This window comes from Capra hircus, chromosome 14 (genome assembly GCF_001704415.2).
Source record: "Capra hircus breed San Clemente chromosome 14, ASM170441v1, whole genome shotgun sequence".
In the NCBI taxonomy this organism is placed as follows: domain Eukaryota; kingdom Metazoa; phylum Chordata; class Mammalia; order Artiodactyla; family Bovidae; genus Capra; species Capra hircus.
This window is the reverse complement of record NC_030821.1, coordinates 57,432,134-57,504,222: the sequence shown is the minus strand read 5'-3', so window position 1 is coordinate 57,504,222 and position 72,089 is coordinate 57,432,134. Positions and strand designations below refer to the sequence as shown.

General features: G+C 41.3%; 1 protein-coding gene across 1 annotated transcript; it reads left to right on the top strand.

Moving 5' to 3' along the window:
- Window positions 23,220–52,811, top strand: UBXN2B (UBX domain protein 2B). Its single transcript, XM_018058484.1, has 8 exons — window positions 23,220–23,319; window positions 29,989–30,092; window positions 38,148–38,298; window positions 39,084–39,167; window positions 40,470–40,579; window positions 42,879–43,016; window positions 47,388–47,549; window positions 48,671–52,811. The coding sequence occupies exons 1-8, from the start codon at window positions 23,236–23,238 to the stop codon at window positions 48,831–48,833; spliced, it is 996 nt and encodes a 331-aa protein (XP_017913973.1). The 5' UTR covers window positions 23,220–23,235; the 3' UTR covers window positions 48,834–52,811.

Genomic DNA, 72,089 nt, shown 5'->3' with positions numbered 1-72,089 from the left:
AGTATTTCCATGATCTATAACACTATTACCAAGATTTTTTAAAATATAATACATGCAAAATATTAAAATACAATGAATATTAATAGAGTACTCATATGGGGATTCCCAGGTGGCTCAGTGGTAAAGAATCTGCCTGCCAATGCAGGAGATGCAAGAGACATGGGTTCGATCCCTGGGTAGGGAAGATCCCCTAGAGAAGGAAATGGCAGTCAAAATGGCTGTGATCCAAAAGTCTACAAGCAATAAATGCTGGAGAGGGTGCGGAGAAAAGGGAACCCTCCTACACTGTTGGTGGGAATGCAAACTAGTACAGCCACTATGGAGAACAGTGTGGAGATTCCTTTAAAAATTGCAAATAGAACTGCCCAGCAATGGGATACACTGGGAAACCAGAATTGAAAGAGACACGTGTACCCCAATGTTCATCGCAGCACTGTTTATAATAGCCAGGACATGGAAACAACCTAGATGTCCATCAGCAGACGAATGTATAAGAAAGCTGTGGTACATAGACACAATGGAGTATTACTCAGCCATTAAAATGAATACATTTGAATCAGTTCTAAAGAGATGGATGAAACTGGAGCTGATTATACAGAGTGAAGTAAGCCAGAAAGAAAAATACCAATGCAGTATACTAACACATATATATGGAATTTAGAATGATGGTAATGATGACCCTGTATGCGACACAGCAAAAGAGACACAGGTGTGTAGAGCAGACTTTTGGACTCTGAGGGAGAGGGAGAGCATGGGATGATTTGGGAGAATGGCATTGAAACATGTATACTATCACGTAAGAAATGAATCGCTAGTCTATGCTCGATGCAGGATACAGGATGCTTGGGGCTGGTGCACGGGGATGATCCAGAGAGATGATATGGGATGGGAGGTGGGAGGGGGGGTTCATGTTCGGGAACTCATGTATACCCGTGGTGGATTCATGTCAATGTATGGCAAAACCAATACAGTATTGTAAAGTAAAACAAAGTAAAAATAAAAATTTAAAAAAATAAAATATAATACATGTAAAATATTAAAATACAATGAATATTAATAGAGTACTCATATGGGGATTCCCAGGTGGCTCAGTGGTAAAGAATCTGCCTGCCAATGCAGGAGATGCAAGAGACATGGGTTTGATCCCTGGGTAGGGAAGATCCCCTAGAGAAGGAAATGGCAACTCACTCCAGTATTGTTGCCTGGGAAATTCCATGGACAGAGAAGCCTGGCAGGCTATTGTCCATGGGGTCAGACACACAGGAGAGGTAAAACAATGCCTTGAATTTGCTTTTAATATTATTTCAAAATTATTAGCTGTCAAATTCATGTACGTCATTCATAAAATATTTGAGTATCATGCCCCTAATCCCATTTTTGCCCTGTTGTATTTATTTGTTGTTTTGTTTGCTCATTTTTTTAATCGAATTGACTTTATTTTTTAGAGCAATTTTACATTTACAGAAAAACTGAGCAAAAAGCATGGAGTTCCCAAACACATAGCTGCCCTATTATTAGCACCTTGCATTAAGTGTGGTACCTCATTACATCTGATGAGCTAGCACTGGTACATTATTGTTATTATTAACAGAGGTCTACAGTTCACTCTGTGTGTTGTACATTCTCTGGGTTCCGACAAATGTAATTGACATGAATTCACCATCACAGTGTCATTCAGAATAGTTTCATTGCTCCAAAAATCCCCTGTTCTCCGCTGATTCATCCTGGCCTCCCCCTGAGCCCTTAGCAACCACTAATCCCTTTACTGTTGCCATTTACAGAAAGCTACACAGTTGGATTCACACAGTGTGTGGCTTTTTCACACTGTATACTTTCACTTAGCATATAGGATTCTGCCGTGTATTTCTGTGGCTTGAGAGCTCATTTCATTTTATTGCTGAATGATATTCCATGGCATGAATGTACCACAGTTTGATTCCAATCACTTACTGAAGGACATCTTGACGGCTTCCAAGTTAGGGTAGTTATGAGAAAACCTGCTATAAACATTTGTGTGCAGGTTTTTATATTTTTAATTTAAATTTTTTTAGTTGGAGTATAATTACTTTACAATGTTGTATTAGTTTCTGCTGTACAGCAGCATGAATCACCTGTGCTGTGCTGTGCTGTGCTCAGTTGCTCAGTTGTGTCTGATTCCTTACCACTCTATGGACTCTAGCCCGCCAGGCTCCTCTGTCCATGAGGATTCTCTAGGCAGGAATACTGGAGTGGGTTGCCATGCCTTCCTCCAAGGGATCTTCCTGACCCAGGAATTGAACCAGGGTCTTCAGCATGGCAGGCGGATTCTGCACCAGCTGAGCTACCAGGGAAGCCTGAATCACCTATATGTGTATATAAATCCCCTCCCTGTTGAGTGTGTGCAGGTTTTCTTGTGCATGGACATAAGTTTTCAATTCATTTGAGTGCAATTAAGTTTTCAACTCAAGGCACATGACTGATGATCACATGGTGAGAGCACATTAAGTTTTGTAAGAAATGGCCAGACTGTCTTCCAAAATGGCTATAACACTTTGCTTCCCCATGAGAAGTAAAGGAGAGTTCATGTTGCTACACACCCTCGCCCACATTGGGTGCGATCAGTGTTTTGGATTTTAGGCATCTAATTGATATGTAGCGGTAGCCTGTTTTAATTCCAACCCTCTTATAATATATGATGTGAGCATCTTCTCATACACTCATGTGCCATCTGTGTATTTTCTTTGGTGAGGTGTCTGTTCACACCTTTTGCCCATTTTTTAAACTGGGTTGCTTCTTATTGTTGAGCTTTAAGAACTCTATATATTTTTGCAAATTCTGACTTATCTTTTCATTCTTTAAACAGCATCTTTCACAAAGTAGAAGTTTTCATTTTAGTCAAGTTCAACTTATTATTTTTTTCTTTAGTGGGTCGTGTTTTTATCACACAGTTTTGCACAACGCAGTAATTTTTAGGAATTCACAGAGTGTGTGATAGCCACTGACCCCATTTATCCTTTTCAACCATTCATTTATTTGACCACATCACTCATTTTGAATAAAACCCCAAAATAATTGGTATAGAAGTACTGAGAAGAATAACTTATGGTGAAAAATTGGAAACTTAATGACAAACAGTTGAGTTTGAAAAGTAATACAAGAGAATATTACCAATATGAAATAGGAATATGGTGTTAAAGATGGTTAGCATGTCAACATTCTTTACATATGAAAGTGTTGTTGTTATTGCTGTTGTTCAGTCACTAAGTCGTATCCAACTCTTTGCAACCCCATGGATTGCAGCATGCTAGGCTCATCTGTCCTCCACTATCTCCCAGAGTTCATTCAAATTCATGTCTACTGAGTTGGTGATGCGATCTAACCATCTCATCCTCTGCCACTGCCTTCTCCTTTTGCCTTCAATTTTTCCCAGCCTCAGGGTTTTTCCAATGAGTCAGCTCTTCACATCAGGTGGCCAAAGTGTTGGAGCTCCAGATTCAGCAAGAGACCTTCCAATATATATTCAGGGTTGATTTCCTTTGGGATTTATTGACTGGTTTCATCTCCTTGCCATCCAAGGGACTCTCAAGGTCTTCTTCAGCACCACAATTTGAAAGTATCAATTCTTTAGCACTCAACCCTTCTTATGGTCCAACTCTCACATCTGTATACAACTACTGGAAAAACCATAGCTTTGACGACACAGATCTTTGTCGGCCAAATGATGTCTCTGCCTTTTAATATACTATCTAGGTTTGTCATAGCTTTTTCCCAAGGACCAAGTGTCTTTTAATTTCATGGCCTCATTCACCATCCACAGTGATTTTGGAGCTCAGGAGAATATAATCTGTTACTGCTTCACTTCTTCCCCTTCTATAGTGATGAGACCAGATGCCATGATTTTAGATTTTTTTAATGTTGAGTTTCAAGCCATATTTTTCACTCTTCATCAAAAGGCTCTTTAGTTCCTCTTTACTTCCTGCCATTAGAGTGGTATCATCTGCATATGTAAGGTTATTGGTATTTCTCCAGACAATCTTGATATCAGCTTGAATACATCCAGCCTGGCATTTCACATGATGTACTCTGCATAGAACTTAAATAAGCAGGGCGACAATATACAGCTTTGTTGTACTCCTTTCCCAATTGTGAACCAGTCTGTTGTTCCACACCCGGGTTCTATTTCTTTTTGACTCACATACAGGTGGTCTGGTACTCCTAACTCTTTTAAGAATTTTCCACAGTTTGTTGTGATCCACATAGTCAAAGGCTTTAGCATAGTCAAAGAAGCAGAAGTAGATGTTTTTCTGCAACTCCCTTGCTTTCTCCATGATCCAACAAATGTTGGCAATTAGACCAGTAGTTCCACAGCCTCTTCAAAACACAGCTTGTACATATGCAAGTTCTCATTTCACATACTGCTGAAGGCTGGCTTGAAGGATTTTGAACGTAACCTTGCCTGCATGTGAAATGAGTGCAACTGTATGGTAGTTTGAACATTCTTTGGCATTGCCCTTCTTTGGGACTGGCATGAAAACTGACCTTTACCAGTCTGGTGGCCACTGTTGAGTTTTCCAAGTTTGTGGGAATATTGAGTGCAGCACCTTAACAGCATCATCTTTTAGGATTTTAAATAGTTCAGCTGGAATCCCATCACATCCACTAATATGTCAACATTCTTTACATATGAAGGTAAGTTCATGGAAATTTCTTAAGTGAAGAAAGTAACATGTAAAATATCAATCATACATTAATTTCAACTAAAAACTGTAATCTAACAGAATTAAAAATTCAGTAACATGTATTAGTTAGAATAAGGAGCACTCATTGTTGTAAAACAAATCCAAAACTTCACCAAAAAAGTTCATTTTTCATTTGTGCAAAGTTGAACACAAATATTCCAGGGAAGTATCAGCTAAATGACCAGCCTCCTTCCAACTATGGCTCCAGCATCCCTTAGGTCACAGTGCCCTTGGCCAATTATTCCCTCTGCACTTGGCCAGTGGGAGGAAAAAGCAGGTGAGGATCACACAGGAGGTTTCCTCAGGCTGGCTTGAAAGGCTGAACTCACTTGCACCCACATGACCCTCAAAGCAGGTTAGGAGAAGTGGCCCAATTTTGTGTTCAGGATAGAGGATCACTTTCGTGCCTGCACGCACCTCTCTGCACTTAACAAAACTAGACTTTGGTTTCCTTAGACTCCTTTCTCCTTTCAATTTTGCCCAAATCTGTAATAGTATGTAAGTATCCCTTATTATCTTTATCTATTTAGTTCCAGATTATGAGAATTTAAATACACTTATCCAAGTCTATTAGGTTCCTTTGTTCAAATAGGAAGGGTTTTGATAGCTAAGATTTATTCATTCTTTAAAAAAATAAAACCTAAATTTACAGCCTCTCTAGCCTTTATTTCAGATAATAATCACCTAAATCAACTAAGAGCATTGTCTGACCTACTTAAAAATTTTACAGTAAGATTATGTCTTGCTAAAGAAACATCATGCAACAATTTATTCTCTGATTCCTTATTCTTAACCTGTCTCTCTTTCTTTTTTTTTTAAGACAAAGCAAAGTTTCAAAGATTGCTTTCCCAAGTAGCACAAAATGACTCTAGGTCTTCTAACCTACATATTAAGAATTAGTGTTGGTTATTCATCAGTGACATTCATTTTTTGTAGAAGGGGTCAATTTTTGTAGAAGTGTCTTGTATTAAGATAGATATTTTTATATGATATAAGGAGCTGTGCGTGCATATCTACTAAGCCACTTTAGTCGTATCCAACTCTGCGCAACCCTATGGATTGCAGTACGCCAGGCTTCCCTGTCCATTACCAACTCCCGAAGTTTGCTCAAACTCATGTCCATCGACCGTCTCATCCATCTTGTCCTCTGTCATCCCCTTTTCCTCCTGCCTTCAATCTTTCCCAGCATCAGGGTCTTTTGCAATGAGTCAGTTCTTCACATCAGGTGGCCAAAGTATTGATGTTTCAGCCTCAGCATCGGTCCTTCCAATGAATATTCAGGACTGATTTCCTTTAGGGTTGACTGGTTTGATCTGCTTGCAGTCCAATGGACTCTCAAGAGTCTTCTCCAACACCACAATTCAAAAGCATCCATCTTTGGTACTTAGCTTTCTTTATGGTCCAACTCTCACATTCATACATGACTACTGGAAAAATCATAGCTTTGACTAGATGGACCTTTGTCGGCAAAGTAAGTCTCTGCTTTTTAATATGCTATCTAGGTTGGTCATTGGAGGAGGAAACGGCAACCCACTCCAGTATTCTTGCTTGGACAATCCCATGGACAGAGGAGCCTGGCAGGCTGCATACAGTCCATGGGATCACAAGAGTCGGACACGACTTAGCGACTAAACCGCCACCACCAGGTTGGTCATAGCTTTTCTTTCAAGGAGTAAGCGTCTTTTAATTTCATGGCTGCAGTCACCATTTACAGTGATTTTGGAGCCCAAGAAAACACTGTTTCCATTGTTTCCCCATCTGTTTTATGAAGTCTTATTATCATGATCTTTAAAAAATGATTTTATGCACTTGCTTGATGATTTTTCTGAAAGATATTTACTACTAACTTGTTAAGTTGTATAAAATGTTCCATACAGGCTCTTAATAAATATTTACATTTAGTCTATGTTTACCGTAAATGGTATTTTCATGTTTACTATTTTTAATCTCTGAAATTATGAATGTCTTCCTTTATTTTTCCTAAGACTATTACAATTCTTTAATATATGTCATATGTTAAAAGATAAATGACTATCCATTTATGCAAAGCTTTTCTTGCTATTTTATTACATGACATTTTATTTTCTAACTCTGTCATTACTGCATATATGAAATTTATTTTTGGAAAATTACACAACTGAAAATGAAAATCTTGCAATTTCAGTGAACTTTCAATGTGCTTGGTTTCCTGTATATTATACAGTCACTAAAAGAAGACTTTCTAAAACGATATCCAAGGACCTTATTTGAGGCTCTCCTCCAAATAAATTCTTACACAGATTTTTACAGTTTTAGTAGGATAAACAAAGTTCAATCTGTATCCACTCTTGCTACTACTGCTAAGTCACTTCAGTCGTGTCCGACTCTGTGCGACCCCAAGGACAGCAGCCCACCAGGCTCCCCCGTCCCTGGGATTCTCCAGGCAATAACACTGGAGTGGGTTGCCATTTCCTTCTCCAATGCATGAAAGTGAAAAGTAAAAGTGAAGTCGCTCAGTCGTGTCTGACCCTCAGCGACCCCATGGACTGCAGCCTTCCAGGCTCCTCCATCCATGGGATTTTCCAGGCAAGAGTACTGGAGTGGGGTGCCATTGCCTTCTCTGTATCCACTCTTAGTATTCTAGTTAAACAAATTGATTAATTAAAACTGAAACTATAAAATTAACTGAATTAAAGAAACTACAACAGATTAGAAATCATGTCTGTCTGCAGTAATTAGATTTGGAATCTGATTTTATAGACATTAAAAGAACAAATTAACAATCAGTTGATATCATAAGTGAATATATCGGGCTTCCCAAGTGGCTCATTGGTAAAGAATCTACCCACAATGCAGGAGACTTGGGTTCAATCCCTGGGTCGGGAAGATCCCCTGGAGAAGGAAACAGCAACCCACTCCAGTATTCTTGCCTGGAAAATCCCATGGATAGAGAAGCCTGACAGAGCTACAGTCCATGGGGTTGCAAAAGAGTTGGACACGACTAAACAACTAAAGTGAATATATTAAACGCAACATAATAAATTTAAAAATGTACTCTTTGTATATAACATTAAAATTTTACTACAATGGCAAAGAATATTTCTAAATATGAAATATGGACTCCTACGGGGAGAACTGCAGTTAGTTTCTAGATTATTAACTATTTTGAATGTTATAACATCACCACCTACTGGAGAATTAAGATAGGAACAATTTCTCATCTTGGAAATCCTCATCAATAACGATATTGACTGAATTTAGATGTTTCTAAATTCACATTTTTTAAGGTGTTGAGGTCCTAACCCTGTACATTACACTCATGAGGAAACAGGTACACAGTTCAATGATTTGCCCCAATAATACTACTAATTATACAAAAGATGATATGAGGTCAAATTTACATATATATTTAACAATTCTCCAGGTCTCCTAGTTCTCAGTTCCATGATCTGAGTTCTGTTACTCGGCCGTGCAGTGACAGACACCATGCTCATTGTCAGGGTCCATTATAATAATGGCTAAAACACCCCTGAAGTGAAGGCAAAGTTGGTATTCCTATCAAACGTATTTATAATTCCCCCCTCGCCCCATTTTTTACTGACTCATAGAACAATTAAGAGCTAAAGCTCTGTGACATTCTTATGTTATCTCCAACAGGTGATTGTTGACTGAATTATTTATACGAGCAATCTAATTTCTCATTTCTCCCTTTTATTTTCTCACCTATAATTAAAGAAAGAAAGGAGATGGCACTTTTCATCTCTCGGATCAACAATTTAAAAGGCTGCTGGAAACTGGGTGGTAAAACCAGCTCCCTCTTAACTGTGAGAGAATAAATTGGTGCCAAAGTTTGCTGGTTATTTCATAGTACAGCCAACCCCCACCCCCCACCCCATCTGTGCCTTCTCTTTCCAGTTCAACTGCAATCCAAAATTACTAAATGGAAAATTCCAGAAATGAACAATTGATGAGTTTTAAACTGAAAACTGTTTTGAGCAACATGATGAAATCTCATGCTCAGTACCACCCAGGAGACCCAGTGATCAACACTGTCTACTCCTGACATCCAACCACCGGCATCACCACAGTTCAGTGATCCAGGACCAACCCAAGCAGATGACCCTCTTGATGTATCATTATCAGAAGGTCGGCAGTGGTCCAACACCGTGTCACAATGCCCACGTCATCCATGTCATCTCACCAGGTAGGCATTTTACGATCTCATATCACCTCAAGAAAAAGGACGAGTACGTTACAAGATATTTTGAGAGAAACCACATTCACATAATTTTTATTACAATATACTGTTAAAATTGCTCTACTGTTAAAATTGTTCTACTTACTGTTGTGCTAAGCGCTAATTCGCTTCAGTCGTGTCCAACTCTTTGTGACCCTAGGGACTGTAGCCCGCCAGGCTCCTCTGCCCACAGGGTTTTCCAGGCAAGAATCCTGGAGTGGGTTTCCATGCCCTTCTCCAGGGGATCTTCTCGACACAAGGATAGTACCCGAGTCTCTATGTCTCCCGCACTGGCAGGCGGGTTCTTTACCACTAGCGCCACTTGGGAAGCCCTACTTATTATCACTTATGTTAATCCCTTACTGTGCCTAATTTATAAACTAAACTTTATTATCAGTGTGTACGTATAGGAAAAATACACAGTGTATCCAGGGATCTGTACTACCTGTGGTTTCAGAAGGTCTTGCAACACATCTGCTGTGTATACCTGTACACAGGACTGTAAGGGGGACTCCTGTATCCATAAAAAATTTAAGTCACATAGACTTTGATGCCACAGCTCCACTCCTAGGAATTTATTCTACTGAGATTTCTACACAAATAATTACTGAAGCATTAATGCTGATAGAAAAAGTGAAAGAAATTTGGAGACGACCTAAATGTTATTAAGAAGAGACTGACACAATGCAGGGCATTGATGACAGCCATACCATATGGAACACTGCACAGTCGGTTTTCAAAATAACAGAGTTCTAAGCACACTTATGAGAAAAGATAACTAAACTTTCTGTTTAAAGAAAAGGGGCCAGTTTTTGCATTATATGTGTACTATCAATCCACTTGCATAAACATATTTTAAAAACATTAATGTATGGTTTACATAAATATAAATTTTATAAATATATGTGATAAATGAGTGTATATATGTATGCATGTGCTAAGTATATATATATGTGTATATATACATATATATACATTAATAAATACACGCATTTGCTTATGCACAGAAAGTTCTTAAGGTGATGTGTTACATCTCACATAGCAAAAACACTGTCCTATACTCTGAGAAAAACTACAGAGGATTTAGAAGCATTTCTGTGTGGAACTTGATTTTAAAAAATCATGATTTTTTATAGTACAAAATTATTATAAAATCCATATAGTATTTGGAACACTTTTAAATACTAAATTTAAGCTTCAAATATTATTTTTGAATATTTGATGTATTTCTAAGTATTTTCTAATAAAATTTTTTTAAATATGACTTTATACTTGAAAAGTCTACATGCGATCCCTGATCAAGACCTTTAAAAATGACTAAAGCTACTTCTTGATGACCACCATTGATGAAAAACTTATTTGCCCTGCTGCTGCTGCTGCTGCTAAGTCGCGTCAGTCGTGTCCAACTCTGTGCGACCCCATAGACAGAAGCCTACCAGGGTCCTCTGTCCCTGGGATTCTCCAGGCAAGAACACTGGAGTGGGTTGCTATTTCCTTCTCCAATGGATGAAAGTGAAAAGTGAAAATGAAGTCGCTCAGTCGTGTCTGACTCTCAGCGACCCCATGGACTGTAGCCCAACAGGCTCCTCCGTCCATGGGATTTCCCAGGCAACAAAAAAATGTTATTACTTTACAATTGTGCAAAATTTTTAACATAAATGAAAGTCTGTTTTCAATTTTAATGTCTTTTCTTTCATTGATAAGTGTGATAAAAAAATTTCTTTGGTGACATGAATGGATTTCCAATGATCAAACATTTCTATAACAAGTATTTCAGTGCCTAAATCTCAAATTTGCAAAAAGGTATATGCCTTGTTAAAGCAAGGATCCTCAAAGTGATCCGGATGCCCCTAAGTGGGCATTTCAGCCCCAAGCAGACAGAATTATTGTGCATGTGATATACGGGGTGAATAATGTCCCCCCAAAATTCACGTCCACCCAGAACCCCAGAATATGACTTTATTAGGAATAAGGGTCTTTGCATATGTAGTTAACATGAGGTTCAAATCATCCCGGATTCAGGTGGCCCCGAAATCCAGTGAGAGTATCCTCAGAAGAGACAGAAGAGGAGAGACTCTGGGACCCGGAGAAGAAGGTGATGCGAGTTCAGCGGCAGGGACTGAAGTGATAGCATCTGGCATCTGGGTTCATCACTTCTTGGGAAATAGATGGGGAAACTGTGTCAGACTTTATTTTGGGGGGCTCCAAAATCCCTGCAGATGGTGATTGCAGCCATGAAATTAAAAGATGCTTACTCTTTGGAAGAAAAGTTATGACCAACCTAGATAGTATATTCAAAAGCAGAGACATTACTTTGCCAACAAAGCTCCATCTAGTCAAGGCTATGGTTTTTCCTATGGTCATGTATGGATGTGAGAGTTGGACTGTGAAGAAGGCTGAGCGCCAAAGAATTGATGCTTTTGAACTGTGGTGTTGGAGAAGACTCTTGAGAGTCCCTTGGACTGCAAGGAGATCCAACCAGTCCATTCTGAAGGAGATCAGTCTTGGGTGTTCATTGGAAGGACTGATGCTGAGGCTAAAACGCCAATACTTTGGCCACCTGATGCAAAGAGCTGACTCATTGGAAAAAACTCTGATGCTGGGAGGGATTGGGGGCAGGAGGAGAAGGGGACGACAGAGGATGAGATGGCTGGACGGCATCACCGACTCAATGGACGTGAGTCTGAGTGAACTCCGGGAGTTGGTGATGGACAGGGAGGACTGGTGTGCTGTGATTCATGGGGTCACAAAGAGTCAGACACGACTGAACGGCTGAACTGAACTGACACCATCACCACAAATTCCAGCAGTAAAAAAGTAAATCATGTATTATTATAAAGAGCTTTGACTTTGCAGACACTCCTGGGGTCCTGAGGATACCCAGAAAGGCCATGAACCACACTTTGTGAACAGCTATGAATCAGAATAAATGCACAATATAAAAACAAACAAACAAAAAAAAGCCTCGATGGACCGAGGGCCCTGCAGAATGCTGAGGGTGAGGCAGGGAGTGCATTCCCCATTAGGGACAATGGAAGGAACCACCCTGGGGACACTGAAGTCAGACTTCCAGCCTCCAGAATGACGAGAATATATTTCTGTTATTGTAAGCCACTCCATTTGCAGAAACTTGTCATGACAACCCTGGGCATGGATGTACATGGATGCCCACTCAGCGCCCCCACTGGGGTGGGATGGCGCCTGGCCAGGCTGCTCCCAGCTCTCTGCACTCTGGGGGTGATGGGATGCAGAGCGGCAGCCTGGATGAGAGAGAGCTGGACTCCCCACGGGCTGGGGCTGTGGAGCAGGAAGCTCCCTTTCCTTGAGGTGAACCAAGACTGCAAACCACGATGAAAGGTCTATGGGACCTGGTTGTGACTCAGCACCACACAACCTTGAGCAGATCCACCGGCACCACAACAGGAGTTCAGAAGACATGCTGCCACAACACTGGAAATCAACTACACTCCAGTAACATGCATAAATAATAAATAAGTAAACAGGGAAAAGAGAAAACACCATGTGAGTGAACACCATCAGGATCACCGAGGAAAACAAGGCCAGCCCTTCATTCCAGCTACAGGTGGGTAAAACGTCTTAGACTCAAGAGGGAAGAAAACAATCAGGCCTTTTCAGAGAAATCAGTATCTTCAACAGAGAAAAGTGTGAATTTCAAGAAAATGTTAAACACAGTGCATTTGAAGAATGGACACATTTGAAAAATACCTTCAAGAGTATCAGTGCATGAGAATCTCGGTCACTTGAAACTGGGTCAGGCTGCGGTCTCCATTTGTGTGAGAATCTTCCCCAGTGAGGAGTAATTCATGAAGAAGTGGAGATGCTGGTACATCATGAGTTGCAGTCAGGTATTCTGAGAAAATAAGAAACTCTGCCTTTCCTACCTGATAGACTCTTTCAGCTTACATGATAAACTGCTACATTATAGCAGAAATGAAGATGGAGTTATAGGTGCTTAACTCATAATTTCTTCTCCAGAAGACCTTTGACAAAGACAATTTGATTTAAAGATACTTATATATTTTATGGAACTTCCCTGGCAGTCCAGTGGTTAAGACTTCACTTTCGAATGCAAGGGGTATAGGTTTGATCCCTGGTTGGGGAGCTAAGAACTGGCATGACTCATAGTCAAAAAAACAAAACATAAACAACAGAAGTAATATTATAACAAATTCAATGAAGACTTTTGAAATGGTCCACATCAAAAAAGATCTAAAAAATAAAGATACTTACAGGTTTTAAATGGAAGATATAAACCTGGGGCTTAGGGAACAGTATCAGTTTAGGGCACTCTTATATAACTAGGTTATAAAGTGAAATTTTGGTATTTGGGGTGAATTTGAAAGTGAAGTGAAACTGGTAGTCACTCAGTTTTGTTTGACTTTTTGTGAGGCCATGGACTGTAGCCCGCCAGGCTCCTCTGTCCATGGAATTCTCCAGACAAGAATACTGGAGTGGGTAGCCATTCCCTTCTCCAGGGGATCTTCCCAACCCAGGGATCAAACCCAGGTCTCCTGCATTGCAGGCAGACTCTTTACCAGCTTGTTTCCCTCAAAATTGATACAGAAATATTTTGTAGGGGGAAATTATGTGTTAAAAAATAATTTGGAAAATTCTGGAAGTCAGTTTTCATAGATTGCTTTGTTCTTGCGATAAAAAGTTGTATGTTAAAATGTTTAAAAATAGTCCAATCTGGTAAATATCTAAACCTAAACTGGTCCACACATGTCTGCCTTGCTCCTATTTCCATCTGGATGGTTTAGCAGGTAAATAAACTCCTCTGTCCAAAATTAGAGTAGTGGTAGTAGAAGTAGTAGTAATAGTAATCTACATGAAGACTAAAGATGGGGCCACAGCACCAGCCAGAGGCCTCCCCCACCCCTGCTCCCCACGCTGCTGTCTTGCATCACCTCCTTTAGAAACAACTGCTGCAAATTTCACATCAGCAGTTCTCCTTTTCTTTCACTAAATTCAATTTTACATTCTACATAAAAAGTAACCACAAAAATATGTTTAACCCTGTCTCTGTGTGTGTTGTATGTAACACTGCATTCCTGAGAATTTCACCTTTTGTTCAACAAAGATGGAGAGGAAGCTGGAGTCAGAAATCTCAACTTAGAGGGGAAATCTGTGGGCTGGTGCTCCCTCTGATGGACATTTTTCACATTACACATGCTTTTTTATTGTTTTGGGGTGTTTTTGTTGTTTGTTTTGTTTTTAAATGCAGGAGCACTTCATTCACAGGAAAGAAACATCTCGCAAAGCCAAGAACAATCAGGAAAGTCATCTCAAATGACCTCCTCTGAATGATCCAAAAACGCATGAGTCTTATTTAGCTTATTGTTGTCACCAGAATTCTTGTCAGGGAACTTGTTTAAAAAAGGTGGCCTGGGACTTGCCCTCCCAATTTAAGGGACATGGATTCAATATCTGGTTGAGGAAGTAAGATCCCACATGTTGCTTGGTTGGGCCAAAAAATAAATAGAGTTTAAAAGATGAGGTGGCTTGATAACAGCTCAGAGTGGGAGCTACAACTGCAAAGGACTGATCAGCAATAATTGATTTTTTATTTTTTAATGTTTGTCCTGATTGATTAAGGATGAGGAGTTTGCCTTCGGGAATTGGGAACAAAGAAGTTTCACCCACATCCTTGGGACAGGGTAGCATGGAAGAACAGAGGCCACAGAAAATACGTGCTAAATAAAGAGAGTTCATTTTGAACAACCTACGATGCTAAGTCCTTCCCTGAACCCTTCAAATCTTCAGCATAGAGGAAACTGTCAGTCTCTTGTGGAAAACAGTAAAGCAGCTGAATTCTGTGACTTGGGTGATCTGGGGGGATTGAGGACGGCAGAGGGCTTCGAAACACAGACGCAGAGTCTGAAGGGACAGCTGAATGCAGAAGCCCAGTGTTACCAGGAGAGGCACCATGGCCCTTCACTGGAGCGATGTGTCAACTCGTAAAGCCGGACACCTCTGAGTCAACACCACAGCACATGGTTGAAAAGAGACCAAAGCAGAGCTATAGGCCAGCACCTCCCAGCCAGGCGAGCATGGAAGTGATGACATGGATGCTGCTTGCTGAGGGGCCGGGCCAGGGTGCCAGACCTTGTGCTGCTTCCCACGACCTCAGAGGTATCAGCATCTCCGCGCCTGTGCAGCCTCCTGAGGGCACACAGGGAAGGTGTGCTGTAGGGGGACTGCCTACGGGCCAACGGAGCAACCAGGACCCGCCCATCAGCACGAGTGGCAACTACCCCCAAACAAGGCCGAGGTCTCAGGCCTGCACTTGGTCTTTCACCAAAGCTAAAATCGATCCCTCCAGTCCTGCTATCCAGTGTCATCAGGTCATACTGGAATCTGGTCCTTTATTGAACACTCCCTGGCTGGCCTCCACAGAGCTGCTAAATTCTGTGCATTTACTCAGCCGCCCCATTTTCAGGCACAGGTGAACAGAGCTTCACTGCTGCAGTTCCAGTGGCTTTTATTCTTCCTTTATTCTTCTCCTTGCTCTACCCGGTGATGCTTTCTCGTCTGAATACTTCACTAACAAACACAGTTACACACGATACAGCTGAGAACCAGGAAGGAAGCATGAAGGGGGAAATGCCTGTGGAGAGCGGAGTTCGTGTGTAAGAGCGATGCCATGGCCTCATAATTCTCTTCTATTATTTTGGTTGCACTGCACAACATGCAGGATCTTAGTTCCCTGACCAGGGGCCCACGCGCCCTGCAGTGAAAGCTCAGAGTCTTAACCACTGGACCTGCAGGGGGTCCTTGTGTCATGCGTGCATGTTTAGTGGCTCAGTCATGTCTTTGCAAGTCCATGGACTATAGCCCACCAGGCTCCTCAGTCCATGGAATTCTCCAGGCAAGAATACTGCAGTGGGTTGCCTTTCCTCCTCCAGGCGATCTTCTTGATCCAAGGATCCACCCCAAATCTCTTGGGTCTCCTGCATTGATGGGCAGATTCTTGACCACTGCGCCACCTGGGAAGCCTCGTATAATTCTGAAGCCACTATCTGAGAACAATTCTAACTTTTCTAACGGCAATGACAGAGGGAAAACCTCGGTAGCTGCAGATATTAAAAGAGCAGCTTTCTGGGTATCCTGTAGTGATTATTACAACAGTACATTTTCTTAGTTACAGCTCCTCGTTCACTGTACAGTATCTCTGTCACAATTTCAGAACAAGATGCAAGGGACTGTTTACTCCAGGACCAGTGATTTGGAACCAGTGCAGGAAAGACTTGAATGCTCCCTGCTCTTAACCTGTGAATCACACTTAAATAGTCATTACTGCTGTCCCATCTCCAGCTCCCCTCCTCAGACCACATGGTGGGACTGTAGTCGCTCAAGTCCTGGACAGTCAGACGGGACCACTGGATTCATTTTGGCCAAGGACATATGAGTGGGAACATCACATGCCAGATCTAGGCAACAGCTTTAAGATCTGAGCATGATCTGCTGAATTTTCTGCCCCCCGGTGTGACAGCACAGATTGTTCCAGAGGGTGGAAGTGGTGATGTCAGTCCAAGTCTCTAAGCGAGGCTACCATGAGACAGAGACCATCACCACTGACTCATCCTCACTCCATCATCTTTAAGCACCACAGAGATCTGTGGACTATTTGTTACCAGAATATCACCTTTCCTGACTGGCGTGTTCAGTTCAGTTCAGTCTCAGTAGTGTCCGACTCTTTGCGACCCCATGAATCGCAGCACGCCAGGCCTCCCTGTCCATCACCAACTCCCGGAGTTCACTCAAACTCACGTCCATCGAGTCGGTGATGCCATCCAGCCATCTCATCCTCGGTCGTCCCCTTCTCCTCCTGCCCCCAATCCCTTCCAGCATCAGAGTCTTTTCCAATGAGTCAACTCTTCGCATGAGGTGGCCAAAGTACTGGAGTTTCAGCTTTAGCATCATTCCTTCAAAAGAAATCTCAGGGTTGATCTCCTTCAGAATGGACTGGTTGGATCTCCTTGCACTCCAAGGGACTCACAAGAGTCTTCTCCAATACCACAGTTCAAAAGCATAAATTCTTCGGAGCTCAGCCTTCTTCACAGTCCAACTCTCACATCCATACATGACCACAGGAAAAACCATAGCCTTGACTGGATGGACCTTAGTCGGCAAAGTAATGTCTCTGCTTTTGAATATACTATCTAGGTTGGTCATAACTTTTCTGCCAAGGAGTAAGCGTCTTTTAATTTCATGGCTGCAGTCACCATCTGCAGTGATTTTGGAGCCCCCCAAAATAAACTCTGACACTGTTCCCACTGTTTCCCCATCCACTTGCCATGAAATGATGGGACCAGATGCCTTGATCTTTGTTTTCTGAATGTTGAGCCTTAAGCCAACTTTTTCACTCTCCACTTTCACTTTCATCAAGAGGCTTTTTAGCTCCTCTTCACTTTCTGCCATTAGGGTGATGTCATCTGCATACCTGAGGTTATTGATATTTCTCCCGGCAATCTTGATTCCAGCTTGTGTTTCTTCCAGTCCAGCGTTTCTCATGATGTACTCTGCAAAGAAGTTAAATAAGCAGGGTGACAATATACAGCCTTGACGTACTCCTTTTCCTATTTGGAACCAGTCTGTTGTTCCATGTCCAGTTCTAACGGTTGCTTCCTGACCTGCATACAGATTTCTCAAGAGGCAGGTCAGGTGGTCTGGTATTCTCATCTCTTTCAGAATTTTCCACAGTTTATTGTGATCCACACAGTCAAAGGCTTTGGCATAGTCAATAAAGCAGAAATAGATGTTTTTTCTGGAACTCTCTTGCTTTTTCCATGATCCAGTGGATGTTGGCAATTTGATCTCTGATAGATAGAGAGAATACAGCTGATCCTTGAACAACATGGGCTTGACCTGCACAGGACTGAACTTGGATGTGAATTTTTTTCAATAAATACATACTACAGTTGACTACATGACCTATGGATAGATGCTCAGATCCAGAATCACCGATACGGACCGCTGACTGTAATGTTATAGCACATTTTTGACTATGCAGACTATACCCCCACGTTGTCCAAGCATCAGTTACACACATCAACCAGAAAAAGCAGAGAGGAGGCAATGATGCAATCAGGAGTTATTATCAGTGGTCAGAATTCGGGGCTGGAAATTAAGAGGAAACCTAGCAAGTATTAGTCACTCAGTTGTGTCCAACTCTTTGCGGCCCCAGGGACTACAGCCCGCCAGGCTCCTCTAACCATGGGATTTTCCAGGCAGGAATACAGGAGTGGGTTGCCATTCCCTTCTCCAGGGGATCTTCTCAACCTAGAAATCGAACACAGGTCTCCCACATTGCGGGGAGATTCTTTACTGTCTGAGCCCCCAGGAAGCCCAATCCTAGCAAAGAGGTTGCCAAAGAAAGGGAACCCCATGTCGTCTGCAAAACTCCTCTACTAATCCCTCACCTGTGCCTTAGCTGTGGGGACCTAAGGAAAAGTCCAAGAAACTGAGCAGAAGGACGGAAAGTTGTCTGAACGAGCTGTTCACATACTGAAAGAAATGTCTCTCTCTTTTTTTAATCCCCTGTGCTATTCACAGTTACAGACACAGCACAATTTAAGTCTTAACTCCCTTGTAAACATTTTCTCCACTATATTCTTAAATTTAAACAATGAACAAAACAATAAATCAATGTCTGATGTGCGGCATTTGTCAACTTCTGAGATGTAAATACTCCCACCTTGGTGAGTTTCAAGCTACCAACATGCTGCCACCACAGCAGACCATTATATGGTATTTCATCATGTAGATGTATGGATAATAACAAAGTGTATTTAAATAATTTGGAAATAATCTCTTGAGTATTGATTACGTTGCTTTTTAATATGATTTCATTGTAAGTTATGTAATTTACTTGTTTTCTTTGCTCAATTGAAGCATAGTTGATTTACAAGGTTGTGTTAGTTTCAGGTGTACAGCAAAGTGATTCAGTTATACATATGTACATTTATATATCTTTTTTCTAGTCTTTTCCATAGGTTATTACAAGATATTGAATATGGTTCCCTATGCTATACTATAAAATTCCTGTTGTTTATCTACTGTATATATGGCAGTGTGTATCTGAGGCTTCTGTGGTGGTGCTAGTGGTAAAGAATCCGTCTGCCCATGCAGAAGACACAAGAGAAGCAGGTTCAATCCCTGGATCGGAAGATTCCCTGGAGAAGGGAATGGCAACCCACTCCAGTTTTGTTGTCTGAGAAATCCCATGGACAGGTGAGCTTGGCAGGCTACAGTATCTGTTAGTTCCCATACTCCTGATTTATCCCTCCCCCTTTGCCCTTAATTTTTAATAATGGCTGTGTTTTAACAACTGGTTTTAAAATTCCTGAAAAAATAACCACAGGCTCTCCTGAACCAGGATAAGCCACCTCCTGCATATCCCTGACTTTAAGTACCTCGAAAACACAGCTTCACTGTCCTGGCTGTCATTCTCAAACTGCTAAAATGTGGGTTTTCCTCTCTATGAAATTCATAGTGACCTTGGTACTGCAACCTCTTCTCTTAATCCAGTGGACACATTCCAATTCTAATTTTTTTTTTTTTTTGCCTTACTGCGAGACTCGTGGTATCTTAATTATCCAATCCAGGATTGAACTCGGGCCAAGGCCAAGTGAAAGCGCCAAATCCTAACCACTAGCCCACCAGGGAACTGCTCCAATCCTAATCTTGATTATCTGTAGGAAATGGCACTGTTAGTCTCCTCAAAATTGCCTTCTCACTGGTCTATCCAGCCTCTTGTCTTCATCCTTCCTCTCTGACTACTTCCAGCGTCTCCTCTGAATATTCTCCTTTTACCCACTGAGCCTTTCAGGGTTGTTTTTTTCCGAGTATTCTTGTTCCTCGAACTTTATCACATCTCACGCTTTTCCAAAAGCCTCAGCTACCCTGTTATCACTCACAGGCAGTCAACACCAATTCTCTATCTTCAGACCAGAATCCTCTCCTCGCGTCCTAGTATCTAGACCCACATTTGCAGTTGCTCCGTGAAGTATTTTCCTCGTGTCCCACAAAAATTTCACGTTCAAAATGTCCATAATACTCTCTTCCCTTGTGATTTTATGACTATGTTGAGTGTGATGTTTGGAGTCCTCCTTCTTTGTGTGTGTATCTATTACAAATTTTAGGTCCTATGAGGTTTACATACAGCCACCTATTATATAAATTAGAAGGGATGATTTTAAGCTGATGATCTCCAAAGTGACCTTTCCTATTTTATTTTATATCTATGCAATTTGATAGATGTTCACTAAACCTACTGGGGTAAACATTCCATGATGTACATAAGTCAAATCATTATGCTATACCCCTTAAAGTTACACAGCACTAGGTGTCAGTCATATCTCAATAAAACTAGAAGAAAACAAAGCAAAACAAAGCCATAACGTGTCCATAACAAACTTGTTTCTTTCTTTTGAAGTCTGCCTCTCCTTTTCAACTCAAAGATTTGGCTGTGTAGCTTGTGTGATCTTAGTTCCCTGATCAGGGAACTAAGATCACACAAGCTACATAGCCAAAAAAATAATGTTCTTTAATCTTGCTCATCCCTCACTCTTGTAATAACATGCTAATTTTATGATTCTTATTCATCTTGCACACTGAGGCATCTGTTATCTTTTTAAATCACAAATCACTTAATGGCTCCCAATTGCCTAAGACCAGTGGTTCTTAACCATGGCTGTGCAACAGAATCATCTGGGGTGTGGGGTTCAACCAATTGTATAAATATATGATTTACATATAATAAATTACACTCATTTTAAGTATATAGTTCAATATATTTTTGACAAATACACACACATGTATGTAACTATCACTACCAATAAAGATATAAAACATTTTCATCACCTCAAATAGTTCCCACATATCCGTTGTTGGTCAAATTCCCCAAGTTTATCATTTCCCAAAGAGTTGGCCCCAAGCAATTTACTGCCAGCTTTCCATCAGTAAAGATAAGTTTTCCCTGCTCTAGAATCTCATACACATTGAACTAGACAATATTTACTTTTTTGCATCTGACTTCTTTTACTCAAGATCATGGCTTTGAGATTCAGTCATGGTGTGTGAATCAGTAATTTCTTCCTTTTTACTGTTGAGTAGTAGTCTGTGCTATGAAATTTCTCAAAATGTTATTCGTTCATTTGTTGATGGACATTTGGATAGTTTCCAGTTTGGAGCTATTATGAGTAAAGCTTCTACGAATATTTAGGTACAAATATTTTCATCAACATATGTTTTCATTCCTCTTGGGTCAATACTTGGGAGGGTCAATGCTGGGTCTTAAGGTAAGTGAATACTTAACTTTAGAAGAAACTATTTTCCAAAGTAGCTGCACCATTCTCCATTTCACCAGCGTTGTAGGAGAGTTCCAGGCAGAAAGCCAGGACAAACATAGCTCATCTCGCTTGTTTCCCTTCTCTGGCACAGCACAGATCTGTACTGCCTGTAGTTCGGTGTCTGAAAATAATCGTTTCATTTATTTTGTCTAGTGTTTTCATTGTTGGGAGGGGAAGGCAAATCCAGTGTCAGGAACACTGTCATGGCCAGAAACAAAGTCCACATGGGGAGCATCTTAAAAAATATGCCTGACTGGGCTCTGATACTAATTAAATCTGAGTTCCTGCATTGCGAATGGGAGGGGAGTTCTTTGCGCATGAGCCTTGAGAATCATTGGCCCAGTGCATAATATTTGATCTTTTCACTAAGGAAAGACCCCTCAGCACCTGTCCTGCATCTCCAGACTAAATGGCAATCACATGCTCCAACCCCAACCATCTTTTATCATTTCTCCTAAGGTTCAGCCATGTGGTATTTTACCAGCATGAACATGGTATTTCAAACCCATGTCTTTCCCTGTGGTTCTTTTAGGTTCAAAGTTTATCAGGAGCACTTATCCTTCAAGACTGGGGCAAAATGCCATTGGCTTTATGGGATATAAGGAAGATCCAGGGATTTCTAGGGCAGAATGTTGCACTAATTGAAAAAGATGGTTGTACTTATTGGACAAGATGTTGGACGAGATGGTTGGATGGCATCACCGACTCAACGGACATGAGTTTGGGCAAACTCCTGGAGACAGTCAAGGACAGGGAAGCCTGGCATACTGCAGTCCATGGCGCTGCAGAGTGCGACACAACAGAGCGGCTGAACAACAAATATTGTACTAAAAAGAACATTGGGATAACCAACAAATGCAAGGCTTATCCCCTACCACCATTCACAACTGGGTGAATTTAGTGGTTACTTGTCATCAGTTTCCTCGGGTATAACACGGAATAACAATACTCACCTAGAGCAGTAGACAAGAGAACACAAAGAACGCAACCCAGCACGGTGTACGCCGCAGGTGCGAGCAGAATATTTCCCTTCACACCCATATTCCACTCCTAACATTTCCTGCAAAGTTTCACTGCAAATGGCATTTACTCTGTTTATATCTCTTTTCCTCCGCTAGACTGTGAGGTTTATAATGACCAGGACTACTTTCTTTTCACTTTTGTGTCTGGGGTCATAGAAAAAACCTGGGATAAGACAGGAGTCTGAACAAATCTCAGATGAATAAAGAGAATTTAGGAGTCTCTAGCTGTAATCACCGGAGAAGGCAATGGCACCCCACTCCAGTACTCTTGCCTGGAAACTCCCATGGGCGGAGGAGCCTGGTGGGCTGCAGTCCATGGGGTCGCGAAGAGTCGGACAAGACTGAGCGACTTGAGTTTCACTTTTCACTTTCATGCATTGGAGAAGGAAATGGCAACCCACTCGTGTTCTTGCCCGGAGAATCCCAGGGACGGGGGAGCCCGGTTGGCTGCGGTCTATGGGTCGCACATAGTCGGACACGAATGACGCGACTTAGCAGCAGCAGCAGCTCAATCGCAAAGAGAGTTTACGGGGTTCTTTCTCAACAACACTTCACGCTTTGGGGACGACGCGCCACCCAATCCTTGGCAGGGAAACGAGAGAATGTGACCGAGATTGGAAAAGTAAGGTGGCACTTTCCATCAGATGAACTCTCCAGAAGTCATTGCCACCCCTGGGTAAAGAAATCCGCAAGTCCGTGCTGCCCTTCTCAGAAGGGAAACTCTGAGCCAACTTCCTTTAAGGAAAGGAGCAGTACCGGACAGGTGGGCGGGCGCCGGAAGAGGGGCGCGCGGGGGGGCGGGGGAGGCGGGGGCTCACAGGGACCGCCCCGCCCCGCCGTTGCCAGGCAACCGGCCCCGGAAGTCGCGGGAGGCGCGTCGGCGGCGGCGCCGGGAGCGGTGAAAGATGGCGGAGGGCGGCGGCGGAGAAGCGGGCGAGGAGGCGCCGAGGGCGGCGGGGCCGCGGCCCCCAAGCGCGCGGGACTTGCAGGTGCGGCGGGCGGTGCGGCTGGGGAATGTGTGGGGCCGTTCCGGTCGCGGTCGAGCTTCCTCAGACCCGCCCGGGGACCGAACTCGGACTCCGTGGGTCTCCCCCGGGCAGCACGCCGGGCAGGGGCGTCGGGAGAAAGGAGTGTCGGCGCCCCGCGCTCTCAGGTGTCCCGGCGGCGTTTCCCCTCCACCCCTCTTGCCGTTTAAGAAGCAGCTGTTGATTCCGAGTGGCTTCTTTGAAGGGTCAATTGAATGCTTCACTGGTTGACGCTCCGGTCAGACTTCTGCAGAAGGAAACTCTGAGGTGGCCGTGGGGAAGTCGAGTCACAGGGAAGCCGGTTTGGTCTTGTTTCTCTCGGATGCTGTTTCTGGCTTACTTAAATGTAAAAATGGTTCCTTTTTAATCAGAGATTTTCCCTTTCAAAGTGAACTAAAAATGTGTTTCATCCTACGGCTCGCACCCTGGTCGGCTCGCACCCTGGTCGTAACTGCTATAGGGTAGAAGACATTGCACCTAAGAAACGGGGATGTAAAACTTTGTAATGTTACAGGACATTGACATTAATGGCCTCAATACCAGCGCCCCGAGTCTTGCTCTGCCAGGTGCTTCACGCTACTCATTTCAGGGTGTTTTTTTTAACTGTCCCTTTGTAAGATGATTGATAAAATTCAAACAGTAAAGATCTCTGTGTGCTCAGTCGCGGCTTGCGACCCCATGGACTGTAGCCCTCCAAGCTCCTCTGTCCATGGGATTCTCCAGGCAAGAATACTGGAGTGGATTGCCATTTCCTTCTCCAGGGGATCTTCCCAACCCAGGGATCGAACCACCATCTCCTTCATTGGCAAGTGGATTCTTTACCACTGAGCCACCTGGGAAACCCCAAACGCCTATGGGGACTATGAATGTCACTCCATCTACAAGGCTTGGTAGAAAAGGTCTATTATAATTCTTTATTGTCACACCTTCATTCTGCTTCTTTAAACTAATGTATATTGACCACCTGCCCTGTAATATACTACTAAGCTCTGGGAATGCAGAGATAAATAGTACATCAAATCCACAGTTGGTGCTGGAACACTGTGGAAGGGCCTAGAAGCGTGAAAGGCATTTCTACCCATTGTTTGCCTAAATAAGATACACATGTATTTAACATAACACTTTTAAGATGGAGGGTGATTGAGTGCCAGGATAAGCAGTGCATATAGTGATGAATTTGGAGAATGGAGTAATCAGTGTCAGCTTAGGAAACGAACTCAATGTATTGATAAAACATTTGCAGTATTTATGACTCAATTTAGTAGTAGTAAACAGAATCCAGGAGTAGGAAGGTTTCATCTCCCTGATCTTGTCTATTGAAGGCAAGCATCACTAAGACGCAGCATGTGCCCTTGGGGGAAAAATGGTGTTCCTGGTCAGAACAACTTCAGCTTGCTTCTTGACCTTGCTGCTTAGTAGTTACGTGAGTATAGGAGAAATGTCCTAACTTCTCTGATCCTGTGTCTTTATTCATAAACTCAGGATTGTTGATCACAGGTGTCAAGGATGAAATAAAGGAATGTCTATAAAGTGCCTCTTCAGTCCAGTATTACCCTGGCTCAGACTTGCTTACTAAATACTTGGTTCTTTTTTCCCTTAAAGGAGAAAAATACTGTAACTTTCACTGGTTAGTCCATCTAATGCTATTAAGTTAAAACTATGTGACCTAATATCCTTTGTCTAATTTAAATCTATTTCTTCTTATGTGAAAAATGAGAATAGCTTGGTTAATGATCACCTCATACTTGTCAAATTTAGACTGAGTCCACTGGATTGATATGATTAATTGTTGGAAATGTTGTAGATATCGCTAGTTTTGAGAATGCCTTCCTTTCCACCATCAATTAGAAAATAAACTCTTTTTTTCCAGTCTCCTATCTACTTTCCGGTAGGTAGATAACTGATTTTTTTTTTATGAATGTGATTTGGCATTTCAAATATATTAAGTATTGATAATGTTTATTTTAGAATTTAATAAGAATGTGGAGAATATGCAAAGAAACCCCAGAACAAAAGAACCAAAGAAATGACTTATGAAGAAATAGTGTGTATCAAAGGTTTAAAAGAATTGGATAATGTTCTTCTCCCCAGCTGGTTTCTTGGATAGTGAATATTTTTGGATTATCTTTTTATTGTTTAATCTAGCTGTGCTTATTTTAAGCATTACCCAGTTAGTTCAGTTTTCAGTAGATACTTCTTAATTTCCTGACAACTTGCTCTAAGAGTCTTTCACAGCATTATTGAGGGGAGAGAAAGGTGGTGTGTTACTAATTGGAACAAGCAGAAGTACCGCTTAGTGCCTATTTCTCAGCTGCTGTGCAGTGTAGGGTTTGTCAGCCTCTAAATTAGGAGAGATTTCCTCATTTACCACACCAGGAAAGATGGATGGTCGGCCCCCAAAAGCCTCCCAGCATAGTGAGCCTCTGACTCTAAAAGCAGAAATTTCCCGTGGGTCCCACATTGAGAGTAGATTTTAACTCCCTTCCTCCTCCAGAATTGGGAACATTTAAGGGGGAAGCTTGGGACAGGAGTGTTAGTGACAGTGTGTAGGTACTCAGTCGTGTTCAACTCTTTGTAACCCCATAGACTGCAGCCCGCAAGGCTTCTCTGTCCATGGGATTCTCCAGGCAAGAATACTGGAGTGGGTTGCCATTTCCTACTGCAGGGGATCTTCCCTACCCAGGGATCTAACTCGCATCTCTTCTATCTCCTGCAGTGGCAGGTGGGTTCCTTTCCTCTGCACCACCTGGGAAGCTCCTGAGTGACACTTGTTGTTGAGTCACTCATTTGTGTCCAACTCTTTGTGACTCCATGGACCACAGCACGCCAGGCTTCCCTGTCCTTCACCAACTCCCGGAGCTTGCTCAAGCTCATGTGCATCGAGTTGGTCGTGCCATCCAACCGTCTCATCCTCTGTTGTCCCCTTCTGTTCCTGCCTTCCATCTTTCCCAGCATCAGGGTCTTTTCCAGTGAGTTGGTTTTTTGCATCAGGTGGTCAAAGTGTTGGAATTTCAGCTTCAGCATCAGTCCTTCCAATGGGTATTCAGGGTTGATTTCCTTTAGGATTAACTGGCTTGATCTCCTTGTAGTCCAAGAGACTCTCAAGAGTCTTCTCCAACACCACAGTTCAAAAGCATCAGTTCTTTGGCGCTCAGCCTTCTTTATGGTCCAGCTCTCACATTCATACGTGACTACTGGAAAAACCATAGCTTTGACTATTCAGATCTTTGTTGGCAAAGTAATGACAAAGTGACAGTACTCAGCCCCAAGACCTCAGTGTTCATTAGTAGTTCTGAACGTCCTCAGAGCCCTTTGTCTCTTGTCATGCCCTTCCCTCTATCCACACACATGGAGTTAACAGATTAGGTACACTCTGTTCCAGATTTCCTCCAGAATGATATCAAAAGAAAAAAGATTTCTGTTTTTATTTCTGTATTTCCATATAGGTTGGAGTTCGGGAAAAATTGGGGCTAACTTAAGTACTTACCAGGGTTTGGAATAGGCTTTGGATGGGGCAGAGAAGAGAGTTCTGTCAGTGAGAAAAGAGTAAGACTGTCTGGGACTTTCATCCTCTGGGTGTCAGTGTCCCTTATCCTTGGTTCTCAGTTTTGACGTGCATCAGAGTCACCTGAACGGTTTGCTCAAGCAGATTCCTGAGCCCCACCCTGAGTTTCTGATTCTTTTGGTCCAGGGCAGGGTTTGAGCACTTGCAGTTTTAAAAGGCCCCCAGGTGATGCTGATGTCGCTCTTCTAGATTTAAGTCTGTATTATACCTTCTGGGCTTCCCAGGTGACTCAGGGGTAAAGAATCTGCCCGCCAGTATAGGAGATGCTGGTTCAGTCCCTGGGTTGGTAAGATCCCCTGGAGGTGGGCATGGCAGCCCACTCCAGTATTCTTGCCTGGAAAATCCCATGGACAGAGGAGCCTTGCAAGCTAAGGTCCACCAGGTCACAAAGAACAGGACTGAGCAAGTAAACAATAACATTATACCTTCTGGCTGTTGTCTCTCTAAGACTGGGAGTTCCAGTACTTTGAATCTTTTGCTGTGTTGTTGATAGTCTTATCCACAGTTTCAGGTTCTTTTCACACATTCATCACATTTCCAGCTCTAGAGAAAAAATTATCCGTGCTTACATACTTTATTCTCTCTGTGTGATTGAAATATTGCATAATTTAGTTGTTTAGCTCATGGAAATCTGTCCTGATAATTAACAGTGCATAATTATTTCACAATGCATATATTTTTATCTCTTTATTTGACTGAGATATTTCTGTCATTTTCTATTGGTTTTAACCAGTACATCAGTTTATTTTCTCTTCAGATATGGTGTCATTTGCTATGTCAAATAATATTAATTAGCTAATGAATTTATGCCATATGATGCTATAGGGACATCATGGATCCTTGCATTAATTCCCTTTAAATATCATTCATTTTCTTCTAAGTTAATGATGTGCCAAAAATAACCAGGACCTTTCAGCTCATTGGACTCCCTGGTCTGATGTAATTTTCTCCATATTCCTATTTTATTAATATATGTTCCACACTTCATGGAGTCAGAAGGCATTGTTTGCATTATTCATTTATTTTATAGAAGATTATTTGATCAACAGGGTTTGTTCAGATCTTCTTCAAGCAAAAAACAAGGTACAAATCTATAGGAAATTTTGAGTTTGCCAAAAAGTTCATTCAGTTTTTTCCGTAACAGCTTATGAAAAAAAAAACCAAACAAACTTTTGTCCAACCCAATATCTCAGTTTTTAAATCTATAGCATAATTTATCTACCCATCTCTCTCTGTGATTCCTTTTGTGTTGTAGTATACATAATTTAATAAGAATTTTTTGGGTGCTTGTCCAGTTCTGCATTAGCAACAGTTTGGGAAGCCTAAATTATAGTAGGGGGGATGAAATAGTAAGAAAAGTATACAAATGATGAGAATGTAATATTTAATATGTGTCAATAATAGAATGCCATATGCTATAAGGATTTAGAAAAGATAAATCACTTTAGTTAAGAAAACTAGAAAACGCTTTGTCAAGGATGGCTATAATGGGCCTTTGGCATACAGATACCATTTCCATTGATGGAGGAATAGCTTAAAAATAATTCATAGAGCAATATTATCATCTCATGAGGAAATCCATAAAGGAATATTGTTTTGAAGAAAATTTTTGAAGGTAAAAGTTTCTGAAAACCTTGGGTCCAGGTAATTAGAGTGTCTGTCTCTGTCCATCTCTCTCATTTATTTTTTGTGCATGGTGGGGGTGGTTTGTTTGTTTCTCCCTTTTGGAGAAGATAAGGTAGGAAAAGATCATAGAAGATACATAGATAATACTGCAGCAAGAGAAATCTTGGGGAAAATGAAACAGTGATAAAAATCATTGTGGAGCAGTTTTTATTACTACCTTCTGGTGATGGAGCGTTTGCCTTGTGCTTCACGTACGTTTTCCCTTCAATCCCTTCATTAGAAGGTGAGGGAACTAAAGCTCAGAGAAGTTAAATGATTTGCTTAAGCTCACACCATAGGAACCTAAGTTAGGACTTTAATAAGATTCTTTTAGGCTACACTATACTTTTGTGATTAAGGTTTCCTGCAAAATTAACATGATAGAAATATGAAAGTTGACATATGTGTATGGAGTGGTGGTCAAAAGTTAGGTGGGAAAAATAAAGCCTTTCAGTTTTGTTTTCTTGTTTCTTGCATATTTTAAAGGTTGACTAATAGAATCTTCAGAAAATTAACTTTGCCCCAGTTCCCTATTTTTCTTTTCCTACTGAGGACAGATTCCCTGGAGATTGTTTCATATTTCTCATGTTTCTAGGAGTACTTAATCTGAGTTTTGCAGGAGAGTTATTTCTTGGTTTTTTTAATTTTCCAAAGATGAGGGTCATGCCAGTTTTAATTGAATAGTCATAGGGCCATTAAGGAAAGTCTTTGAGTTGTCCAAGGATGTCAAAAGTGGAAACAATATAACTTACACAATAATGAAATATTTTGATAATTTCTTAAAGTTTCAAAAAGTATGCTTTGTTGATTTCATTTTGAAGAAGATATCCAGCCATATATCTATAAAGCATAATTTGGTAATACTGCTTTCTAACAGTTATATAAACTATATATATATACATATTTCATTGTCTTTTATTTTTTAGAAGCTTATTTTCCTAAACTTTAGAAGTTTATATGTCTGGTAAACTTTTAAATAGAATAATTTTAAAATTGTTTTATGTACTCAGAATTTGAAAACTTGAACTAAATGAAATTTTTCATGGGATCTAATGAGAACAAGCTGACATTAGTGTAAAACATCTTCAAGTATTTGTAAAAGAATTATAGTTCCAACTTTGAAACTAATCTGTTACCAAAATTGTTTTTGAAGCTGTTGAATAGTTCATTGAAAGTAATTAAGCTATTATTGTAACTTTAATTTATGCTACTATGTATGACATTTTAGTGAGAGCTGCAGTGGTTTTATTTTGGAAGGGAGTCATCTTCTGAAATAGCAGCCTTCATTTTTCATTAAAATTCTTGACTACTCAATTACAAGTTAATTTTCTACTCCTGACTTTCTGTACAGAGAGTTTATTTCTAATGTTTTTATACTTTATAACAAATCTGTTATTCTGTAGTTGGCCTTGGCAGAATTATATGAAGATGAAGTGAAATGCAAAGCTTCCAAATCTGATAGACCTAAAGCTACAGCCTTTAAAAGCCCACAGACAGCACCTCAAAGGTAAGTTTTGTTTTGTTTTTCAAACTTGTATCCCTTTTTAGTTCACTAATCCCACATTATTTTAAATGGCTTTGGGAATTTTTTAACTATAATTTCTTAAATATTTTTAGATACTGTTTCTGAAACTATAATAGAAAGCAAGAAGAAAATTTTGGGAAAATTATCTTAAATACTGAATGTTTGGATAGACCTCACATAGCATAATATACTGAGTAGTATTTTTCTTGGGCACTGTGGTTCTATTTTGAGTCATAGGACTCATTGAGGATCTGATAAAAGCTACACCCTCTTTCCCCTAGAACATTTATGTACAGCTTTCTCCATCATTTTTAAAGGTTTGTGTGTTTCTTAAAGTCCATCCATAGAACTCCTCTATGCGTTTTGTTCTCCATTTAAGAATCTGTGACTTCAGGACTCTTGTCTTTCCTTCCATTGGAAGATGATACATCTAATAGTGATAGATAGTATTTGCTGTTGTTAAAACCCCTGAACTATAAAAAGAACCAACAGTGAAGATTTAAGAGATGGAAACCAGGTATATTTTATTGTCATGAGTTTTCTTATTTCCATGTATATATTCGTTAATGTCTTTTTAGTACACAAATCTCATTACTAGGGAGAAACTTGAATTTCCCCATTACATCTCATTCTCAGAAAGTCTTTTATTTTTCCAGAAGTTGAAAAATTCACTGGAAATTACTTTTTTTTGTTTGTCACTATTCTGCCTGCCTTCTTCCTGTAGGGGAGATAAAATAACCTATCTTTCCTTCCAGACCTGAATGGAAAGAATAACACTTATAATTTATAATTTTCACCCCAACTTTTTATTTTACAATTTTTCAAATACACAGATAATCAAAAGATTAGGGTAATGAACATATACTGTGTCTGCTCCGATATTCACCGGTTGTTTATATGCTATAGCAGTTCATTGGTGCACACACTCTTTGTTACTCAACCACTTGAAAGTAAATTGCAGCCCTGATAGCACTTCACCCCTAGGGGCTGCAGTCCACACCCAATAAGACGCAAACACTCCTTGATAACGTCTCACACCTTAGAAAATGAGCACTAACTGCATGTCATTTAATACATAGTCCATAATCAGATACTCTTAGAGGCTTTGAGGATTTAGGAGTCATACATTTCACTGATGATGCCTGTTTTCAATCTGAATCCAGAGCATTCTTCCCACCTTTCTATTGTCTGCTTTTAGCTCGTCTGTTTAAAGCTTATTATGTTGACATTGAAGAGCTGGGCCCAGATGTCTTATAAAATGTCCCACATTCAAGGTCACTGTTTCCTCACAATTAGATTCTCGTTAAACATGCTTGTCAAGAGTCTCTTGTTAAACATGCTTGTCTGGAGTACTACTTAGTGATATTTTCTGCTGTGTATTATCTTACACCGGGAGCCATATGGTTTCAGGTTCCCCCACTCTTGGTGCCCTGTTCACTCGGTTAGGGTGCTGACCGCCACCATCACTCCACCAGAAGGTACAGTCTTTCCTTTATTGTCTGCAGATTGGTCATCTTGGCACAGCCTGAATATCCTTCCCTTTCACTTAAGTTTATCTGATATATATATATACATACACAGATATATGTATAATATATGTATTATATGTGTATGTGTGTATATATATAATATATATTATGCACAGACATTTATATAATGTGTATGTATTATATATACACAGACATTTATATATGTGTATTATATAGGCATTTATATAATGTATATTATGTATACATGTTTATATAATACATGTGTATTATATATACACAGACATATATATATTTTAGCTGCTTCCTTAATTTGTACAGTCTCTGAAACTTTGAAAGTGCTTAAAATATTAATGTACCGAAGTTTTACTCATAAGTTACTTGACTATTCTTCCCCAATTTGAACCAGTTTTTGAATGACATGATTTGCTGGTATAAAAAATCAAAATATTTGACTTCTTAAGATTAGTACATTAATATTTTCCTTAAGGATTCAAATATAATCCTTAAAATATTTCAGTGAATTGTTTTTTATTTTATGCTGACACAGTGTTGCCATTAATGTTTACAATTTGATAAGGCAATTTTTAAGGACTTAGTGCCTCAGATATGATTTCTAGAATTATTTGTCCAAAAGGAGGAGCTGCATTAAATATATTGAGGCTTATGCTATGTTTGATCCGCTTAAAATACAACTGCAAACCAAATTATTGGCCATCTTTTCTTTTTGCTAAGTGTGATATTTTTGAATAGAAAGTGTGCGGTTCTGTTGGCTTCACATTTGGCAATGACATCTGCCTGATTTCATTGCATGTCTGCTGCTTGGTCTGGTACAGAAATGGTCCACCTTCTTGGACAACTTTAAATATCAAAACATGCATCTGTTCATTGTTGTTTTAAGCCAGTATATTTTCAGTGTGACCATCATGTGAACTTTCAGTAGTCTAGACATAACTTGATCTGTTTTAAAGAAAATGAGGGACAGGATCTACAGAAAAGTACACAGAAGACAACCTGACACCTGCTTTTACATATTCATCCACAAAAGGTTCTATGTCACAAATAGGACTTTAAAAATGTAACTCTTCTTCTTCAAAAATATAAGAACTTAAAAAAATGTTCCCTACAAGTCATTAGATCCTAGTATGGTTTTGAAAATTTAGTGAGACAGGTGTCCACAATATCTGGCACAGTGTGGATACCTGTCTGGGCCTTTAAAAATGACTAGAAGATAAGGGACAGAATAGGCCTAGAAGGAAAAAGTAATAAAAATTACAGGAGGGAGCTGAAGAGGAGCAGCAGAACTTGGGTAGCCTCGTGGCAGGTAAGGATGGACAGGCGGGGTGCTTCCGGGGCCTGCTTCATTGATGTTGGGCCTCTGTGCACACCCAGAGAACCTCACTGGGAAGGGCCTCAAGCTTGCTCTAATGCTTTGCTCTTCAGTTCAGTTCAGTCACTCAGTCGTGTCCAACTCTTTGCAACCCCATGTACTGCAGTATGCCAGGCTTCCCTGTCCATCACCAACTCCCAGAGTTTGCTCAAACTCATGTCCATCGAATTGGTGATGCCATCCAACCATCTTATCCTCTGTCCTCCCCTTCTTCTGCCTTCAATCTTTCCCAGCATCAGGGTCTTTTTCAGTGAGTCAGTTATTTGCATCAGGTGGCCAAAGTTTTGGAGTTTCAACTTCAGCATCAGTCCTTCCAATGAATATTCAGGACTGATTTCCTTTAGGATTGACTGATTTGATCTCACTGTCCAAGAGACTCTCAAGAGTCTTCACCAACACCACAGTTCAAAAGCGTCGATTCTTTGGCGCTCAGCTTTCTTTATGGTCCAACTCTCACATCCATACAAGACTACTGGAAAAACCACAGCTTTGACATATGGACCTTTGTTGGTAAAATAATGTCTCTGCTTTTTAAATATGCTCTCTAGGTTGGTCATAGCTTTTCTTCCAAGGAGCCAAGCGTCTTTTAATTTCATGGCTGCAGTCACCATCTGCAGTGATTTTTGGAGCACAAGAAATTAAAGTCTATCATTGTTTTCACTGTTTCCCCAACTATTTGCCATGAAGTGATGGGAGCAGATGCCATGATCTTAGTTTTTTGAATGTTAAGTTTTAAGCCAGATTTTTCACGCTCCTCTTTCACTTCCATCAAGAGACTCTAGTTCTTTGCTTTCTGCCATAAGAGTGGTGTCATCTCATATCTGAGATTATTGATGTTTCTCCTGGCAATCTTGATTCCAGCTTGTGTTTTATCCAGCCCAGCATCTTGCTGGATGTACACTGCATATAAGTTAAATAAGCAAGGTGACAATATACAACCCTGACTTACTCCTTTCCCAATTTGAAACCAGTCCATTGTTCTACGTCTGGTTTTAACTGTTGCTCCTTGACTTGCATACAGATTTCTCAGGAGGCAGGTAGGGTAATGTGGTGTTCCCATCTCTTTAAGGATTTTCCAGTTTGTTGTGATCCACACAGTTAAAGGCTTTAGTGTAGTCCGTGAAGCAGAAGTAGATGTTTTTCTGAAATTCTCTTGCTTTTTCTATGATCCATTGGATTTGGCAGTTTGATCTCTGGTTCCTCTGCCTTTTCTAAATCCAACTTGAAGATCTGGAAGTTCTTGGTTCACATACTGTTGAAAATTTTGAGTATTACTTTGCTAGCATGTGAGATGAGTGCAGTCGTGTGGTAATTTGAACATTCTTTGGCATTGCCTTTCTTTGGGATTGGAATGAAAACTGACCTTTTCCAGTTTTCATTTGCTGGAAAACTTTGCTCTTACTCTCTTGAAATTCTTAACACATTTTGAACAGGAGACTCCCACTTTCATTTTGGTGCTGGGCCCACAAATTACATGTCCAGTCCTGGATGCTGCCACAGCACAGCCAGCCTGGAAGGCCAAGGAAAGCTGTGCTTATGTGGAAAGGGGAAAGCCAGTGTATGGTTTTACTGTAAATTTTACAATAAAAATTATAGTGGTAAAAACTTTGTTTCTAGTCGTAGATGCACCTCAGTTGTTTTTTCTCCTCTCTGTTCTAATAAGATTTTGGCAGTGGACAAGTCTTTTAATTCCTTGAACTTCAGTATTTCTTATTTGTACAGTGGAGTTAATGCCATTTTTATGAGGATTAAATGAACACTTGATAAATGTTCAGTTCAGTTCAGTCGCTCAGTCGTGTCCAACTCTTTGCGACCCCGCGAATCGCAGCACGCCAGGCCTCCCTGTCCATCACCATCTCCCGGAGTTCACTCGGACTCACGTCCATCGAGTCGGTGATGCCATCCAGCCATCTCATCCTCGGTCGTCCCCTTCTCCTCCTGCCCCCAGTCCCTCCCAGCATCAGAGTCTTTTCCAATGAGTCAACTCTTCCCATGAGGTGGCCAAAGTACTGGAGTTTCAGCTTTAGCATCATTCCTTCCAAAGAAATCCCAGGGTTGATCTCCTTCAGAATGGACTGGTTGGATCTCCTTGCACTCCAAGGGACTCTCAAGAGTCTTCTCCAGCATCACAGTTCAAAAGCATAAATTCTTCGGAGCTCAGCCTTCTTCACAGTCCGACTCTCACATCCATGCATGACCACAGGAAAAACCATAGCCTTGACTGGATGGACCTTAGTCGGCAAAGTAATGTCTCTGCTTTTGAATATACTGTCTAGGTTGGTCATAACTTTTCTTCCAAGGAGTAAGCGTCTTTTAATTTCATGGCTGCAGTCACCATCTGCAGTGATTTTGGAGCCCAGAAAAATAAAGCCTGACACTGTTCCCACTGTTTCCCCATCTATTTGCCATGAAGTGATGGGACCGGATGCCATGATCTTTGTTTTTTTGAATGTTGAGCTTTAAGCCAACTTTTTCACTCTCCTCTTTCACTTTCATCAAGAGGCTTTTCATGATAAATGTTAGTTATTATTATAATACCTTTAGAAAAATAGGACTGGCAGTACCATATTAAATAGAGAGTAATGAGGAAAACAAGATAAGACATCAAGAGAGAAAACAACTGCAGTGATCCCAAAGAGTATGCTGGTAAAATTTAGGATTAGGATTAGGGTGATGTCAGTGGAATGGAGGCGAAAGGGTGACATTGGTGTGGATACTTTCAAAAGAATTTATTGTAGAAACATGATGATGTGGAATAGAAATGTGGTGACATGGAAAAGAGAGTAAGAGAATGGGAGAGAACTCTGAAAAGTTCTTAATCTAGTACCTAAGGAAAATGTGATTGTTCATGGGAAGAGATGAACTGGATTCAAGTAGGTGCTTTTCAGTTCAGCACTGGACCATAAGTAAGAGGCTCTGAAAACCTATATTTGAGAGTCATCCCTACAGAGGAAGTTGTTATCTCTGGGCAGAGACAAATGATGATCAGATGAGTTAAATAGAGCAAGAGAGAAGTAAGTATATAGGCATACTTATGAAAGAGATGAAAGATGGATTGTGGATCTAAATATAAAAGGGAAACAATAAAATTTCTGGAAGAAAATAGACCTCAAGGCAGGCAGAGATTTCTTATACTGGTAATAAAAATTCAGAGGCCATAAAGAAGTTAGTAAATCTTTTCCTGTGCCCAGTTTTTCCTGTAAGGTCTTTCTTACCAAGACTGAGAGGAAGGAGCTTTGTAACTCGGCTCTTGAGATTAGGGACCCAGGACAGCAGGGAGAGCCTGCAGCAGAAGCTCCCCACTCCATCCCCTTCCCTCCTTCCCCCTTCCCTCCTTTCCCCTTCCCTTCTCATACTGCCATTTAAGGCATCAGCTGTCAGGCTCTTTCTTGCCCTGTTGTTCAGACCATGTGCGACTCTTTGCAACTCCATCGACTGCAGCATACCAGGCCTCCCTGACCTTCACCATCTACCAGAGTTTGCTCAAACTCATGTCCATTGAGTCGGTGATGCCATCCAACCATCTCATCCTTTGTCACCCACTTCTCCTGCATTCAGTCTTTCCCAGCATTTTCCAATGAGCCAGCTGTTCACATCAGGTGGCCAAAGTATTTGAGCTTCAGCATCAGTCCTTCCAATGAGTATTCAGGGTTGATTTCCTTTAGGGTTGACTGGTTTGATCTCCTTGCTGTCCAGGGAACTCTCAAGAGTCTTCTCCAGCACCATAGTTTGAAAGTATCAATTCTTTGGCACTCAGAGTTCTTTATAGCTCTCACATTCCTACATGACTACTAGCTTCTTGCACGGACCCTAGTCTTAAAGCCAACCATGGCAGTGCCTGGCCTTGGTTTGTTGCATGGGGCCCTCTGAGGATCAGCTTGGCAGGAGGGCTTCAGTTGGCTCCTGTTCTGGCTAAACTTGGACCTCAGGTGCCTCCCCAAGGGCACCAGGAGCTTGGAGTCCACCCAGCCGCCCCTAGCTGTGAACCAGCCTTGTTAGTGTGGTTCTGCTGGTGTCCACTGTTTTCCTCTTGGATCTTTGCTCCACGGACAGTGAGTTGAGAGCAGGGCTTCCCTTCCCTTTCCTGTTTCGTTTTGCATGAACTCATTTGGAGAAAGCCTTGAAGGTGACTCTATCCCTGGTCTTCAGCGCTGATAGAATTTTTCCCCTCTGTTTCATTTTCTGAGTCAGTTCAGTGTAGATTGGGAACTGGAGTGGAGGGTATGGATAGTTAAGGAAATGAGCTTTGATTTTCATCTTATTCTGAAAATCTCCATATTTATATTTCATTGGTTATATTTTCTGACATTCTTGATTGGAAAAAATCTTGAAAGATAAAATAGTGTACTAATTTATGTGAAGGAAGCTTTTATGAGGAAATAGAAAAGAGGGGAGAAATGGTTCACTGCATAGTTAACACATTGAGAAAATTGTGGTCTGAATTATTTACCTTTAACATAGTGAAAAAGTGTGAAAGTGTTAGTCACTCAGTCATGTCCGACTCTTTGCGACCCCGTGGACTGTAGCTCACCAGGCTCCTCTGTCCATGGGATTCTCCAGGCAAGAATACTGGAGTGGGTTGCCATGCCCTTCTTCAGGGATCTAACCCAGGCTTCCTTCATTGCAAGCAGATTCTTTATCATCTGAGCCACCAAGGAAGCCCTTTAACACCGGGAGATTACAACCTTTAACATGGGGGGAAGTTAATTTTTCAGTCAGAGCTCTCTGAGGAATAAACTCTGTGTAGGCCTGTGGATTTAGATGTTCATATCGTCTAAATCTAGAGGGCTCTTCACTAACCAAGTCCTATGAAATGTGGGTTCCTCTGGGGAGGAGACTTAGCTTCTGGCTGTCAGCAGTGCTTTCCCAGGATCACACCGATAGATCAGCAGTCACAGAGGGGGAGGGAGGAAGAGGCCAGCTAGTTCTCAGGTGGCATGCTGAGCCTGCTACCAGCATTTCCTCAAACTCCATGAGAAAGTAGATGAATGAACTCTTCTTAATTCTTTGATCCCAATTTTAAAATTAAGTACTTCCACAAAAGCCATAGAAATGGCTCTCTTTAAATAAAAGTCATTTCCTAAGACTGTTTAGTCTTTTGCTTTAAAGTAGTTTATGCTTACATTCTGTTTTTATTCATGAACTTTACAATGTTTAAAGGTTCTATTCACGTGAGCATGAATGCAGTGGATTACATATAGTTCAGCCTTCAACTGGAAAAATTGTGAATGAACTTTTCAGAGAGGCGAGGGAACACGGGGCCGTTCCTCTGAATGAAGCCACAAGAGCCTCGGGTGATGACAAATCTAAGGTAAGGGCTGAAGTTTTAAAACTAAACATGCTATCAGTATACTTGATCTGCTGTAGATTTTTATATTATTTGCAGACACTATTTCTCTAACTGTATGTTTCTGTTTCACATATTCCCATTATTTTTCAAAGTCTATAACTTTCTATTAATCAAAAATTAAAGCAGTTTCTTAGCATTTCTATGAATGTGCTGAATGTGATGATTAAAAACCCATATATGATATGAATGTTTTTACTTCATAAGCTACCTCACCTGAAAAATGAAAGAGCTTGTGATTAGTGTAACAAAATAAAAAGTGCAGTTCAGTTGCTTCATTACAGTTGAATCAAAGCTGCTTATAAAATAAGTATGGAGCTTTTCTTCAGGGTAATTTATACTGACTTTATTAAATTCTTCCTTTCTCTATGAAGCTCTTAATGCTTTGTCAAATATGATTCAAGAATTATAATTTTATTATAAGACTTGTTATAAAAGATTAATGGTGAGTTTTAAAAGCCTGTTTCTACTTAAAAATATTATTTCAGTGTATGAATGTATTTCCTAATTTAAGATTGGCATAAGTTATTTCAGCTTCTGAGTCACTCATGATTTTATGGGAAGAAAATATACTAGAGTATACATCTCTGTAACATAAGACCTTTATTTTAATGTAAAAATTTCCTGGAAAGTATAAACCAGTGTGGCTAATTATAATTGATCTAGTTTTAAAATATATATCATACATTATCATACATTTTGCTTTAATAAGACTGAATTTTTAACCCACTTGCTGTGTGTTTTTTTAGTCTTTTACAGGTGGCGGATACAGATTGGGTAATTCCTTTTGTAAGCAGTCTGAATACATCTATGGAGAAAATCAGTTGCAAGATGTAGGTACAGTAATAAAAATCAGAAATTGTTCATTTTTGCCGCTAGTTACTACTGTTATAAAATTAAAAATTGAAAATCTTTTTCTGTTATTTTTTGAAGTATTCATTAAAAAGACTAATGTGTAAGTTTTCAGATTCAAATTTTGTGTTTTGTATCTCAGCTGTGCCTTGCACTTAGAGATATATAACCGTTTGTGAAAGAATGTATCATTCACTGTCATGAGTTACATAAATGTTATAACAATTATTATAAACGGCATACCATCATGGTATAGAATTAGCTGAGTTATATACATAGAAACATTGGGCTTCCCAGGTGACCCAAGTCGTATTCAGTCACCTGCCAATACAGGAGACACAAGAGACATGGGTTCGATCCCTGGATTGGAAAGATCCCCTGGAGAAGGAAATGGCAGTCCACTCTCCTCTTGTTGCCTGGAGAACCCCATGGACAGGGGAACCTGGCAGGCTACAGTCCACATGGTTGGAAAGAGTTGGACACAACACGTACGGACAAACGTAGAAATACCTAAAGTCAGTCATCGTTTTTGCTTTTTGAAATTTTGGAGTTAACCGTCTCATTTTCAACATGATGAGTAGTTTACTTTGGAGGGTCGCTGGAGATTCCATCATGCTCCCTGGCATGAAGCAGAGAAGAATATGAGTACAGATGAAGGGGAAGAGTGGATGTGGAGTGGCAGTGGCTTCTCTCATGACTTTGATCTTCTCAATGAACTAGAAATAATTGTACTTCAAGGCCAGGCTCCCACAGGGGCACCTTTGATACTTCAGCCATTGTCAGTTTGTCAAGCCAAATACAAATCTCAGGAAGCACACATGGTTCCATTTATGTCTTTATTTGACCTGAATAAAGGATAGTACAAAAAGTTTTGTATATATTTTTAAATATTTTGATTGTTTTTTTCTTTTTAATTTATTGTTGGCTGCATTGGGTCTTCAGTGCTGCACGGGCTTTCTATAGTTGAAGTGAATGGGGGCTACTCTCTAGTTGCGGTGTACAGGCTTCTCATTGCAATGGGTTCTCTTGTGGAGCACAGGCTTTAGAGCTTGGACTCGGTAATTGTGGCACATGGACTTCGTTGCCCGGCAGCACGTGGAATCTTAGCTCCCCAACCAGGGGTCGAACCCGTTTCCTCAGCATTGGCAGGCAGATTCTTAACCGCTGGACCACCAGGGAAGTGTATACTTCATACTGTAAGTAAGTAGTAAATAACGTGTTTGAAAAGTAAAATTGTGTAATGCAGGCGCATTCTTGTATTTCTTTTTTTCTATGCTCGAAAGGTTCAAATTTTGCTTAAACTGTGGAGCAATGGTTTCAGCTTGGATGATGGAGAGTTGAGACCTTACAGTGACCCAACAAATGCCCAGTTTCTGGAGTCTGTTAAGAGAGGGTAAGATATGTTACTTAGATTTTGTCTATTACTGAGGGTGGAAGTTTTGTTTGTTTTTTTAAACAGACCACCAGTCAGAAGTGCTCCACTGGTTTTTTAAGAGTGAAATACTGGAATATATTCTGTAAATAGTTGCTCGGGGGAAGGGTATTTTAAGTATATAAAGGACACATTGGTATCTATAAGTCACTGGTTCTTAACTTGGTGGGGGGAGCAGTAGATATTGGTTCCTTTTAAAATCTCATGAAGCTGTGGTCCCAGTTCTGAGAAGCAGCATCGTAGTGTCATGAATTTGTGAATTGATCAGTAGGTGTCTGCCCATCTGCTAAGCCGCTGTCCTGCTTACTGTTGACAGGGTAACTCACTGCATGTATGCCTGAAAGCCGCTTATATTAGAAATCTTTTTAAATGGCATTGCTGGCAGAAGAATTCAGAAGGTTAGTTTGAAGTTAAAATTTTTGAAACCAGATTTACAGTGCCCTGACCCATCTAAAGAACATTGTAACTCACCAGCCCTTGTGGCTGAAGGACAAGGACTTGAGTGATTTTGCTTCCAAGAGCTGTTTATTTTCACTAGCTGAAAAGTGATCATCCCTTTTACAGCGAAAGAAACATCAGGCCGGTTATGAGCTGGGAAATGTGAGTAGCAGTGAAGGGCTCAGAACAGGAGGCTACTCTCCTTCCAGGAGTTGAAGGTGGGGCTTTTCCAGGTGGTGAAGTTTATCCTAGCAGTGGTAGGAGGGGAGTGGAGGTGGAACTCTGAAGGAAAGGCATTTTAGGACATTAATTTTCTTGGATTTTGAAGTTGAATTCTCCCATATAATGTCAGAATACCAAAGAAGGTTTCGTAAGACATGCTGTAATTGGGAAGGAAGTCATTGAGAAAGGTGGGAGGCTGTCCCGGCAGGCAGTGTGTGCTGGTGGTAAATGCAAGGTCAAGAGGTGAGGTCAGGGCCATGGGCTTGGGAGTTTGCAGAGTCACTGAGCATACTGGGAGCAGCTGGGGCCGGAGGGGGGTGGTCGTCTGCCTGGTGAAGATCAACAGGACTGTTGAAATAACGCTTACTTCAGGATGGGAGAAGGCAAGCCCATGTCGATGATGAGTGTGCTATCCATAAAATCCAAACTAATTTATTATTAAATGAAAATAAATACTCCATGAACTTTGTAGGCTAACATTCCATCTTGGAATACCAAAGGGATGTTTTCATTTGAGCCACACTGTATCTTCAAGTTCAAATTATGATCAAGAACAATCTTAGAAAAGGCACCGTGAAAAAAATGATTGATGGTCAGATAGTGGTTGTCAGCTGTATAATCATTGCCCCCTGCTTTATGACATATTTTATAACACCATCTTTACTATCCTCAAGGAAGTGTTTATAGATAAAATAATCAGTCTGTGCATATTATGTCTAAAAGTTACATGTAACATTTATCTTAAATATGGTGAAGAAGTAAAGGAAGGTAATTTATCATGAAATTACACATATTTCAATATATAACATAACCAAAATATAACAAAGTAGATAGCTTGGTTCCCGGATAGCTCAGTGGTGAAGAATCCACCTGCCAATGCAGGAGACTTGGGTTCGATCCCTGGGTTGGGAAGATCCCCTGGAGGAGGAAATGGCAACCCACTCTAGTATTTTTGCCTGGAAAATCCCATAGACAGAGGAGCCAGGTGAGCTATAGTCTATGGGGTTTCAAAGAGTTGGACATGACTGGGGAACTGAGCATGCAAACACACAGACTGCACACCTGTGTGCAGTCTAGTGCTTATCATGTAGATATGACAACATAAATCAGAGTAATGGAGTAGTGAGGTGTGTGAAGTTAGCAACTTCATTACTATATGTGGTATTGCAGTCAGAGACTTGATTAAGTTCCAGACAAAACAAAGTACAATCTTTCTTTGGTTTATATGGCAGGTGAGTTCCTGAAAAGTTCAAAGCATGTTAATACAATACAAAAGAAAACAACAGTTGCCTGCGGGAGGGTGTCACACACGAATCAGACGATAATCAAAACCACCCCTGTCAAACTTCCAGCCTTCCGCCAGGTATTTAGAAAGAAATACCGCACTACCTGTTAGGTCCTGGGGGCCTTTTCTAATGCTGACTGAGCTATAAATGCCATCCCACAGCTCAGCGCTCTGTCAGAAGCACTCCCAGCAACAGGATACAGGTTCTCTTTTTCCCTACATCCTTGCCAGCACTTGTTATTTGTGCTCTATTTGGTGAATGCCATTCTGACAGATGTGTGGTCATATCTCATTGTGGGTTTTCTTTTTTTTAAGAGAAATTCCCCTGGAGCTTCAGCGACTGGTTCATGGAGGACACTTGAATTTGGACATGGAGGACCATCAGGATCAAGAATACGTAAAGCCTAGGTTGAGGTTCAAGGCTTTTAGTGGAGAAGGACAGAAACTTGGAAGGTAAAATACTAAAGTGAGAAAAATACTTGTCTTTGTTCAACATGAATTTTCTTTGAGAGCACAATAACCTAGAGATTAAAAATAAAAACTAAGATACGAATTGTGAAGACCTTGCTGATGGAATCAGATGTGCAATTTTGGTGATAGTGTTAGTAAGTAATGTTATACTTCAGTTCAGTCGCTCAGTGTGTCTGACTCTTTGCGACCCCCATGAGTCGCAGCACGCCAGGCCTCCCTGTCCACCAACTCCCGGGGTTCACTCAAACTCATATCCATCGAGTCGATGATGCCATCCCACCATCTCATCCTCTGTCGTCCCCTTCTCCTCCTGCCCCCAATCCCTCCCAGCATCAGGGTCTTTTCCAATGAATCAACTCTTTGCATCAGGTGGCCGAAGTATTGGAGTTTCAGCCTCAGCATCAGTCCTTCCAAAGAAATCCCAGGACTGATCTCCTTTAGAATGGACTGGTTGGATCTCCTTGTAGTCCAAGGGACTCTCAAGAGTCTTCTCCAACACCACAGTTCAAAAGCATCAATTCTTCGGAGCTCAGCCTTCTTCACAGTCCAACTCTCACATCCATATGTGACCACTGGAAAAACCATAGCCTTGACTAGATGGACCTTTGCTGGCAAAGTTATCTCTGCTTTTCAATATGCTATCTAGGTTGGTCATAACTTTCCTTCCAAGGAGTAAGCATCTTTTAATTTCAGGGCTGCAGTCACCATCTGCAGTGATTTTGGAGCCCCCAAAAATAAAGTCTGACACTGTTTCCACTGTTTCCCCATCTATTTCCCATGAAGTGATGGGACTGGATGCCATGATCTTTGTTTTCTGAATGTTGAGCTTTAAGCCAACTTTTTCACTCTCCTCTTTCACTTTCATCAAGAGGCTTTTTAGCTCCTCTTCACTTTCTGCCACAAGGGTGGTGTCATCTGCATATCTGAGGTTATTGATATTTCTCCCGGCAATCTTGATTCCAGCTTGTGCTTCTTCCAGACCAGTGTTTCTCATGATGTATTCTGCAAAGAAGTTAAATAAGCAGGGTGACAATATACAGCCTTGGCGTATTCCTTTTCCTATTTGGAACCAGTCTGTTGTTCCGTGTCCACTTCTACCTGTTGCTTCCTGACCTGCATATAGATTTCTCAAGAGGCAGGTCAGGTGGTCTGGTATTCCCATCTCTTTCAGAATTTTCCACAGTTAATTGTGATCCACTCAGTCAAAGGCTTTGGCATAGTCAATAAAGCAGAAATAGATGTTTTTCTGGAACTCTCTTGCTTTTTCCATGATCCAGCGGATGTTGGCAATTTGATCTCTGGTTCCTCTGCCTTTTCTAAAACCAGCTTGAACATCTGGAAGTCCATGATTCACGTATTGCTGAAGCCTGGCTTGGAGAATTTTGAGCATTACTTAGACAGCAGTCATTTGCATCTCCCTGACTCCTGTCAGCACCTTTATAGACATGAACCATTCCATCTCCACAGCCACTCCCTGCATCGCGCCTGTCGCCACTCCGTTTGCAGGTGCAGTAGTTCTTCCATTGTAGTTAAGCTAGGAGGTGGTTGGAATGTGAGGTTCAAACCAGGCACTCTGTCTGCAGGTGCATGCTTTTTACCACTGTGCCATCCTGGCTGTTTCTGGTTATGTGGGTTCAGAGGGGGAAATTATTGATTAGATAAAACAGTAAATATCTTAGATCATAGCTGTGAGCATCTCTCTGCTGTAAGTAATTGCTAAGCTCTTACAGCCAAAGTAATGTCCTTAAGTTGGTTATTTTCAATATATTTTAAGCAGCCAAACTCTTTCTTCAGGTTATGGAAACACATATAGAATTCTGATTGCAGAAAGAGGGGATTGTCTTAGGTGTCTCCAGACAGTGAACCCCAGGACTTTGCTAAGCACAATTTAGAAACCAGTGAGTGTGGCATGATGTATGGTGGACTCCTTTATAGTAGCCATGACTGGACTTTTCGTGAACATAATAATGTGTGCTGGTAAACGTGACCCTCCATTTTCCGCGTGTCACTGAGGTGGTATGTTGAATTGGCTGTGTCGCCACCATGCCCTCTAGGGTGCCCTGTGTTCCTGTTCATGTGACTCCTTTCTTTCCAAGTTCTTCTCAGTTGCCTTGTGCACAGTGGTTCTCTCTTCCCCTTTCGTTTCTCAGCATAGGGAAGAATTCAGTGTCAGTTCATTATACCTGTCTCTCGTTGTTGTTCCATGTAATTTCACTTCGACACACACACACATCATACAGAGAAATGCATGAAAGCTTTTCTTCTTAGAGTTCCCACCCTGCACTTTATTTTCGTGTTTTGAGAAGTAGCTTAGCTGGCCCGAAGTTTTTTTTAAACAGAAAGCATTAAAGCACAGAAAGAGCAGTGTGAGGCAACCTGACTTCATGGAGAGAACCCCAGAACCCCATGTGCCAGTGGGGTGATGAGTAACTTTTCCTCCCCTGGTTGTTGTTAGGACAACAGAATATTAATAGCCACTTTATAGAAGCACTGACATGCTTACAGATCGAATTAATTTAATCTTTGCAATAGTGCAGCTGTTGTCTCTGTTTTACAACTGAGGGAACTCGGGCACAGAGAGGTGAAACGACTTGCTGCCGGTCACATGTCTGACTAGTGGTGAAATCAGCCCTGGAGTCAGGCTCCTGGATCCATGCTATTAGCCATGGCGCCTCCCTCACTCCAGAACTTGAATGTGGTGCTGCTGGTAATGACAGTGTGGAGACCTGGGAATAGGGACGCAGAGGGAGAGGGTTCATTGCCTCCTGTCCTCCTGTTGGCACAGTAACCCACCTTGGTGGTACAGCTCTTTCAACCCTGAATTACAGGCTTGACAGGAGGTTCCTTAATACTACCTGATCAGGGACTGCAGATCATCGTTTTCTCGTTTTCCATGTCTTTATCATATACATTCTGAAATTGGCTCTGAAATATGTGTCAGGAGGTAGCTAAGGAAAGGCAAAGTGTAGCAGGAAGTGCCAGTTACTTTTCCCACTTGGCTGTATAGGCTGAGAAAGCTTTGGGGTGGGAATAAGAGCCATAATGAGCTTGGATTGTACTAGAATAAAGCACAAATGCTCATGGAGCCTTGATCCTAACAGATTTTTTTTTTTTTTTCAAAAGTAACATAGGGACCCATCTAAGTCTCAACATTTGAAAGAATAAACATCAAGATTGTCAAAAGATCCCTTAAAAGATAACTGAGATAAGGCTAAGATGTGATGTCTTTAAAGAACTTGGCTGTATTTGTTCTAATTGCTTAACCAAAAGAGCACTCTGTTTTTGATGTTCACTTTCAGCTTACAGTTATGGGTCATCCTCCTAGCATTAGGAGGCACTATGGTTGCTAGTAACCACAGTCCACTGGAAAGAGATCATATCACACAAGGTTCATTACATACTTGTCACCATATATTAAGTCAATAAAGTAAGATCTTTAGTTAGAGTTTTGATACCAACTCTCAAAAATTAATAGACTATACAGTGAAGGAGAATTATATAGTAGACCTGAAAAGCACTATGAACCAACTCAGTGTAATTAAGATTTATACAGTTTTCATGTAACAGTAGGATACAAATTTTATTCAGGTTCCCTGTAGACTATAAACTAGGAGATACTGGAACATATCCAGGGGTATAAAATAAGAGGCAAAAATTTCATGGTCTAAAGGTACTGAAATCATACAGAGTCTGTTTGTTTATCACTCATCACCATATGTTAAATTTCTTGTTACTTCTTTTTTGTAAAACAGGAACTACTTAAATCAGATTTTTAAAGTATCAATTAAGTTTAAATTAATAGCTTAGTATTGATGATATGTACAAATATAGTGATACCTCTTGAAACACTGTTTTGAGTACTGTATTACTATAACAGACTTTCATAACATTATTATTTCCATTTTATAAACAATAGAACTGGGATTCAAAGAGATTAGTTTAGATACTTGAGTTCACACAAATTGACAAAACTGGGATCTGAAATCTGTCTGTGCTCATGGTCAGTCTTGGACATAAACTCCAAGTTGCTCGGGTTTCTGACTGAAGACCATTGTGCCCAACAGTCTCATGAAATTTCAAAGGGATGAAGGAGGAAGAAATCCAGAGTGAGGCTTTCAAAAGAAGTTGGATAAACTAAATCAGAATCGTAGGACCTAGAATAATTTTAATAAAAGAGTTTGAAAGAAAAATAGGATATCCCAAAGGAAGCCTTGTTCTCGCTGGCGCAGACGTGATGGCAGGACGACTAGAGAGTCAGCTGGAGGTCTGAGTGGTGCTTCTACTGTCTGCAGTGTGTCGTGCGTCTTACATGTTCATATTTGCGTTCTGGTTCTTTTAATTCTTCTTCCTTAGCCTCACACCTGAAATAGTCAGTACACCTTCCTCCCCAGAAGAGGAGGAGAAGTCACTATTCAATGCAGTGGTTCTTATTGACGATTCCATGCCAACCACCAAAATCCAGGTCCGGTTAGCAGACGGGAGCCGTTTGATACAGAGGTTCAACAGTACACACAGGTAAGCTCAGGCTGACTCATCTTTGTAAATCTGGGTGCATCTTGAGTCAGGAAAAATATGGAATGGCTTAGGTTTACTTTTGAAGTAAGTTTTTGACAGAAAAACTTGAAATAAGAAGTCAAACAATTAGTACTTAAACATCCTCTGTAAACTGTCCAAATACTAATGCAAATACAGATACCACTTAGAAATAAAGAAAATTGTTAAAAGCTGTCATTTTGTGCTATTGCTAAAACCAGGAAAAGTTGAATCAGATTTGATTTGCTTTAGTAAAACCTTATTTGGACTTTACCCCTTTAAAATTTTATGATAACCCTGATTGAAAGTGGAAGTCGCAGTCGTGTCCTATTCTTTGTGACCCATTGACTATACAGAAGTCCATGGACTTCTCCAGGCCAGAATGCTGGAGTGGATAGCCTTTCCCTTCTCCAGGAGATCCTGCCAACCTAGGTATTATCAGGTCTCCTGTATTGCAGGCGGATTCTTTACCAACTGAGCTATCAGAGAAGCCCTAACCCTGTAGGATTAATAATCTACATAGAGATTTGTAGTGTAAATAAAGTTTAACTGTACTGTTATCAAGTATTTCAAATAAACAGTTTTAAATGTCATTTTAGCATTCATTTGTTATGCTAATAAGATTATTTTTATTGTTCACTGTGTCCCACTAAGATAACATTTATGATCTTAGTTGAGTTACTGTGTCTGTATGAAAGTAATTTTCTTAAACACTCTTTGTAGGTACAGATTCACATTGACATAGGCTCACCTGAGGTACCTTTTTCTGGATCATGTGCTGCTAAGATATTTTATACTATGAAAAAATCAGCCCTTGTAGTTCAGTGTAGTAGCATTGTTAATGTTTCTTTGATAGAACAACTCACCTGGAGATTGTGTCTATTTACAATGAAAGTAACTGTTAGGTACTCTCCAGAGTTAATCCTCATGTTTTACCTGAAAGCCAAGATAAATCCATCCATTGAAATTAAAGAAGGTTATAACACATTTAAATAAGGATTAGAACCGTGTGATTTATTTTAATTATTATCTAATTTTAGCTAAAAAGCTTAAATGACAATAAAACTTCCATATCACAAATTATTTTCATCTTATTTCTTCAGGATCCTGGATGTCCGGGACTTTATCGTGCAGTCTCGTCCTGAATTTGCAACTCTTGACTTTATTCTCGTGACTTCGTTTCCAAACAAAGTGCTAACAGATGAAAGCCTGACACTACAAGAAGCAGATATTCTTAACACTGTGATACTGCAGCAGCTAAAATGATACTGTCCTACCTATGTAGTAGCATGTAGGAGTGGTAATGTGCCATATTAGTGAGGAAAATACTTAAGAGCGTAAAAAATTATTTTTTTTATTTATACAGGTAAATTTTGACTTAATTCTTCAATCTTCCAGCTTTAGGACAGACAAATTTGGACTAGGAATAGATCTTAAGGTAACATATGTTTGAAGTTTTAGCCAAAAGGGCTGGCTTCCATTGATAGCTTTTAAATATTCAGGCAAACCAATTTGATACATGCTCAGAGTTAATGTAACAGCACTTGTTTGCACAGAAAATGAACAAAATGCCATTTTTGACAAATTAATTTGGTAAAATTTGCACTAAAGTTTCTTGATGCTGCGTTGATCAGCAGCCATTAAGAAATCTGATCAAACACTTTGAAATATTTTCTGTAATATATACTGGAAAGTGTGTGTATATTCTGATATTTAAATACTTGGGTCATATAGTAGTTATTTCTCCTAGTAAGATAAATAATTCCTTTCTACTTTCTGACTTAGCTATTTTACTCATGTCAGAAAGTACAGTTTCGCCTTGTGTTTTATGACCATCATAAACCAGAAACAGACATAAAGGTCAGCAGTTCTTGAGGAGGAGTATGTTCAACTGCACTTGAAAGGAGAGTAACTACAGTCCCTGGCAGCGCCTGTCTTGATCACCCCCTTTTATTCATTCAGCAAGTGTTTCTGGGGGACCCACCATGTATACTAAACACTGTTGTAAGTGTTCAACCCAGAGTGTATTGTACTGCAAGACCAAACGAGGGCAGAAACAGAAGAATGATTTCCATCAAAGAACGGAAGAGTCACCAGCGTCAATGTCTGCGTTTCTGCTGGAGCCAAATGTTTGCTGAGTGAGGGAGGATGCAGCAGGAGTGAGAGAAGAGCTTATTCTTCCCAACACCATTTCATCTCTGGTCACCTCTCCTGGCTTGTCTTTTATTGCTGCTGTAACAAATCACTACAGATATAGTGGCTTACAATAGCCCAGGTTTCTTGTATTTCTCTGGGTCTCAACATGGGCCTCACTGGGCTACAGTCAGGTATCAGCAGGGCACCGTTCCTCTTGGGAGGGTCTCGGGGAGATGTGTGTCCTTGCTTTACCAGCTTCAAGCGGCCACCTGCATGCCTGGGCCTGTGGCCCCCTCTCTTCGTCTCCAAAACCAGCAACACTGTATCCCTCTGACTCCTCTGTCATCACATCTCTTTGAAAACAGCTGGGAAAGATTCTCTGTTTGTTGTGTTTATCAGGTGATCCTGGATGCTCTCCCCATGTAAGGTCTCCATAGTAACTGGATCCTTGAGGTCCCTTTGATCGTGAAAGGTGATGGATCACAGGTTCCCTCCAGTGCACCAGTGCTCATCTCTTGCCTCTTCAGCTGGCATCCATCCCTTCACTGTGGCCAAGCCCCTCATCTTGGCTTCTGTCCTTACGGCTTTTGCCTCCAGCTTTGATTCTCCTTTCTTCTAAGGGCCCTGGCGATTACATTTGCTTTACCTGGGTACTCTAGGATAATCTCGCCTCAAATGTGTGACTTAACCCCATCTGCAGAATGTCTTCTACCATATCGGCTGACAAATTAATTGGCTTGCGGATTAGAACATGAACATTTTGGGAGGCCGTTCTGTCTACTGCAATCCACTTCTGTCCCAAAGATCCACATTCCACCCTGAAAGGTGCTCAAGAGCTTCAACCCACTGCAGCACTAGCTTAAAAGTGCAGTTTTACCTGGATCTCATGAACTCAGATGTCCCGAATCTCATTTAAATCATGTAAACCAAGTGTGAGTGAACATCTGGTATGAGTGATTCCTGGGACACAATTTCTCTGCATCTGTGAACCTAGAAAACCAGTTATATAATGGCAACAGGCATAGAATAACCGTTCTAGACATTCCTGTTTAAAAAAAAAGAAAATGGGGTGGAAGCAGGAGCAGCTGCCAGTGCCAAGCACTTCATAAGCTCAGCCAGCCACACTCGGCTTGAAGGCCTGGAAACAACCTTCTGTGACACAGCAGCCTTTCTAGGTGTGTGACTTTCTCTCAGAGACCTCTCCCCGCTCCCCCCCCTTTTTCATGAAAGGTGGTGGGTATTTGCAGCCAAGTAATTCTATCAGCTTGTAATGTCTGTGTAATTGTAGGAGGCTGAGCCATGTTTTTTTGTTTCATGTTGTCTCTGTCCTCTTTAAGAAAGCAGTGTCTGCTGATGTAACATTCTCGAGACGTGTGGATCGTCTGTGTATGGTACAGAGATTCACTCCATTAGACCACAGGCTCCTTCCAGAGCTTTCCTAGGTAATCCAGCTGTTTCTGGCTGGCTGTGACCTTCTCTTTCTTTCTCAGGTATAAGCAGAAGGTCATAGGCCGCAGGCTCATCTCTTTCCCTAGAGCAGGCCTCAGCTCAGTTCAGTCGCTCAGTTGTGTCCTACTCTTTGTGACCCCCTGAATCGCAGCACGCCAGGCCTCCCTGTCATCACCAACTCCCGGAGTTCACTCAAACTCATGTCCATCAAGTTGGTGATGCCATCCAGCCATCTCATCCCCTGTTGTCCCCTTCTCCTCCTGCCCCCAATCCCTCCCAGCATTAGAGTCTTTTCCAATGAGTCAACTCTTCGCATGAGGTGGCCAGAGTATTGGAGTTTCAGCTTCAGCTACCTAAAAGTAAATCTTTGCATTTTAATGTCTTTGCCATAAGCTAAGGATTTCCAGGTCAAGTCCTGTTTCCCTTTTTTTTTTTTTAACAGTCCTTCCCTCAACTTAATCTATTTTTTCTCACATTAGACTATAATCAGCAAGAAGAAAGCAGGCTGCCCCTTGCCACACCACTCAGAAATCTCTTCAGCTGAGAGTCTTGAGATTCTCTCATGCCCCTTTCTTTCCACACAGCTGCAGTCACAATGCTAAGCTTCCTGCCACTGATTCACTGGAATCTCTCTTCCTTCATTTTCCTGCGGCACAGGCCTCATTTCCTCCCGAACTTTTTAAAAGATCCTTTTTTCCAGTAACCCTGTCCGCACAGCCACATAGCTGTTCTCTGCCACGTGCTTTGGCTCTCTGCCACGCTCCTTTGAGTTCTTCCACCCTCTTCCCACTGCCCAGGTCCAAGGCCACTCCTGCATTTCTGTGTCCTTGTTAACGGCAGCACCCACTTGGTCTCTGGAAAACTCCACTCTGCAGGTTGACCTGCATGTGCCAGTAGGAGCTTTGGATGTCACGTTTCACTGGGGGCTTCACTTCAAGGAGCTGAGTTTGCCTATGTGAGGCAGACAGTGGGAGGGCTCCCAGACCTGCCCACCTGCCAGTGTTGGCCTCACCACTGCAGAGAAAACTTGTGCTCAGTGTCATAAAAGAAGCAGCGTATTCCTAAGACTTCTCAGAATAGGAAGCTCAGTTCCTTCCCGCTGGTTGGAAACAACGTGGAGAATGCAGACGTGACGGTTCAGTCAGTCTCTGCAGGGAAGGGTTACCGGGTGTAAGCTACGCTTCCAAGGAGCAGAGTCATAGCCATATGGAAATAATAATCTGCAACAGGTGAACATTTTAAATAAGGGCATTGCCCTGTTTTTGATTAACAAAACGGAGAAAACCTGTAAAATTATTTGAAGTTTTATTCTTGTAGTTTCTTTTAATCAGGTGGAGTGCCTGTAGGTGCACATACATGAATGACTGCCGTTCTTGTATATAATAGTTTTCCAAAATAGATTCTCGTTGGGAGGGAGAACTAAACAGCCAGAGGGGTGAAAATTATTTTCACCTGTTCTACAAAGCATTTGCTTTCTTCAGAGTTCTCCTGAATTCTTTTTACTGTTGCGGTCACTGTAACTTTTTAAAATTTATAATTCCGTTAGAAGAGATTGTTAACAATAAACAACCATGTGTGACGTCAGTTTTGCATGATGTGTGTAATCAAGAAAGTTTTAAATGTGTGCTTACCAATAAAGAATGTTTTCACTGGAAGTCATCGAGAAGCCTTTTCACAGTTTCCTTGATGTACAGTTTTATTCAGGTGACTTAATGGAGTATTTTACACATCAGTAACATTTCTCACATGCATCTTTTTGATGAGCAGGAGGATCTGAGTTGTAGGAGTTTGTCCCATCACTGATGCAGTTTTCATTCCACCAAAAGAAACTGCAGATTTTTCTTCACTTTCGCCACAGTGGACCTCTGAAAACATTGTCATGATATGTGTTGTTGATAAAGTGCCTCAGGATTTCCCCTTAAGAGTTTTTGTCCCTGGCCAGTGATGCAAATAAATGTGTCCAGTGTTGTCATAAAGGCTAAGAAACATTTTCTGTAATCCTCTTAAAGTATCTTTTAACTCCAAGTAAACATTAGTAAAAGGAGCCCTGTTGCATACGTGTGTGTGTGTACAGCACGTATAAATTACTCATGTGGCCCATAACTAACAACTAGCTATAATTACTTAGTTTAATACTTAACAGTTGGGCCTCTTTAGAATTTATAGCTGTGCTTTAAGTCTCTGAAGAAAAGGGGAGGATGGCTTTTTTTAGGAAGTTTGAACTTGATGGTTTATTTTCTTCTAGACAAATATTTCTGTATTGTTATAAACAAGAGTATAGTCCATAATGGAACCCCTAAATGATAAAGGCCCCTGTCACCAAACGTTGACTTGACTTAATTACAGCAGAGGCCCTCCCAGAAATGGAATCTTAAATCAGTCTTTCGATAATCTGATCAACACTAAACGGGTCATCTGTCTGATAAACCCTGCTGGCCCCCTCAAGAAAGTGACCTTACCATAACTTTTTTGCCTAGTGTTAGCTTCCTGTTCCCTCCCTCTTCTGCCTAAAAAACTCCTCAGTTTCAACAGCTTCTAGGAGCTCCTTTCTGTTTGCTAGATTAGCTGGTGCCCATTCGTCAATTACTCAGTAAAACTCACAAAATTTTTGCAATGTATTCATTTGAATTTTGTTTTTTCACAAAATGTGTAGCAGAGACCTTCAGTCATTCTGAAAAGCTACAACCTTAAAATTTCCTGAGTCCTGACTAGGTGGTTTCAGATGACTTCTTAGGCCACTCAGAGAAGAGCTACAGGAAAGATGGAAATAAGTGCAGATCACAGCATTTCTTGCTTTCTTTGGAAATAATTACCAGCTTACTAGCATGGACTTAGAGACGTCACAGGGGCTTCCCTGATGTCTCAGTAGGTAAAGAATCCGCCTGCAATGCAGAAGACGCAGGAGATGGGGGTTCAGTCCCTGGGTTGGGAAGAACCCCTGGAGGAGGAAGTGGTAACCCACTCCAGTAATCTTGCTTGGAGAATCCCATGGATAGAGGATCCTGGTGGGTTACTGTCCGTGGGGTCGCACGAGTCAGACAGGACAGCACACGCACAAGAGACATCACAGTCAGCAATGTGATAGGTTTTAATTGACTTCTGTCAACTGAAAAAGCACAACATGAGAGTTACATACTTAGGGCAAAATCACTATAGCTGGGAGGCAGCACCTCAGCTCTGATGAATGTGTATATGTGATTTTGGTGTATATGTGGGGTATATATATATATGGTGTATATGTAAGGTCAGTGTATATGTGATTTTGGTGAAGGGGATTAAGATCTGTATATGGTTTTAGTGGAAGGGGTTAAGGTCAGTGTGTGTATGGTTTTAGGGGGTTACGTACAGTCAAGCATGTATTTTGGCAGAGGCTTGCTGCTAGTCATGGGCATGTGTCACTGTTCATGAGTTTAGTGCTTTTCCAGATAGGAGGAGATGCGAGCCCCAGATAGGAAGAGATGCAAGCCTTTGGGTTTCTAACATGTTATTTTGAAAATAACTATCCGAAGGCCTTCCTGCCAGTTTTTCCTGGACTGCAGTTGCCTCAGTCCTGATCTCCACCCTAACTCCTTTCAGTGGCTATTGAAGGTCAGTGGCTGCAGTGGCCACTGACTTTATCCTTGTAAAGCCAGGTAGCCAGCGACAATTTTTAGTGGGCACTTCTCCTGAGTGAAGGTATGTGTGTTAGGCTACAATAAACGAGGCCCATGAGATTAAAGATGTGGGGCAGCTGGGTTTTTTTCCCTCCAGAGATTCTCTTCTGCCTCTTCCTTCCTTGGGTGTAAATTTGCTCAGCCCTGCTGTTTATTTGTGTAGATGTCAACACAGGTGTACCTACAACAGTGACTTTCCTTACTGGAACGTTTGGGATAAAAGAGTTCTTAAAATGAGTGAATGTCCTTTGACTTTATGCCTTCATGTCTGCTTTTTGGTTTGTATTTTCTTTGTCCGCACAGGGCACCTTTCAGTGTCCTTTTCAGAACTTTGTTAATTATTAAAGTTCCTACATGGTAGTTTGTGTTTTTAATGTCTTTCCTGCTTTGTTTTTCATTTTTTCATCTGTGGGAAAGGCTAGTTTCTTATATTGTTAACAGATACCATTTTTAATCATAGGATCAAGAATGGTAGGAAGTATGTTTTGGTTTCCTGTCGGAGTCTGTGTTGATTAGGAGGTAGCAACTATGAATGCTACAAATATTCACAACATCAGTAGGCTTGGAAGTGCCTCCAACCTGGAATTTTTAACTGAGTCTGGGCTTTTGAACCCAGGAGGGAGCAGGGTGAAGTAACATCGTTTAGAAAGAAATGTGCATCCTTCCTATGAATGTCAGATTTAACATTCCCTGAGGTGAAGTGGTCACTTTTATTCATGTAGTGAAATTATATGCAAATGAAAGTTTTATATTGGTATGTTGTAAATACATGATAAAAACCCGAAGGCTGAGAAGTTCTTTTTCCTTTGAAAACTTATCATAAATGTTAATAATGTTAGTAAATCAGTAAATGTTAACTGTTTGAAGTATTGTGTCCATCGGTGTCCTGTGACTACTCAAACTAATTGACTTTATAGTCTTTTTCAAAAATTTATTTATTTGACTGCATGGGGTCTTAGTTGCAGCATGTGAGCTCTTAGTTGCAGCATATGAGATCAAGTTCCCTGACCAGGGATCGAACCCAGGCTCCATGCACTGGGAGCACAGTCTTGGCCGCGGGGCCACCCGGGAAGCCCCTGACTGTATATTCTTTAATGTGAAGCATGTGTGTGAGTCATTGGCGATAAGGCTGCATACGTAGGAGGTAACTACTCGGGTCTGACACGTAGTGAGGGCTCGCTCAGAGCAGAATTCTGTACTTGGAAGGCAGAATGCTGCGTATGGCCTGTCAGTGTCACGCTGTTACAGTGTCACTCAGTTGTTGTTGCTCGGTCACTAAGTCATGTCCAACTCTGCAGCCTCATAGAGTGCAGCATGCCAGGCTCCCCTGTCCTCCACTATCTCCTGAAGTTTGCTTAAATTCATGTCCATTGAGGCGTTAACTTAAATTCATGCTGTCTAACCATCTCATCATCTGCCACCCTCTTCTCCTTTTGCCCTCGATCTTTCCCAGCATCAGGGTGTTTTCCAGTGAGTCAACGCTCCCCATCAGGTGGCCAAAGTACTAGAGCTTCAGCTTCAGCATCAGCCTTTCCAGTGAATATTCAGGGTTGATTCCCTTTAGGATTGACTGCTTTGATCTCCTTGCAATCCAAGGAACTCAAGAGTCTTCAACAGCACCACAGTTCAAAGGCATCGATTCTTTGGCCTTCAGCCTTCTTTATGGTCCAACTCTCACATCCGTACATGACTACTGGAAAAACCATAGCTTTGACTATATGGACTCAGACTTCAGCTTAAATATGATTTTTCTCCAGAGAGCCCCACACCTAAAGCTTCAACCTAAAATCATCCCCTTGTCTCTCTCACTCCCACTACCCTGCTACTATTAGCGTTGTGTGTGATCATGCTCAGTCGAATCCAACTCTTTGGCACTCCATGGACTGTAGCCCGCCAGTCTCCTCTGTCCATGGGATTCTCCAGGCAAGCATACTGGAGTGGGTTGCCATCTCCTCCAGGGGGTCTTTCCGACCCAGGGATGGAACCTGAGGCTTTTGTGCCTCCTGCATTGTTGTGGATTCTTTACTGATGTACCTGGGGAGCCAATACCAGTGATTTTTGTCCCATTTATTTAATTTTGTACCCCCAACTTCTAAGATTCAGACAATCTTTCCTGTTCGTTCCCTCTGTCAAATTATAAAACCAAAACAACTTAGTGATGAGTGTGATGTCTGTTATCCAAGAGAAAACGATCCATGTTGGGGAGTACAAGGCCCCGCAAGCAGTGATGGGGAATTAGGGGCAAGCTGGTTAGGAGCTGGGGGCTTCCTTACAAGGCTGGCAGATACCATCTTCTAGGGTGAGGTGAGCTCACTGAAGCTGAATTGAGGATTGTGGTTGGCATATGTCAAGATTCCTTCTCAAGTGTTTCCCATAAAAGCAAGCTATGAGGTTTAGATTTGTGACATTGGCTATCCCTGAGGCGGCCTCCATTTCATGGATCTCCTTAAAAGTTAGCTTTATAACCCTGGATTCTCAGAATGTGAGTTTGTGAGCAGCAGGGGTTTTTCTTATTTACTGCTGTGTCCTTAAACCTAGAGCAATAGCTTAAATTTAGGAGTCTCACTGAAGGTGGTTCATAAGTAATAAATCAGTGAATTAAGAATGGGACTCTCTGAACATGGGAAAAGCATGCATTAATGTTTTAAAAAGGAGAAATTCCTAGTAGTGCCAATATAGTCGATACTGGTGATAGGAAATATTTGTACATTTTGTTTGGGTTTAAAGGAAAAAGAAAGTGTTCTTTGCTTTGTCATGTCCAACTGCGATATCATGGACTGTAGCCTACCAGGCTCCTCTGTCCATGGGATTCTCCAGGCAAGAATGCTGGAGTGGGTTGCCGTTTTCTGAAATGGTGGCCTTGACTCATACCTTCACTCCGCTAATACCAGAGTGGGAGCACCTATACCTGTGAGCAAGTGGTCCGGGCAGTTCCCTAGGTCAAACTGGGCTGAAGAATTCACTTCTGAGAACCTGCAGGAGGTGAGGTGCCTGGAGTTGTCTGAATCTAAGTAGCAGACTGTGATTCTAGAAGTCTTGAGATAAGGAAAAACACTGTTCTATAAACACTTGGTGGGACTCCCTCAACAGGCTCAGTTCTGTTTGCTTACTCACAGCTGCACTGGTCACTCTTCATATCAGAATTAAAATGTTGCTAGCCTTATAATAGCTATTTATTTTACTAACATCACATAATTTATTTAAAATGTTTAGCCATTGACATTTTATTTTTGATGTAATACTCCATCCTCATGTGTTACATTAATACTGATTCCCCCAAAACATGAAAGTTGTTGTAATGAAATTTAATCACAATAAATTAGGAGTGGGCTAAAATATGTGGCAACACTCAAATTAACTGGAAAGCTGCCAAAAATCAGATGACACCAGAGGCCTTAGCCACACATCACTTGTGCCTTTGAAATCAACCTGGTTTGAGGAGCTGTTGACTTTGGCTATGCTCTCAATTTGGCTGAACTTACAAAGAAAACTCACTAGTCATTTTACATCGTGCTTGTTCTCCAAATTAACCCCATTACCCAATCTTCCACGCAAGCAAAGAAGGCAGAAATGACCCAGAGTTACAGATTTCCAAATTACCTTTATAAACACACAAGGGTGATCTCTGCAAACATGTATGAGTTTCAATGTTCTTAAAACTATTTCTCAGAAAGAAATGATGTTATAAAAGTCTCTTAATTTTAATATTCCTAAATGGAAGCCTTTTGTGTAAGTTGAAATGCTTAACAAGTGCTGATTTAATTTGCCAAAGTTTCTCTTTTTTTAACCTAAATACAAAATCTTAAGTATATTTGACATGAGAAATGGCACTAAAGCTAAGGCAAGTGGGTTCTTTGTGTGCTGTGTTAGCAATAAGAAATGACTTTTAACGCAACAGTATCCATAGGCTTCTTAATCTTTGGTTTCAGATGTAATGAAAATATCAAAAAGGCTATATTTGATTTCAAGTCACAGCCATGCCTTGGTGAGTATGTGGCACGTAATTCATTTGGTTTCATCTCCCCAGGTGCAAAGGACCACTGGGCGGTTCACAAAGTAATTTTTCTTCCTCTAAGTTATTTTTTAAACGAAGATCCCCCTTAATCTATTAATGAAAGTAAAATCACAAGCAGTGTTTACATTTCTAGAGATTTTTATACTTTATGACAAGCCTATTGTTTCATACTTAACAAATAGGACCCCTAACTCCACTTTTAAATGGATGGTTGTCCAATCTAAGCTAAGATTTTACCTAAATAATTGCATTTCAGTGTATGCAAAAGTGCGAGTACTTAGCACTTAATCCTCAGCATATGAAGTAATATTCTAAAGAATATTCAGCTAACATGATAACTTGTATTTAGTTTTACCACCAGAAACATCCTCAGGTGAAATGTTAATTTTGACAATTTGGTAATTTTGATTCCATTTAATTTCTTGTGTGAAGTATTCTAATGAAGTTCAGTGCTTTATTTTCCTCAATGTTTGCCATCTTCCCAACAGTTTTATTACATCAGGAAACAGATCACCAGTCCAGGTTCGATGCATGAGACAGGGTGCTCAGGGCTGGTGCCCTGGGATGACCCAGAGGGATGGGATGGGGAGGGAGGTGGGAGGGGGGTTCAGGATGGGGAACACATGTACACCCATGGCTGATTCATGTCAATGTATGGCAAAACCACTACAATATTGTAATTAGCCTCCAGTTAAAATTAATTTTAAAAAGGAATAATGTAACAGAAAAAGCAGGCAATTTAAGAGTCTGACACAATTTCTAGAAAAATATTATGTTGTGTTTTAAACTGTAGATATAAATATCAAATTCTTTTTTACATTGATCTAGTGCAAGAATCTAGTATTCTTATGCAACTATAAGCCAGACTATCTTGAAAGAGCCAAAAAGATGACTAAATCTAGAACTCTGAAAAGTTCTTGATGCAACCTTTAAAAAATCTAGTATATTAAAACATGGGGCAAAGACACAGTGTTTGCCACAGTAGGTATCATTGTCTGACAGCATTCAACAATATCAAAAATTCTCTTGTTGATTCCAGTTTTAACTTTTTTCACGAGATGACTCCAGTCTTAAAATTAGCAGCCCTGGATGTCAGAGGAGGAAGCCGGCATTTCTTCCTCTGTGTACGTACAGAGAGAAGCCACGAGGGGTCAGACAGTGAGTGAAGAAAAAAATGTTTTCATATGTCATCATCTGGCATAAATATCTAAGGCCACAGGCCCTGTTAATCTTTACTTACTGATAGTAAAATCTCCTAGTTACCTTTGCCAAGGTAACATTAGGACATCTGTGTGGGAATCTCATTACTTACTATTATCTTCACCAGGGGGCGTGTGGACCCTGGGAAAGAATCATTGTTATCTTTGCCTTAGCTGGTTGGTTCTTGGTTTATTTACTGAAGTGTAGATGACTTACAACAGATACTAGTTTCAGGTGTATAACATAGTGAGTTGACTTTTTAATAAAGAGAGGATGAAAGTTAGTTGTTTAAGAACTAGAAATCACCCAAGCATCAATATCATTTAGCGCTGCTCTTTTATGACTTTCACGTTATAGACGAGGAATGTGTGCTAGTCACTCAGTCGTGTCCAGCTCTTTGAGACCCTGTGGACTATAGCCCACCAGGCTCCCCTGTCCATAGAATTTTCCAGGCAAGAATACTAGAGTGGGTTGCCATTCCCTTCTCCAGGGGATCTTCCTGACCCAGGGATCAAACCTGGGTCTCCCACATTACGGGCAGATTCTTTACCATCTGAGCCGCCAGGGAAGCCCCACAGATCAGGAATACTTGGCTAGAGATAATTAGTGGTGTTAGAGATGTAACAATGTTAAATCGTAAAAATGCTGCTAGTGTCAAAATGTATTGGGCCTTGGGGCTTTTCAGTGCAATATTGCCCATTAAACATGACCTAGATGTCCATTACTGGCGTCTTGCCTACTGACTGTTCTCCCTGGAAAGCATTTAAAATGCCCCACTAAGGGTCTCAACATTCAAACTCAACATTCAAAAAACTAAGATCATGGCATCTGGTCCCATCACTTCATGGCAAATAGATGGGGAAACAATGGAAAGAGTGAGAGGCTTCATTTTATTTGGGCTCTCAAATCACTGCAGATGGTGACTGCAGCCATGAAATTAAAAGATGCTTGCTCCTTGGAAGAAAAGCTATGACCAACCTAGACAGCATATTAAAAAACAGAGACATTACTTTGCCAACAAAGTCCATCTAGTCAAAGCTATGGGTTTTCCAGTAGTCATAGATGGATGTGAGAGTTGGACTATAAAGAGAACTGAGCGCCGAAGAATTGATGCTTTTGAACTGTGGTTTTGGAGAAGACTCTTGAGAGTCCCAAGAATTGCAAGGAGATCAAACCAGTCAATCCTAAAAGAAATCAGTCCTGAATATTCATTGAAAGGACTGATGCTAAAGCTGAATCTCCAGTACTTTGGCCACCTGATGCAAAGAACTGACTCATTTGAAAAGACGCTGAGGCTGGGAAAGATTAAAGGCAGGAGGAAAAGGCAGGAGGAAACAGAGGATAAGATGGTTGGATGGTATTACTAACTCTATTGACATGAGTCAGAGTAAGCTCTGGGAGTTGGTGATGGACGGGGAAGCCTGGCATGCTGCAGTGCATGGGGTTGCAGAGAGTCGGAGACTGAGTAACTGAACTGAGCTGAAGGGTCTCAACTCTCCCACCAAGACATTCTCTGTTGTAATGCACTGCCATAAACTCTCTTAACTCTTTTTCCTGTTGTTGTTTTTTAACCCATGCCATCGCCCCTCCTGTTTTCTGTAGCTAAATTCTGATTACTCTTTTCTATCTGCAGTCACCAGCTCTTACAATGGTGAATTCTATTTTGATCTTTCCCACTTATAAAACTGTGCATGCCCCTTTGTAAAACATAAGGCCGCTAACAGAGACATGAGTGGCAGAATTACAAAGAATGATGTGAAAAAATTCATGATAAGAAAAATGTCAAGTTAGAAGAGATTTGCCGTAGGATTACAGTTTAGTTAGGAAGGGCAAAACTGCTCACTATTTCTAGCCCAAATTTTGATCTCTCATATTATTCCAGAGCCCCCTGAAGAAACGACTGCCTCCAATTGAGGCAAAGGGAAGTACAAGATGAGCCCAGTTTATCTGGGGGCAAAAAGTGAAGAAGCTTTAAAAGACTGACGGCATTCTGTCAAAACGGCACAAAAGCCAGGTTGCTGTAGTTCTCTCCAGCCTAATTTGCCCCCATTTGAGCCAAATTGTTAAGATCATAGGTAACTGAAAAACACTGAGTTCATGAAAATCCATAAGTCTTTTGCAGTTATCAAATGAGTCACTAAAATCCCGTTGTCACCGTTTGATGTAGCTATTAAACCAACCCCTTCCTTTGAAAACTTAACGCATTTATTCTGCATTTCCAGGAAGACCATTATATCTCAAAACCAGTAGCCCTAGTTGATAGTGAAAGCTGTACCTAAAGAAGAATACCAGCTAATAGAGCTCGATGGTGATAAATAGAAAAGTAAAATCATCGTTTCGCAGTCCCCTGTGAAATCACTGGCTCAAACAAGGATTATCAATTGGTATTAAAATTATTAGATGATAGGTGGATGGCGAAGTGAATTTTGTGTGTGCCTTGCCCGAGTAACATCAAAAAAGATTACATTCATTAAAGGAGGAGATCTTAACTGTACAACAGAGAAAAAGGAGTGAGGCTAAAATCATACAATATGAAGAATAAGGTCAGGACTTCCCTGGTGGTCCAGTGGTTGAGAATCTGCCTGCCAATGCAAGGGACACTGGTTCAATCCCTGGTCTGGGAAGATGCCACATGCCCTGAGGCAACTAAGCCCACAAACCACAGCTGCCAAGCCCATGTGGCAAGAGCCCGTGCTCCGTAACAGGAGAAGCCACCACAGTGAGAAGCTCAGGCACCACAGTGAAGAGTGACCCCTGCTTGCTGCAACTCGGTAAAGCCCGGCCCAGCAACGAAGACCCAGCACAGTCAAAAAAATAAAGATTTAAAATAATAATGATGGAAATTTAAAAAGAATACAGCAATCTGTACACTAATTCAGTGGCCAGACTTGGCACCTGTCCTGGTGGATAGCCAGGTACTGTGCATCCCCTGGTAGACTGCCTGCAGTCTGCACATCTCCTGGTATGTATTCTCAACTGAAAGATTTACCTTGAATCTGTCAAGCCTTCAAATGTAACTTTTGGTCTACAGGAAGTACATAGAAGAAGTTAAAGCCTACCACAAAGAAGTAATCAGACAAGCCCAGATGAAATATTTTACAAGACAGAAAAAAAAAAAAAAAAAAAAAAGGACTCTTCTAGATTATAGAAGAAAGGAATGCAGCTAGGCTGGTGTAACTCAGACTGGATCCTGATTTGGATAGACCAGACCTATCATATTTTGAGGGCGACTTGTGAAATATGGACTGGGTATGTTGAAGTGATAATTTTGTGATATGAGATCATGTTTTTAGCTATGTAAAAAGATACATATTTAATGTGTGCTGAAGCCGTCCAAGAATGTTCATGCTCATTAATACAAAAAGGCTAAGGATAGTGAAGTTCAGGTTTGGAGATAGGCCTGGGTATGACCTCTGACCTCAGCATTGACCAGCTGGCCAAGGCATTCAGACTCCACGTCTTGGTTACCTTGTATGCTATACCTACCTTTGATGGGCAATAGGAGTTATATGGGATCATGCACCATTTAACATGAATTTGAGCAGACTCCGGAAGATAGTGAAGGACAGAGGAGCCTGGCATGCTGCAGTCCATGGGGTCACAAAGCGGTGGACACAACTTACCAACTGAACAACAACAACAGTTTAACAATGAGCTACTGTGCCACCTCCTTCCCGATGCTCAACCTATTTTTTTCTATTTACATTTTTTAAAAATCTCTTCATTGTTCCTTACTATTTTTAGCTTTCACTTGATTTCATCATTTTCACTCGTTATTCTTTCATTTTCTCTGTACTAGGAACACTCAGCGTGAAATTATCCCTTGTTATCTCTCTCTCTGTGCCATTGAGTACTTTGATGACATAATTATCCCCTTCTCTTAACTTTTTTGTCGCTAAAATATTCAAAGCCCCTGCCACTTGGTCACTTTGTGACTGTTAGGTTAGTATCATTTTATTATTGACAATTCATAACCTCCTTTAGCTGTTTATTTCTTAAGATAATCCATCCTTCCTTCCTTCCTTTTTTCTTTCTTTCCATCTTCTTTCTCTTTTCTTCCTTCCTCCCTTTCCTCCCACTCACCCCCTCTTTGCCTCTCTCTTGCTCTCTCATCAAAGAGATAAAAGGGAGGCCACTTTCTCGTCAATGTCCCCACACCTCTGCTATCTCCATACCTCCTGTATCTCACTCTTCCGTGGAGTCAGAGCTCACTTTGCCCCTGACGTACTCTGCTGGCCCCTGAGTTGCTTCTGTGTCCACCCTCCAGTTCTCCAATTCCAGCTCTGACTTTGTCACCCCCGGTTGTCAGAAACAGCCATGATAAGGTCTCCTTTAACCTCCTTTTTCTAAACCCCAAATCCGCTATCCTTGTGATCGCCACTGCTCAAGATTCTTCAGCTGCCCGTGCTTAGTGTCTGGTCTCACCTGTAACAATTTATATTCAGCTGGCTTTTTTAGTTTCCCAGTAACTTACTGAACTCTCTCATTTGATTACAACCTTGTTGTTGTTTAGTCACTCAGTCATGTCCAACTCTGCAACCCCATGGACTGTATTCCATTAGGCTCCTCTGCCCATGGGATTCTCCAGGCCAGAATACTAAGAGTGGGTTGCCATTTCTCCTTCTCTAGGGGATCTTCCCGACCCAGGGATCAAACCCCCATCTCCTGCATTGCAAGTAGATTCTTTACCACTGAGCCACCTGGAAACCCCTTGATCACAACCTACTTGTCCCTTATTTGCACATAATGAATTCTTTTCCATGTTTTCATCATATTTACTTTCTAGTTCCTACAATCTCTGTTACAAGAACCAGAAGCATTCTATTTTCTGGAGGCAATTCACCCAAGAAGACTGACTCTTATTGACAGATAAAATGAAAATAACAACAGGGCAAAGGTCATTCATTCCTTTTAAATCTCCTATCTATTTCCTTAGGGATCTGAATATACAGATCAATATATAGAGTAACTAATACATGGCAATCCAAGCTTTTTAGAATGTAAGTCAGCAGAGGTTCTCCCCGCCCCTAGTATGAGTAAGTATGCTTTATGACAGTTCTGGGGGTCCATGTCACCTGCATGAGCCTGGTGGGATAAACATCACTCTGGAACCAGATCTCAGTTTAACCACTAAGTGGCTAGTATTCTTGCCTGGAAAATTCCGCGGACAGAGGAGCCTGGCAGGCTTCAGTCCATGGGGCCACAAAGAGTCTGACACTGAGCATGCATACATGGCCCTGGAAAAATGACTCCGTTTAATCCCTAAGTGGCCCAGGAAAAGTGACTCTGAGCTTTTGTGTATTCATCTACAAATTTAAATATAAGCTGATAATGTCTCCCAAGGGTGAGAAAATTAAAAGTTGTGTCAAGATAATCTGTCATTGCCCTTCAGTCTCTAAGTTGTGTCCAACTCTCTGGTACCCCATGAACAGCACACCAGGCTTCCTCGTCTCTTCACTATCTTCACAAACAGAGTTTGCTCAAACTCATGTTCATGGAGTCTGCGATGCCTTGCAGCCGTCTCATCCTCTGTCATCCCCTTCTCCTCCTGCCCGCAGTCTTTTCCGGCATCAGGATCTTTTCCCATGAGTCAGCTGTTTGCATCGGGTGGGCAAAGTATTGGAGCTTCAGCTTCAGCATCAATCCTTCCAGTGACTATTCAGGGTTGATTTCCTTTAGGATTGACTAGTTTGATCTACTTGCAGTCTAATGGACTCTCAAGAGTCTTCTTTCTTTCATTTAACTGGTTGGATTGATGCACAGGCACCCCGCCGCCCCACACTTGAGGTTTCTGTCCCATACTGCATTGACACAGATGTCAGATTAGACAGTGGTTTCCTCACCCACCCAAGCCTCCCAGAATATCAAAGCTCAGCAAAAACAAAACTCCCCACACAAGGTCTTCTTTCTGCCTCAGCCAGCACCAGTAAAAGGAGACTGCAGGGAAAGGAGAATGGAATCTTTCAGCCACACAAACAACCTCAGTCGAACATTCAACAACTATTTTCAAAGCTCTTTCCCCCGTCCATCCCTAGGGGTTTTTCTGTGGCCACCTCGCTCCATGTCGCACTTTCTGACTCAGGCCATCAGGCCAGCTCTGTGCTCCCTGTTTGGAGGTCAGTGCTCCCTGGAACTCCAAATTCTCTCTCTAGTAAGTGGAGCAAATCACCTCTTTTCTGTCTCTAATCCTAAACTTAACCCCTCAGCTGGACCCGTGGAAGCCCTCACTGGAAATTGGTAGACAGTTAATTCAGTCAGGTTTGCCTTCCTTAGAGGTCATGAAAAACATGCTGCCCATCATTACATAATGGTTTGGATGATCATGAAAGTGTGGTCATAGTATCTCAGTTAATTTTTAATGGCATTTACCTTGAGTTCATAGACCTAAGAATAGAGGACTCCCTCAGCATAAACATAAGAAGAACAGCACACACAGGGTCAAGGCTACATGCAAATGCAGTTTGGTTTTGGTGTTCCCAAATAGCTATAGTGCTTTAAAAAAGGAGGGGGCCTTAATAAATACTGTTCAAGGTCTCCTCTTATCAGTAAATGGCCTTGATCTTGGCTATTGGGTTCAGAGTTGAGTAGGTTCTGTCTGTAACCTCTTGTAGCGCCTGTTGATTTTGGAGGTTTTATGATTCTTCGGGGCCAGTTCTTGCCATCTCTGAGCTTTCTAACATACACACAAGTGCACACTTCACCTCTACTGAGATTTCTTTGTCCTTCATAGATACAGTTAGGAGTTTACCTCTTTGTGTCAGCCTATTATTTGTAGGCTTTGAAAAGTTTGCCATATCAAAGTGAACCAAGACAAAGAGAATAAAATAATACTAAATCAATCTCAATAGAAATAACTTTGGATCCTCCTGTTTTATTTGAGATAGGTGGTTTTTAACACCTATAGAACCTAGTATGTGTCCCATATAAGATGAACTGAATGTGAACCGGAGGCTGGCACATGGAGAAAGTTCTTGCTTTCTCTGCACTTCAGCTAAGCAGCCAACAAAAACAATATCCCCCATGATTTCAGATGCTGCAATCAGCTTTCCAGTTAAGTTCTGTAGGTTAATATGTGGCAATGAGCTCACTGGATTACATGTTTGATGTGGTGTATTTCTCAAATGTACATGTCTCCTGTGTGTTTCCATAGGAGTTGTGTGGTCTACAGTTTTATGACTACAACCTGAATCCTAGTCTTTCTTCACCACTTACCATCTTTATTCACCACTAAGAGACCTTAGACAAACCACCCAATCCTGTAAAATGTTATACAACATAATAAATTATAGTGCATCTACCATCTGTTTATTCAAGGTCGCCTTGCTTTGCTCACTACTATATATGAAGTAGGGATTATTCCTTTTCCTTTTGCTAAAATTTGTTTACATCTTAAGGACTGTGTACTTTTTAAATGATTTGGAACTTGATGAAAAATAAAGTCACCCTCTTGGTTACTATCATAATCTTATAGTCATCCCCCAAAACTCCTGTTATCATTTGATTATAACAACCACAAGCAGACTTAGAAGCCTACTTATTTCTCCCAAAACAGGAAATCAGTGTTGATCAGGTCTTTGAAGATTCTTTCAACTTTCAAATGCTTTTGAGAATTCTTGAGGATTGTGACCAGAATGGAAAGAAATAAAATATAAACATAAGGTATTAATCATTTATGCCCTCAGTTAAGTATTATTTGAACTTTCTTTGGATGAACTGTCTCATATTTAGCTCAGATTAACTCCACCTGTGCTATTCTCCTTATTTGCCTAGCTTTTTCAGAAATACCTGAATTTTTTTTTTTTGGTTTTAGTTTTGAATTAGACAAAATTGCCCAAGCTCACAGATAGACTTAATTTACTGTATGCAGAAAGCAAGAGTTCAATGTGAGCAAAGCTTCTTCAAACCAAGCCTTCTATAATGAGCATCATTTCTAATCAAACAAATCCCAGAGTCCATGCAGGCCAAAGGAGGGAGAATCAACCCAACTTCCCAAAGACCACTTATCACCTTTAGTCTGCCACAATGTCACTTTCCAGAAAAACCATCAGAAACATTTTTACCTAAATTGTCACTTCATAAAGCCAAGATGGATTCTAAGAGTGACAGAGGCAACATTTGGTCTAAGATACAGAGAACTTTTTCTTTGTTTTGGAATTAAGTGGTAAAGAGCCCACCTGCAATGCCAGACACATAGAGGATACAGGTTCTCTCCCTGGTCCAGAAGATCCTGTGGAGGAGGAAATGTCAACCTACTCCAGTATTCTTGCCTGGAAAATCCCATGGGCAGAGGAGCCCGGAGGGCTACAGTCCATGGGGTTGGAAAGAGTCGGACACGACTGAAGGACTGAGCACACACACAAATGTAATGTAATATGTAGTGATATATAGAACAATGCCAATGCCCTACTTGGAGCACCCATTTGCCTTGTTATTAAAGCTTCAGAAAATACTCACTCCAGGTTAGAATAAGTTATTTCAATAGAATTTGTGGCTGGTTGGATAGGGAGAAGAAATAATTTTTCTGAAATCAACTAATATTTATATTTATATCCAAAAGTAATAGTGAACCCTAAATATAATGTCTCAGGGCCTGGTAATTGTGGTTTATCTACTTTAGTAAACAACTAACACTTGTTCTTATTTTCTTTTTTTTTTGTTTGTATGATTTTTTTCAACTTTTTTTTTTAACTTTATTTTACTTTACAATACTGTATTGGTTTTGCCATACATTGACATGAATCTACCACGGGTGTACATGAGTTCCCAAACATGAACCCACCTCCCACCTCCCACCCCATATCATCTCTCTGGATCATCCCCGAGCACCAGCCCCAAGCATTCTTATTTTCAATCTAGTCTCTCCACTAACATCTGAGGACCCTCTAATAGCAGCTAGTCACTGCTATGAAGTACACATCGTGTGGTGTTCAAGGCTTTCCAGGTAAAAGTCAGCTACAAAACAACCACCCAAGCAAAACTGCTCCATCTTTTCAGACTGCAGGTTACGCCACATGCTTTGTCAGCTTTGGAATCAAGCCACTGATTCCAAACATGTGAACAGACAATAGTGTGAGCAACCATGTGAACAGACCTAGTGGGTATGGGCTCCCCAGTATGTGTGTGTGAAAGGGTGACTGGAGGGCAGAGAGGGCCAGCACCTGGTGAGCTGGTTGGGTTCTGGGACCCTGGGAAGCCCCAGACCACCCTCAGCTACCAGCAGGCCCTTCCAGTTACCCTCACGTGTACTGTGCTCACTCACCCTGTTATGTCTGACTCTGCGACCCCATTGACTGTAGCCACCCCCAGGCTCCTCTGTCCATGGGATCTTTGAGGCAAGAATACTGGAGTGGGTTGCCATTTCCTTCTCCAGGAGATCTTCCTGACCCAGGGATTGAATGGGAGTATCTTGCATTGGCAGGTAGATTCTTTACCACTGTGACACCTGGGAAGCCCACCCCCATATGCCAAAATAGAATGATTTTCCATGTGTACCATGAATGGGAGAAAAATAGTGGATAATAGCTATTCTCAAATTTTTAAGCATCTTGGGTGAAAGGTCATCTAGTGTAACATCTAACTTATCAATAATTAGATTTGTTTTCTAACAACAAGGTTCCATAGCATTCATTTTACCAGTTGATTTTTTTTTGTTATGATGGTGGCAAATACATAAAAAATTTACCATCCTAACCATTTTTATGTGCACAGGTCAGTGGTATTAAGTACATTCGTGTTGTGCAGTCAATCTCCAGCACTCTTCATGTGACAAAACTGAACTTCTGTACTCTTTAAACAACAACTTCCCAACCTCCTGTCCCAAGTCCCTGGCAACCACCAGTCTCCTTTCTATCTCTACAAATTTGATTACTCTGAGTACCTCATGTGTGTGCCTGCTAGGTTGCTTCAGTTCTGTCCAACTCTTTGCCACCCCATGGACTGTAGCCCACCTGTCTCCTCTGTCCATGGGATTCTCCAGACAAGAATACTGGAGTGGGTTGCCATTTCCTTCTCCAGGGGATCTTCCTGACCTAGGGATCAAACCCATGTCTCTTATGTCTCCTGCATTGGCAGACAGGTTCTTCACCACTAGCTCTGCCTGGGAAGCGCAAGTACCCCACGTAAGTGGGGTCATGCGTATTTGTCTTCTTGTGGCGGGCTCATTCTCTTAGCAGTGTCCTTAAGGTGCACGTGTGCTGTGGCAGACGTCAGAGTTTCCTTCTTCTCAAGACTGAACAGGGGAATTTCCTGTTGCTCCAGTGGTTTAAATTTCCCCTTCCAACACAGAGGGAACAGGTTTGATCTCTGGTCAGGGAGCTCAGACCTCACCTGCCTCATGACCAAAACACCAAAACATAAAACAGAAGCAATATTGTAACAAATTCAGTAAAGACAAAAAATGGTCCACATCCAAAAAAAAAAAAAAAATCTCGAAACAAACCTGACTAACATCCTACTGGGTTCCCTTACCACACTTTGTTTAACCTATTGATGATTCTAGATGTTTTTAAGGTTGATACAAACTTACTTGACCTTCTGGAGCAAGATCAGGGTATCTAGAAGCCACTCATGGTCCATTTTCATTTACATCCCTCTTAGTTAAATGTGGGCTCCCCAGGTGGCCCACTGGTAAAGAATCTGCCTGCCAATGCAGGAGACATGGGTTCAATCCCTGGGTCGGGAAGATCCCAGGAGCAGGAAATGGTAACCCACTCCAATATTCTTGCCTTGAAAATCCCATGGACAGAGGAGCCTGACAGGCTACTGTCAGTCCACGGAGCTGAAAAGAATCAGACACAACCGAGCGACTAAGCACAGCACAGCACTAACATGATTTACATATCCTTTATCGTGATGGATTGGGGCATGGAGAAGGATCATAAAAATCTAGAATTCCCACCCTGCCGTGACCTGAAGAAGACATGTTTTGGGAAAAGGCCCCTGTGCCTTATGTGTGACCCTTAACAGGGGCTGAAGGCTGACCTCTGACCTGCCATCTCCCTGCCCCCTCCAGCCTGGCAGGTGCCTCCTTATTTTTATTTTATTTTTTACTTTACAATACTGTTATTGGTTTTGCCGTACATTGACATGAATCTGCCACAGGTGTATATGAGTTCCCAACCCTGAACCCCCCTCCCACCACCCTCCCCATATCATCTCTCTGGGTCATCCCAGTGCACCAGCCCCAAGCATCCTGTATCCTGTATCAAGCCTAGACTAGCGATTCGTTTCTTACATGATAGTATCCATGTTTCAATGCCAGGTGCCTCCTGAGTGCCCTTCGCATTTTCTACACTGGCAGTGGCATTTTTCAGGCCTGGTGGGGAGGCATAGCCTTGCTCAAAGGTCAGAAGCAACTGGCAGAGATATGTTTACTTTGAATTTAGTTTAATTGAAATCCTATAATCTTGGGCTCAAATGGACAGTTCTCAAGTATATCTTTTCTGCAGGGCAAACTCAAGAGGTTCCCCCATCTCCTCATTTCTCCAGGAATAGAGCTAAAAGGGACCATCAGAAGCAGCTCAAAGATGCCGCTGTTCGGGTTCTGCATTCTAGGACTTTTCACGATGAGATGTCAGCTTCTCCAGTCCAGCACTGCCTTTCATCTGAGGCCCTTCCCACAAGAAGGGGGCCTATTCTCTGTCATTCCTGACGTTGAACTATATTACCTTTCCCTCAGTCCCATCTCATCCCTCATCTCAATACATTTCATGCACTTAAATGTATTGCCTACTATGTAAACTAATACAGAAAGTTCTCGTTTTTACTCCCCAGAACATTCTGAAACCAAGGGCAGTAAGCAAACCTCTGTAATTATAACTAGAACTTCTGTAAGGCTTCCTGAGTGCCATGCGGTGTTTTAGGCACTCATTTATTCCTCATAACATCTCTATGGGGCTGGTGCTTGATAGTCACCTTTTTAAAGTAATTCCATAGACAGAGGAGCCCGGTGGGCTACAGTCCATGGAGAAGCAGTGTCAGACACGACAGAGCAACTACCACTTTCACCTTCACTTTTCATGGTTTGGAACATTCAGGAAGGTCCATATCATTTAGTTGTTTCTGCTCAGT

Bases quoted from the DNA above. Each gene is read 5' to 3' on its own strand.
- UBXN2B (XM_018058484.1), top strand. From the start codon at position 23,236: ATGGCGGAGGGCGGCGGCGGAGAAGCGGGCGAGGAGGCGCCGAGGGCG. The intron at 30,093-38,147 runs GTAAGTTTTGTT...CAATGTTTAAAG, and splicing joins CCACAGACAGCACCTCAAAG to GTTCTATTCACGTGAGCATG. The intron at 47,550-48,670 runs GTAAGCTCAGGC...TTATTTCTTCAG, and splicing joins AGGTTCAACAGTACACACAG to GATCCTGGATGTCCGGGACT.